Source organism: Sorex fumeus, unplaced genomic scaffold, assembly GCF_029834395.1.
Source record: "Sorex fumeus unplaced genomic scaffold, SorFum_2.1 ptg000007l, whole genome shotgun sequence".
NCBI classification, from domain to species: Eukaryota; Metazoa; Chordata; class Mammalia; order Eulipotyphla; family Soricidae; genus Sorex; species Sorex fumeus.
The window spans coordinates 21899321-21970552 of record NW_026606064.1 but is presented as its reverse complement, the minus strand read 5'-3'; the positions used below and the strand labels follow the sequence as shown (position 1 = coordinate 21970552).

Below are 71232 nucleotides of genomic sequence, written 5' to 3'. Positions count from 1 at the left end.
GACCAAGATAAGCCCTAGTTTTTTGTCATCAGGTTAGTAAACCTTCAGTTACCAAGACCCCCCAATACCCTCTCCTTTTTTATTTTCAACCAGATAAGAACTTCTTTCTGGAATATTCTATTTCCTACACACTAGGATATGACATTATCTATAGCTGCCTGAAGACTCAGGTGGGCATTTGTTCTTCCTGGAGCAATATTCCCGGGGCAGCTCAGTAAGGTTGAAGGAATACCTTGCTCTAGAACCCAGCTTGGTCAACAGGAATGGAAAACTTGCTACATCCACTCTGACTTAGAACTGACTTATCTGTCCCAGGACAAGGGTCCACAGTTATGGCTGGATTGTTAAGGTATGTCAGTGTTTCTTCTCCAGCCAAATGCCAGATCCCCTGATTGATCTTCTATCCTAAACCCCTTTGACCTGACACCATCATAAGGGCCCCTCAATCTTGACCAGTTTTCTCCTTCTTGCTGGATACGTATATGCAGCGAAGGAGCAGCACACAGTGGGTCTCACTGGGATGGCTGGACAGGATGACCTTGACCTAACCTCCACTCCCTCCCCCCCTCCCCCCCCATCCCGTACACACATCCCAATGCATGGACACTGGTCCTGGGACTTTGAATAGACTGTGTATTCTTCATCCCTTCAACTTTACAACTCACCATCTGAGCCTAAAATTCCAGTCCAGTAACATCTAGACTCCTGCCTCCTCTGAGACCGGGAATCTATTTACAAAGACTGCCTTTAGTTTGGAGTCTGTTCTTCCAGTGAGAAGGCAGGGATGCTAAAAGGTGGTGTCCTTCTTGGGAACTTAGGCAAGAGTTTTAGCCAGTGGCTTCCCATGGGATCCTGATACAAAGCAGCCAGCAAGGAGCCAACTTCCAGAGATGCAAGAAAAGGAGAATGTGAAGGCTGAACAACCTTGGGGAGCCTGCCAGGGAGAAGCAGGAAGTCACAGTTCAGGGCCGTTGCTTCAGCCCTCCAGCACAGCACACAGGCTGCTTTTGCTTTTCATATACCCCTGTGGTACCTACATGCCCCAAGAATACAGACTAAAGGGGCCTGTTGGATCCCTAAGGCAGGCTTCCTTACCCAGAAAAACCTTCCAAAGAAGGGAATTCCCTTGGTACTTGTCAAAAGCTCAGAACTTTTAATCAATTATTTTTTGTGAGCTGCTCAGGACAGACACCAGTATAAAAAGCTTTTTCTTGGCTGGCAACATGTATTGACTACAGAATAAGTCTTCCAAGAACCAGGGGTAAAAATAGGTTGTCTGTCTCCTTTAGTGACTATCGTAAGATGCCAGAAGAGCAAAGAGGGGCTGCGAAGGTATATTTTTTTTTTCTATTTTGGGAAAGGTATATCCTTTCTTGGTGGTCTATAGATAATAAAAGAACTCAAAGCCAAAAGGACATCCCAGACAATGCCTTCTCAAACTCTCCCAAAGGGCACAGTGTTTGGGGATGTCCCTGAGGTGTCTTTATGCAGCTAAGCAAAGGCCAAATTCACCAGGTCACTCCCACAGTTTCAACCAGGAAAGCTCTGTTTTAATCTGGTTCTGTATTTGAGCTGTGTTACCATGGTTTCGTGATAAAGATATATTTGTTTCGAAGCTCATGAGCTGCTCCAATGCTTTATTTCAGAAGGGGGAAAAAATGAGAGAGATGATGAGTGAGGGATGTAGCCCCGAGCTCTCCTCACTCAAGTTTGACTCTCTTCTGTTGTTTGATTCCCCCACTTTGACTGTTTTATTTCAGTGAGGACATCTCACATCTAGAAGTTCTGTTCTTATCCACATCTGCCCAATCACCCCTCATTCCTCATAGTATCTCTGTCTGGTTTTTGTTGTTGTGCTGTGGAGCCATACCTGATGGTGCTCCAAAGAGCGAGGGCCACTCCTAGGGGTACTTGGGGGAAGGGGCTCAAATGCATACATGAAGATATGTGCTCTACTACTTGAGGCACACCCTCAACTCCTCTGTTCAAGTCACGGTCACGGTCATGGTCCTCCCGTTGTTCATCGATTTGCTCGAGCGGGCCCAGTAACATCTCCTTCGTGAGACTTGTTGTTACTGTGTTTGGCATATCAAATACGTCACGTGTAGCTTGCCAGGCTCTGCCGTGCTGGTGAGATACTCTCGGTAGCTTGCCGGGCTCTCAGAGAGGGGCGGAGGAATCGAACTCGGGTCAGCCATGTTGGCTGCGTGCAAGGCAAATGCCCTACCGCTGTGCTATCGCTCCAGCCCTCTGTTCAAGTATTTCTTGTAAAATAATTTCTTATCTTTTGATTTTCTTGTGAATACCTGGGGATTTCAGACTCTAAAATCCCTTCAGCTCTAAAGCTACCATATTTTTTCTCTGTAGTGACCACCTTTGTTTTTTGGTTGTTGTTATGATTTGTTCTCTTCATTTAATCTCAGCTAATCCTGAGAGCCTAATTTAGGAATATGTCTTCAGAGAGGATTGATGATTGCTTCTGCTCAAGTGTGGGGACACTTCTAGCATTTTTCCCTCACAGGGATCAATGCTAACCCCTTCCAAGTTGGTTGTGAATGTCTCAGGTTTTCCATTTCACTGTCCCCTATCCAGAAACTGGAGCGATAGTACAGTGGGTAGAGCATTTGCCTTGCACACGGTCAACCCGGGTTTGATCCCCAGCATCCCATATGGTCCCATGAGCACCACCAGGAGTAATTTCTGTGTAGAGTCAGGATTAACCCATATGCATCGCTGGGTTTTGGGTGTGACCCAAAAAGCAAAAAAAATTAAAATAAAATAAAATATAATAAAGGTAGCCCCGCCTTTAATATTTGCTTACCATAAATTCACTATTTCCACTGCTGGTTTCAGTTCATGGTTCTTTGGTTTGCTGAGTGTGTGTGTGTGTGTGTGTGTGTGTCTGTCTGTCTGTCTGTCTGTATTTCTGTCTGTGTGTGTGTATGTATGTAGCAGGGAATGAGTGGTGGGTGGAGTCCTTACATTTTCCAGTTTCCACAATGCACTAAAAGGTATGTTTTTTCCCAGATCTAGTTGTTGTTTAGTGGGTCGGTGCTTATGAACATATATTCTGTCATAAGGCTGGAGAGAGAAGACCTCATTTAGTTTAAAGAATCCTGTTTATAGATCCCTTGTGCTCCTTCTTTTCATCGGGATATCTTCACGTTTAAAGACCTGTCATCTTGCTCCTCTAGAGACCCACAGGCCATGATTCCTAAAGAAAAAGAGAAATGAGAAGCACAAGCTAAGCTTTGTCTTCCCAGAGAGCATTTCTAGATTTTTCTCCTGCAAAAGAAGGCTGGGTTCTGGCTCTCTGATCCTCTCTGGGCATTTTTCTTTTATCCCTTTCACGTGTAGATTAAAGCCCATTTTTGTGGCCGTTTTAAAACTTTATCTTTGAACAGTGCTTTCTAGATTGTGAAATACTTATATTTCCTTTGACTTTCTTGACCCTTTCAGCACCTCTCTGAGCTGGCAGCCCTCGCCCCATTTCAGAAGAAGACACTGAAGGTTCAGAGTCCAGCTGGTTTGTTTCAGGACACAGGGTCTATTCATCAGTAAACCAGGACCCACACACAGACGTCCCGACTCCAAAACCATTGCTTTCTCCCACTCGACCTGCTTTTCATGGGCGAGAAAGTAAACCGCAATCAGTCACCCATTCATCCGTTCATTGAATTATTGCTCATCTTTCATAGCCAGGCCCTGTTCCAGGCATGAGGGGATCATTGACAACCAAGTACAGTGTCGATGGTGGCAGATAGTAAATAAACATGCAACAGTATAATGCCAGAGAGTGACAACTGCTGTGACCAAAAATAAATCAGCATGTGGGATAGATACAGAGGAGCTGGAGGTGGGCGGGGTGGGGCTGGGGATGAACTGCAGGAGGAAGCGGAGGAAAGAACTGGGAAGAGATTGCCCACAGGAGATGGGGAAGCAGGTTTAAGGCGGGGGGGGGGGGGGGGGGGGTGGAGGGGAGGGAGGGAGCGGTGTGGAGGGGGACAGAACACTTGGACTCTGTGAGCACTGTCCCAAAGGCAGAGTGGTGGTAGCTGATAGGAAAGAGTGGGCTGGGTAGCAGGAAAGAGTGGGCTGGGTAGCATGTTAGGGAAGGTTGAAGCAAAAGTTTAAGGCAGGAGGGAGAGTCTGATCCTTGCACAAACCTTTGCTTCCCTTTTGAACAAGAACCCTCGCACGCATGACTCTGGCTTTTAACAATTCTCCCGTGTTTGCTCTTGTCTCCCACAGGCCTACCGGTTTTCCCAGCTTCCTGAAATGGTCATGGGTTCTCCGCCTCCACCGGTACCTCCTCGGACTGGCCCTGTGGCTGTCACGTCTCTTAGGCGGTAACGCATTCCTTTCTTGGCCAGGCTTCAAATGTTCAGATTTGGTCCCAGAGCCTGACAGTCTCCATGCATTCCACAACCCCCGCCACTCCCCTTCTTCTAGGTGTCTTTCTTGTATAGACAACCTGAGCATCTGAGAACCATGAAAAAAGTGGGACCACAGAGAGTTGGCCACTGTCCATGCCATTTAATGAGAAAAATGACAGACTCAAAGAAACTAGACTCAAAGAAACCCAAGATTAACTGCCCCAAACTCTGAAAACTCTGCACCCAGATCCTGAACAGCTCGAAATGATTCCCAGAGCTGGAGATTGTAGCTTAGTGGTAGAGCACTTGGTTTGCAAGTGTGAGGTCCCAGGTTTAATCCCTGGTACCCATCCCTCTGACTCCTCCTTCCCCTCCCCAATACACACAAAATAAAAATGACTTCAGCTTGAGCCACTATACCAGCTACCTCTGGCCACTTTAACATACCCCACAGTTACTTTGTGTTTTAGAAGGGGTTCTGAGAGGCCATGGAGCAGTTAGGGCACCCACCCTATCTCATAACTTCCAGGATGGGGAGGTTGAAGGAGCAGGAACCCAGCTGTGTCAGCCCCGAAGCTTTTGGTCTGGGAGCTCTTTGCTCTGTGGTGATATAAAAAGCACGTGTTTGAAGTAAAGACAGTCAGAAGAACAAAAGCCAGGGACCCTGGGACAGAGAGGAATCAAATCACAGAACCAGTTGCACCCTGGCCCTCCTGCCCTCGCCTTCACTGCATACACCCTGAACCCCCTGTACCACAGGCTTGAGCCTGTGGAAAGTGGTGAAGGGACATGCCCTTGTTTGCAGCAGTAGAATGCAGAGCTCTGTGTACACCTCACTGCTTCACCTCAGGATCCTCAGGGGTGTGTGGGAGCAGTTTCTGAGGATCCAGTTCTGCCTGTGTCTGCCGTAGCACCCAGGCACGAGGCCGCAGCTTCTGGCCTGCTTCCTGATGCCCAAGGGACTAGGATTCCTCCACAGGAGCCTTGTGTGTGGACCAGTGGTCAGGAAGGGTTTTCTGAAGGAGCATCTGCCTGGGACAGTGTGAAACTCTATGTTCAGGGAGTGAGCTGGTGGGAGAGTGGAGGGATGGAGAGAGGGGGAGAAGCCACAGAGCGTTCAGCATGGCCTGTCCGGGTAGTCAGATCATCCCAGCTTCGTCCGGAACCACAGGACAGCGGGCTTGGGGCTTACCGTGCAACAGCAGACCTGGGTTGGACACTGGTCCCCAGAACCCTGGCAGGAGTGATCCCTGAGCTCAGAGGCAGTAGCAAGCCTTAAGCACTGCAAGGTGTGCTCCGCCTAATTCCCCGCCCCCCAAAAGAAAACCCCAAATCATCCCAGCTCTAGGCCATGCTATGAGGAACTATGCAGAGATGCTCAGTTACTCCAGGGGTCTGTGGATGGGAGGAGCTTCGCCTCTGTCCTTAGTGGTAGGGTTGCTAAAAAGCAACGTTTAGCGTTTATTTATTCTCTGACACCAGCCTCCTCCCCCACAAGTCCCTCTCTGCTAACCGTTCTAGACAATTATCAGGAGGTCACTGTGTGCCATCTAAGCCCGGGTAACCCAGTGGAGAGGTAGCTGGACCCCAGACCTCTGCCTTCCCCCTTGCCTGCGAGAGCCAGCCGCCCCTCTGATCTAGGGGCGCACAGGGTAGAGGTAGGAGCTGAGCTGAGCTGGCAGCCTGCCACCCGCAGTGGCTGCCTTGGCTTCCCTCCCGTTTTCGTTTTCGTGTCGGGGACAGCCTGGAGCCCGTCCGTAGCGGCGAGGACAAAGCCCGTGCACGGCTCGGGACCCTTCCTACCGGGCGGGGAGGGGCTGGAGCTGAGAGCTCCAACTGCGCCAGGGTCTTCCTCGGCTTTCAGAGCGCTAAGTGGGACTGTGTGTGTTAAATGGGTCGGATTTGTGGCTTGTCTGTGGGTCGCCCTTTCCCCCCCATTCCCACCCCACCCACTTGAAAAAAGTTCTTTTGTTCACAGTGCGCAAGAAGCGCCCGCTTTCCCGGCTCTCGCCCCGGCCCCAGGCGTGGGGGGCGCGGTGCTCGTAGCCCGGGCGGGTCCTGCAGGTCCTGGCGTGGGGCGGGGGTGGGGGGGGGTGAGGGGGGGGGGGGAGGAGAGGCAGCCGCGCGGGGCCTTCTCATTGGCTGCCGATGGCGTCATCCTCCCTAGGGCCACCCGCCGCAGCCAATCCCCCCGCGCTAATTGCTGGGCTTATTTTTATATGGAAATTAAGTGTCCTACTCCCGGGAGAAGCTTGCCACCCTCGCGGGGGCTGGAATGGCCTTGAGTATCTAAAAATAGCTCCAGCGCAGGTTGGCAGCCGGGAGCCCGGTGCGTCGTGCCCCTTTGTTATCAGGGCAGGGCGGGAGTGGGTGGTCTCCGCCGGCCCGAGGACCCCACCTCTGCTGCTCCTGGGGCGGCCCCTTAGGGGGATGCTCCAACCTCTCCCCCGGGTGGAGGTCGGGGTGCGGGGGAAGCGGCTAATGCAACCCCTCTCCATGCTGCAGGTCCACCTCGGACGTGGGCAGCAAAACCAGGATGACCGATTCGACGGGGCCTGAGGCAGCCCCCCTGCACGACAGTGGCTCCTTCGCCCAGGTGTCCCGAGGCCAAGTGTCCGTGGCACAGTTGGATCAGTCGGCCTTAAATTACTCAGGTGGGCAAGAGGAGCAGCGCCTGGGAAGGGAGTCAGCTGCCCTCGACCCCACTGGGCCCTGTTCTCTTTGCTTCCACCCCCACCTCCAAATGGGCACCCTCCTCTCCCAGGCCACTCCCGACCATCAAGGCAAACTCTGTAGTCTTCTCATCTAGTGCTGTTCTTCCAGAAAACGGAGCTGAACTGTGACAAACATTAAGATATGTTATGGTATATATATTTACACATCTAAGGCTATATATGTATGTATATGTGTGTGCACATACACACACATACAGACGCGCACGCGTGCGCGCACACACACACACACACACACATACACATACCATACCAGACTTCAGAGTTTTTGTTTTTTGATCATCTAGTTGCAATATTAAAGCTTAAACTAACCCTTTCTCTCATCTTCTCCCTAGATGTATTCCCAGCTCTCAGCCTGCGGGTTTTAATATTTTGCTACACGTGCATGCGAATATTTGATGTTCTTTCAACTTAGCTAAGTGACATCAAGCCAAACATGTCCTTTTGTGTATTTTCTTGATTCATGTTGTTCTGGAGAATTGTGTTGTTCTCGCAGTTTCTCCAGGTGGCTTCTGACTTACAACTCCAGTTTCTTCATTGAAACTGCCTTCAGTATTTAGTTATAGACTCGGCTACTTTGGCCTATTGGTGACATACTGGTTGTCTCCAGATTGGTATTTTTTTTTCTGTTACAAACAATGCTAAAACAAAGGTGGAGGTTTGCCCATGCTCTAATTGCTTCTTCAGTTTTTTGAAACCGTACCTTTTCATTGAAAGCTGCAAAGGTCCATTTGTCAACTCTTGTAACAGTCTTTTTGGTATATATAGAGATTCCACCAGTGGAATCCATCCCTTCATGTTCTTATCTTGACCCTAAAAAGTACTGTCCTTGAAAAACAAAAATACTGTCCTTGGACCAGAGAAATGCCTCACAAGGTTGGGTGCTCACTTTGCATGTGGGTCCCTGGCACGACTGCTAGCAGCGACCCCTGACAGAGCCAGGAGTTGCCCCTGAGCTCCTTCTGGTAGGGTCCACAAGCCAAAAACATGAAAATGAAAGTAGCCTCCTGGGAGTGTCACCACTGGGAGAAGCTGGGGCTCTGGGAAGGGAGGGGGCCTCTCTTGCTGGAATCCCAGCAGATGCCGCCTCCTATCCTGACAGAGGGGCAGCCTGGGGCTGCAGGTTGAGGTCTGTGCCCCCTCTCCCCAACCGCCAGAGTTCACCCGCCCACCTCACCCCCATTTCCCAGCATCTCCCACCTTGCACAGACATCAGCTCCTCAGCTCAGTGGGCAGGGGGCTGGCCTAACCTCCCTGTCCTTCTCTTCCCTGTCAGGTAATACAGTGCCGGCTGTGTTTGCCATCCCAGCTGCCAACCGCCCCGGCTTTACTGGCTACTTCATTCCGACGCCTCCCTCCTCCTACAGGAACCAGGCCTGGATGTCCTATGCAGGGGAGAATGAGCTCCCGAGCCAGTGGGCCGATTCGGTGAGGTGCCCTTCTTCACAGCACGTTCTGCCCCCCCTTCAGGGAGAAAATGGAGAAGAGGTTGACAAAGGGTGTGGGTGTTTGGGGTTCTCTGTCACCTCCCACCAACCAACTGGCTAAAACCAGTGTGCTACAGGGCGGGGGGGAGGGGGGGGAGAGTCCTCTGACAGAGGAGCTGGACGTCTGCCTTCTAGACCATGTTCCACTTCTTTCTAAGCCAGGCGACCTCAGTCAAGTACATTTTTTGGTAACAACCACCATATTTTGAGTAGTTTCTACGTGCCAGACTCCAAGTTAGATTTTGGTTTACTATGTTGAAGTCTTTGAGTTCATTGCTTTATGATTGATGCCATCATAATCCTTACAGCAGTTCTATCAGCTGGGTTTTATTACTCCCAAGATGTATCCCACGTTACAGATGTAGAAACCAAGGCCCTCTCAAGTGCCCCAGAGGGTTACATATCCCATTCTACACAGCTAGTAAGATCCAAGGCCAAAATTTCAAACTTGTACCCTCCAACTCCAAAACCTTTAGTAGATTTGTGCCTTTTGTTTTCAAAATTCTGTAAAATATTTCTATAGATGAAAGACTATGAGGGAAAGTACTTGAAACACAAGACTGAGTTTCCTAGCACATAGATACTAAGTTTCTCTGCCTGTGTTGCAGCCAAGGACTGTCTTATTATGGTGCCCTGGGATCTTCCTTTGTAACAAGTAGGAGAATATGACACAGTGGACCTGGTCTAGCCTGGATCAAAGAAACCAGAGCAGGTGAACCTGAGTGTCCACACCTAATTCTGCCTCTGAGTCGCCTCTTAGGAGCTGCAAAAGATAAATAAATAAATAAACCTGGAAAACAAAGCAAAAAAATAAATCAGTGATTACCTGTAGAGTCACATCCCAGTGTGAGAGTCTCCATCATGGATAAGAAAGGATGAACCTGAGGGACCCTAATCCTCTGTGTCATTTTAGGGTTCAGTCTTAGCATTTGAAATATGACTTACATTTAAGAAACATGTGATACTCTTCTTTTCTGTCCACCCCTGGTTGGCCATACACTCTGCCTCTAAACATTCAGTGCAGTGTCAGCATGGGTGCCTGTTCTGATTTGTACATTTAAGTGACTTTATCAGGAGTGAGGCTTTATGACGTTATGTTAACTTTCGGGACAACCAAAGCTTACCCCATTAATTTCCAAACATATTTTAGCATGTGTCACCATATGTTTAAAAAAAATACTGAAAAAATTTTCTTTCTCCTTCATCAGAAGGGGAATGAAACTTAATTTGTCTCTAACAGATGATTCATTATCATTCTGTCTCATTATACTAAGATGATATTTGTAGGATGGACTCTAGTGTTCTGTAGGAGTATTATCCCTATGGCAAATATCTTCAAACCACTATAATTTTGGAATTATAACAATGCTGCCATATGCTTTTTTTTTTATTTCTCTGACTTTCCTCCCAGCTGGTCCTTTATATCAATGTAAATGTCCCCATTTGAAGAGATATGTTCACCCTGAAATATGTATTTGCTTATTAGAATTGTGTGTCAAGTTGGAGTAAATAAGCTCTAAGAGGAAATAGGGGGATTTTCTACTGCTAAGTCGGCAAATCTTGGTGTGACAACTGCCATCAGGGCATCTATTTTGTTTGTTTGAAGGTCTCTTTGGCTTCTGTGGTCAGTGCCAGCCCTTTTAAGCAGCCCACTCACTTCAAATCACTGGAGAAGAGTTGACACTTCAGAGTTACTTTGACTCTTGATGTCTGAATATAAGGGGAACTTCCCAGAAAGCAAGTAGACTTGGGCTAAGCAGGTGACTGCTGCTCACCTCTGCAGAGGATGACACTGGCTCCTCGGCAGGAGTGGCAGAAGGATTTTTGGGAACCTTGGCCTTTGCCCTCCCCCAAGACACTTAGAGAAGAAAACTCAGTCAAGCTTATGGCAATATCCAGATGCAAATGTCTTCATATTAAAATGAACCTCCCAAGATGAAAATGAAATAAAAAATTTAGGAAAGGGAATCCAGAAAATCAACCCTTAACCTTCCTGCCACAAGGCCTACATCTTTCTGAGTTCATCCCCCCTTGGTGTTAGTGAGAGCTGGTCTCCTATTGGTGATATGTATTTAAGAGGAGGACGATTGTTGCTGCCCAAATGGACCCTCTCTGGAGCTCATCACCACCTGCAGTGAAGCCAGATCATATCTCAGATGCAAAACATCACAGACTGGAACTAACTTCAGCCCTTAGAGCCTTGTCACCTTAGACTCTTGGCTTCTGTTTCCTCTTCTGTAAAATCAGAATAGCAATTCCGACATACTAAGTTGTTGCTTTTTTTTTTTTTTGCTTTTTTTTTGAGGCGGGGTTGCACCCAGCAATACTCAGGGGTTACTCCTGGCTTTGCACTCAGGAATTACTCCTGGCAGTGCTCGGGGGAACATATCAGATGCTGGGGATCAAAGCCCGGTCAGCTATGTGCAAGGCAAATGTCCTCCAAGCTGTACTATAGCTCCAACCCCAAGTTGTTGCTTTCAAGATGAAATGAGATTCAGTATGAAAGGCCATCAGGACAGTCTGTGTTGCCTTGGCTCTTATCATGAATAATATGTCTTTGAGTTCCTTGAGGTTACCAAAGAATTCACAATATCTCTTACCCAACTGCTCGTCAGAGTCACCAATGTCATTGGCAGATTGCACAGCAAAGAAAAGAAACAGACAGGGTGCACACTGAGTTGTGTTAAGGCCATAGAATTCATATTCCCTTGCCCCCACCAAAGGAAGGAAGGAAGGAAGGAAGGAAGGAAGGAAGGAAGGAAGGAAGGAGAGAGAGAAAGAGAGAGAGAGAGAAAGGAAGGAAGGAAGGAAGGAAGGAAGGAAGGAAGGAAGGAAGAAAGAAAGAAAGAAAGAAAGAAAGAAAGAAAGAAAGAAAGAGAAAGAGAGAGGGAGGGAGGGAGGGAGGGAGAAAGGAAGGAGGAAGGAGAGAAAGAAAGAAAGAAAGAAAGAAAGAGGAAGGAAGGAAGGAAGGAAGGAAGGAAGGAAGGAAGGAAGGAAGGAAGGAAGGGCGAGCAATTCAGTAACCCTTGAATGATGTGGATTTGAATTTCTCCACTAATAGGATATTTCTGCTTTCATGAATTCAACCGACCATGAATCACAGATGTTGAGGATTGACCATAGGGTCTTGAGCATCTGTAGGTTTGGGAATTCTACATCTAAAATCAACTTTCCTCATCAGATACCAAGGGACAGTTGTAGTTAATTTTGGAGGAAGTTAAAAGTTACATGCGGGTTTTCAATTAAGGGGAGTGTTTGTACTCCTCACTTCTGTATTATTCAAGGACCAACTGTACTTTTGTTTTATGCAGATTATGTTCATATTTAAAAGTAGCCCCATAGTTTAGATGCAGACTCGGGTATGTTCTGACTCTGCAGTAGCAAGGTATAAAGCATCATGTCATTGCTCCAGTCAACACAACCAGGGGCTCCCATGTAATCTCAGTTCTAAATAAATGGATCCCAGGTTGTGTGTTCATCCAATGACATGAGGCTGACATTTTCTTCTAAATCTTTGTTGTCCTCCGCCCCCTCCTGCATCCAGCCTGTCCTAGAACTTGAGCATCTTCTTTTTTTTTTTTCCCTTTATTTTATTTTATTTTATTTAAAGTTGTAGATTTACAATTTTTTGTGCTTTGGTTTCAATCATACAATGATCAGATACCCATCCCTCCACCAGTGCCCATTTTCCACCACCATGGATAATATCCCTCCCACCCCCATCCCCCCATCCCCCCTGTCTCTGTGGCAGGGCAATCCCTTGTGTTCTCTCTCTCCGTTTGGGTGTTGTGGTCTGCAAAAGAGGCATTGAGTGGCAAACATGTTCAGTCCATAGTCTACTTTCGACATGCATCTCCCCTCCTGGGAGGATCCTCCAAACACCTTTCATTTGGTGTTCCCTTCTCTATCTGAGCTGCCCTTTCCGCTAGAATGCCCGACTGGCCACTAAGCTATGGAGTAATCCTCCTGGTGCTGATCTCAGCTATTGTTGGGTATTAATCTCATATTTTGTTACTTTATATCCCCCAGATGAATGCAATCTTTCTATGTCTATCCCTCTCTTTCTGACTCACTTCGCTTAGCATGATACTTTCCATGTTGTACCACTTGTATGTAAATTTCATGACTTCATCTTTTCTAAGAGCTACATAGTACTCCATTGTGTAGATGTACCAAAGTTTCTTTAACCAGTCATCTGTTCTTGGGCATTCAGGTTTCTTCCAGTTTCTGGCTATTGTAAAGAGTGCTGCAATGAACAAACAAGTGCAGATGTCACTTCGACTATACATATTTGCCTCTCTGGGATATATTCCCAGGAGTGGTATTGCTGGGTCAAATGGGAGCTCAATTTCTAATTTTTTGAGAATCGTCCATACTGTTTTCCAGAAGGGCTGAACCAGTGGACATTCCCACCAACAGTGAAGGAGTGTCCCTTTCTCGCCACATCCATGCCAGCATCGGTTGCTTTTGTTCTTTTGAATGTGGGCCAGTCTCTGAGGTGTGAGATGGTATCTCATTGTGGTTTTGATCTGCATCTCCCTGATGATTAATGATGTAGAGCATTTTCTCATGTGCTTTTTTGCCATGCGGATTTCTTCTTTGAGAAAGTTTCTGTTCATTTCATTGCCCCATTTTTGGATGGGGTTGGATGTTTTCTTCTTGTGGAGTTTAACCAGTATTTTGTATATCCTGGATATCAACCCCTTGTCAGATGTGTATTCGGTGAATATCCTTTCCCATTCTGTAGACTGTCTTTGTATTTTGGTCTCTGTTTCTTTGGAGGTGCAGAAGCTTCTTAGTTTAAGATAGTCCCATTTATCTATCTCTGTTTTCACTTGCTCGGCCAGTGGCGTGGCATCTTTGAAGATACCATTAGCTTCAATGTCATGGAGGGTTTTGCCAACTTTATCTTCAATGTACCTTATGGTTTCTGGTCTGATGTTGAGGTCTTTAATCCATTTTGATCTTACTTTTGTACATGGTGTTAGGCAGAGTTCTGAGCCTATTTTTTTGCATGTAGCCATCCAGTGATGCCAACACAATTTATTAAAGAGGCTTTCCTTACTCCACTTCACATTACTTGCACCTTTATCAAAGATTAGATGAGCATATGATTGAGGAGAGATGTCAGTGTATTCAACCCTGTTCCATTGGTCTGCAGTTCTGCCTTTGTTCCAGTACCATGCTGTTTTAATTATAACTGCTTTGTAGTACAGTTTGAAGTTCGGGAGGTTGATTCCTCCCATTTTCTTTTTCCCAAGAATTGCTTTAGCTATTCGTGGGGGCTTATTGTTCCATATAAATTTCAAGAGTGTTTGCTCCATTTCTTTGAAGAATGTCATGGGTATCCTTATAGGGATTGCATTGAATTTATACAAGAGCATCTTCTTAATACCAGGCCCTGGCCTTCTCTCTTCACCCACTGCAGGTCCCTCTGCCCGGGTACATCGAGGCTTACCCACGCTCACGTTATCAGCAGAGCTCACCCTCCAGGCTCCATCGTCAGTACAGCCAGCCGAGCAGCATGCACCCCAGCTTGGAGCAGGGCCCAGTGCCCTCCACGGCAGCGTCCCAACAGAGCCTGACAGAGAATGACCCACCCGATACCCCCCTGACCAACATCTCCACGGCAGCCCTCGTCAAGGCCATCCGGGAAGAGGTGGCCAAGCTGGCCAAGAAACAGACAGACATGTTTGAGTTCCAGGTCTAAGGCCATAGGCCTGTATGGACTTAACATGGCAGGCTTTGAACAAGAGCCTATGGCTTTCTCCAACTGGACTTGTCGGGACTTGAGACAGAGACTTTGTGTGAGTCCCTCTCATCCCTAGTTTCTGAAAAAGGTGAACATTGAGGCTTCAGGGAAACAGAGGACTCTCTCAGATGCCTGGATTCTTGGTTTATTCAACTGATCGTGCTTCAAGAATTCCCTGCGTGGAACCATATGTCTGATATTCGCTTGTGTTAAATGTTGGAACTGTGGGTGTATTTCCCTAGGGGGCCTTAGTCACAAGAGACCTAAATTATCTGCAGATTCCTGTGTGATGCCACTTTTGAACAAATCACCAGAAGGCGGGAGAACTAGCTCTATCTTCGGTGACCTCTGCATGTTAACTGTTTCTGTTTAAAGGCAATACAGGTGTGTAATTAAGCACCAGACTCTACTCGCTCTCACTCAGCCGTGACTGTCATCCTTCAAATCACCTCGGGTCTATAAGGGAGGCACACACGCCAGCCAAGAAACTTGAGCCCTTTGCTTTGAAAGGTTCATATTCAAAGTCAAATGAATTGGATGAAAATCAGTTTGCTCCATGACTGCCCCTATAAATAGTGCTGACTCTTTAAATCCCCCAGTTACTAAACGAAGGCCAAGAAAGGAGAGAAGCTGAGAGAGAAGCTTGGCTTTGTGTTGACAACTTTCCGAAAGAGTGTTGTCATTTTGGAAATAGAGCACCCTGCAAGCTGGGATCTAACCGAAAGAGCATCAATGCTGAGAGCTTTTAGGATCCTATGAAAGAACAGTTGCTGGTGAGGATTCTTCTTTGCCCTGCAGAGAAGATATCCCGAGAATGAAGCTTTTCTCTTCAGAGGGGTGGGGTGGGTGTGGGTTAATAGATACATGAGCGTTGACAAGGGAAGCACTATCTTTTCCACAATGACATCCAGCATGCTGCTACAAAAGAAAAATGGTCACAGAGGCCTGTTCTGAATAGGAACGGTGGATCCAGTCTCCCCGGGCTGCAGCCTCTGTTTATAGGAGCTTCTGAATATAGAAAATCTGTTGGCTTACATTTCAGTGTAAATATCATTTTAAGAAGTGTACGGAGTTAGCTCGTCCCCTCTCTGCCCTGTAGTTAGGGGCACAGGAGGACTCCCACTGAAATGGCAGGGCTGCTGACCCTGTGACCAAAATGTGGCAAGCCTCCTCCTTGTTGCAGCTGCTCAGCCTCCAGAGCTTTGGTGCACACGGCCTCACTACCAGCCCTTGACGGGGGGAGCAGAGGGAGGAAAAGCTCTGGTTTCCTCACTGATATGCGCAGCGTTGGGGGCTTCCTTGGTGTCTGTTGGAGAACGAGGTTCTGTTCTGGCTTTACCCATGATCCATCTAGCTTCAGCTGTATCCATTCCCTTCTGAGTCCATCCTTCCATTCTCCTCATGAGTTTCTTTGGTCTTTACTGAGAGAAGAAGGTAGAAAGTTGAGAGAAGAGTAGGAATGGAACTTAGTAGAATGGGAGATTCAAACTGTCAAAGCACAGACTTTTCCAAGAAGCTGTTTTTATTTCCCAGTGACAAATTGCCCTTTCTGGAATGTTCCGGAGATGATGTGTCATGGAATTCCCATACAAGTCTCTTGTTCAGATGATACTAGGTAGTGTCCTTTTGGTATGCTAGTTGATCTTTCATAGTGTTAGTTTTTTGTTACTTAAAAAAAATCAGCTATAAATAAAATGTATTTTTGTAATTTCCATGTGTATATATGGTATATTTCTACCAATGGCCAGTTGTTGTAGTCCAAAATCTAAATCAGCTTGCAAAACACTGTGGACAGTGCAAGATTTTATTGACAGATTAACACAATACCTAAGTCTATCCAAATAGGTATTCAATGCACTTGAATGAACAAAGAGCCAAAGAAACTCAGCCTTTTCATGCAAATGGTATGAGTCTGATAAAGTCAGCTACATTGTCCCGCCTTATCAATAATATTAATATTTCATCAGTGCAACAATATCAACCCAGTACTTTGTCTACTTGGTAAATGCCTGGAAATGCTGTATCTAAAAAACAAAGTTTCAAGACCTTAGTGTAATTAAGATGTATGCACATGCTTCAAACACAGTGTCTGAGCTTTTGGATGGTTCAATGATTTACAGAGAATGAGCCTGTAGTTTGCTCCAGCTTAAAAAGAGTGTGGAGAAACAAATCATTGTGGTCTTTACAGGGGTTCAAGAAATACTGAGTTAGACAACTGAGATGACTAAAACTTGGTTTGTTAAATCACTTTCTTAAACTAGACACCACAGGTTTAAGAAAAAAGTATCTAAGAGGGGAAAAAAAGTAATTGATTTTCCTACCAATGAGAGAGCTGCCAGTGTTTGATTTTCTGTAACCAAAATGTGGTCAGTTCTCTGAAGAGTCTCCTGACCTCATGAAGGTGGCAGATACCTAGAGAACTGACTCTGAGAAAGGGCGGATGGTCAGAGTGCCTCGTGGAAGTGCCAGTCAATTTCCATGAGAGCCCACATGCTCTGTGTTCCTCAGGATGTGGCAGACAGTTGAAGAAGCTACAAAGGACTTTGGTGACATTGGAAAAGAAAGTGCAAGTCCAGAGAAGGAGAGTCACCTGACTGAGGGTTCCAGCCCCAGCCTGCTGATTCATGATCCAACTTGCTTTCCATTTCACCATGCTGCCTGCACGCTTGTCTATGACACATTTCCTGAACCATGCTAAGAAGTTTATAAAAGTAAACAAGGGCCATATGAGGGGACTCCTATGTGCTTGCGAAGAAACATGACTATTGAATAGGGGAAGAACTTCAGTTTAAAATGTATAGAGGACAATGCCTTTGTAGCATAATAAAAACATTTTTTTCTGAACTAATTTTGATGTGTTTTCTGCATTCATGAAAAGAAATGCATTTTGGCTTTTTTCCAGAAAGTGCCATTAAGGAAACAATGTTTTTAACTTAGGTCACCAAAAACCCTAAACAAGACTCTAGGGTTTTATTCCATCTCAGTGCCATGGTTCCAAATAGGCAAGCAAGGAGGTCATGGCAGCTGGTCACTACAAGGCAGATTCCATGCTCTGTCCTGGGCAAGATGACCCAGTGATACAGAAACATAATTATCTAGCACTGGCCCCAGAGTGATAGTATAGCAGATAGTATAGCAGGCTGTCTTGTGTACAGCCAACCTGGGTTCAATCCTCAGCACACCATATAATCCCCCAAGCCCTGCCAGGAATGATCCCCTGAGAAAAGAGGCAGGAGTAAATATAGAGAACGGCTGGGATGTGCTCCCCAAATGCACCCCCCCTCAAAAAAATATCTGGCATATGCCTTGGTACCTGTGAATCAAGATGCGAATAGTTACTTAGAGCAGAAAGTTGCCTCTTTCGAAGTGTGTTATGAACTGAATCTTCATATGTTAAATGAGTTAAACATAACACCAGCATGAAGAGATAGGACCTTGGGACATAATTAATGTGGGTGGGGCTCTCATGAATGGAGCTAGTGTTTTTATAAAGGACCTCAGGGAATTCTTTTGACTTATTGTTTACCATAAGAGGATAAAGTAAATCAATAGTGAACAATGTGCACCCCAGAATAGACCTCCCGCCAGAACCCAACCCTGCTGACATTCTGGTCTTGGTTCTTCTCCAGAGCTGTGAGGAAAATGTTTTTGAAATAAGCAACAGCAAACTGTTGTTTATATGTGACCCCATCTATGGTATTTTGATCTGGCGATTTGAATTGACTAAAGCAAGATTATATAAGAATCAGTTCTGTAGTCCTGGGGGTAGGAGGGGAAGAAACAGCTCTCTAGACCCAGGAACGGTTATTATGGGTATTTACTAATTGAATAATTTAGCATAAGGACACCTAATTTATGAGCACTCTTGATTGAAGAATAGGTAGGAAGTCATTACTTCTGTGACTTAAAAATCTTCCGAGAGTATAGATGGAGGGGGAGAGGAATTCAAATACTTAACAAAAAGTAATACTATTAGAGAAAAAGGAGAGAAAAATATATCAAAAGATTTAAATATCAATTCTAGATAATAAGGCCTTTAAAAAAACAAAGCAAGATAGTTTTTATAGAATAAAACTTGTTTAGAAAGATGTGAGATGGAGAGTATCATGCTAAGTGATATGAGTCAGAAAGAGAGGGACACAGCAATATCACTCCTGGGAATATATCCCAGAGAGGCAAAAAAGCATAGTCGAAGTGACATCTGCACTTAAGTTTGTTCATTGCAGCACTGTTTACAATAGCCAGAATCTAGAAAAAACCTGAGTGCCCAAGAACAGATGACTGGTTAAAGAAACTTTGGTAGATCTACACAATGGAATACTATTTAGCTGTTAGAAAAGATGAAGTCATGAAATTTACATACATGGAAAGTATCATGCTAAGCGAAATGAGTCAGAAAGAGAGGGACAGACATAGAAAGACTGCATTCATCTGGGAAATATAAAGTAACAAAATAGGAAACTAACGCAAGAATAGCCGAGATAAGTACCAGGAGGTTCACTCCATGGCTTGGAGGCCAGCCACACATGCTAGGGGGAAAGGCAGCTCAGACAGAGAAGGGAGCACCAAATAAAGGGTGTTGGGAGGATCCTCCCAGAATGGAAGAAGCATGCTGAAAGACTATAGACCAAACGTGATTGCCACTCAATGCCTCTTTTAAAAACCACAGCACCCAAAAGGAGAGAGAGAACAAAAGGAAATGCCCTGCCACAGAGGCAGGATGGGACGGGGGGGGGGGGGGGGGTGGAAGGGATACTGGCATCCGTGGTGATGGAAAATGGGCACTGGTGGAGGGATGGGTACTTGATCATTGTATAATTGAAACCCAAGCACAAAAATTTGTAAGTCTACAACTGTACCTCATGGTGTTTCACTAATAAAAAATTAAAAAAATAAGAGAGGGACAGACATAGAAAGATTGCACTCATTTGTGGAATATAAAGTTACAGAATAGAAGACTAACACCTAAGGATAGTAGAGATAAGTACCAGGAGGATTGCTCCATGGCTTGGAAGCCGACCTCACATGCTGGGGGAAAAGGCAGCTCAGATAGAGAAGGGACCACCCACTAAGTAAAGGGTGTTTAGAAGGCCCACTCCGGATAGGAGAAGCGTGCCAAAAGTAGACTATAGACTGAACATGATGAGCATTAAATAATTGCATTGAGACCACAACACCCTAAAGGAGAAAGAGAGAGAGAGAGAGAGAGAGAGAGAGAGAGAGAGAGAGAGAGAGAGTAGAAAGTAATGCACCTGCCACAGAGGCGGTGGGAGAGGGGGGAAACGGGGGTGGTGGTGGAAGCGACACTGGGAACATTGGTGGTAGAGAATGGGCACTGGTGGAAGGATGGGTACTCGATCATTGTATGACTGAAACGTAAGCTCCAAAGTTTTTAAGTCTGTAACTGTACCTCACAGTGATTCATTAAAAAATTAAAAAAAAAAAAAAGAAAGAAAGATGTGATTGAAAGGGCCAGAGCATAGCACATGGGGTGTTTGCCTTGCACATGAGTGACCCTGGTTGGATTCCCAGCACTGCATATGGTTCCCCCCAGCAAGGAGTGATTCCTGAGCACAGAGTCAGGAGTAAGCCCTTAGCACCATTTGTGTGGCTCCCCTCCCCATCCCAAAATAAGATGTGGGAAGAGAGAAAGAGGGAAAATAGAGACAAGCACGCTAGATTCAGGTCAAGGGAGAAGGTGAACTTGAAAAACTAGCCCAATGCAGCCTTTTCTATACAACACAGAGGCACCCAATATTTAATGAGAAAAAAATCAGATATTATTTCATATGTGTGAAAAAGAATTTAAACTTTCTTGGGGAGGGGGGCTCACACCCGGCAATGCTGAGGAGTTACTCCTGGCTCTGCACTCAGGAATTACTCCTGGCGGTGCTTGGGGAACCATATGGGATGCCGGGGATCAAACCCAGATTGGCTGTGTGCAAGGCAAACACCTTACTCACCGTACTATCCTCTGGCCCCAGAATTTCAAGTTAATCCACACATACTACCACATGCCAGCATGAGTTTGGAATTCTCCTATTTCTAAATTATCTTTCTCTATCTTAGAGAAGATAATAGTTACATGTGGCACAGTGATGGACTCGTTTCAAAGTTTTGGAAATTAAATTTTGACCATTTTATTCAACCACAAAGGTGTTCTAGTGGAGGAATTTTGCAAGGACTAGAAACACATTCACTTGTTCTTAAGAGTTGACTAGAAACACTAAAAACAATGAGACTGCTTTATATAAATGAAATAGCTTCTTTTTTAAAAATTTTTTCTTTTATTGAATCACCGTGAACAACACTTACAAAGCTTTCATGTTTGAGTTTCAGTCATACAATGATCAAACACCTATCCCTCCACCAGTGCACATTTTCCACCACCAATGTCCCCAGTATCCCTCCCCCATCCTACCCCTCCCCCTTCCTCCATGGCAGACAATTTTCCCCCATACTCTCTACTTTTGGGCACTATGGTAAATGAAACAGCTTCTGTTCGGGGAAAGCATGAAGACAGTCATCCTCGCTCTTGTTCCCTCTCACATTTGATCTCCATATAGGCTTGTGCCTCTGTTTTGGCATTTGTGCTAAATATTTGGCATTTATACTAAATCTGGTGTAGATAACCAAAGAATTCATCCCAGAATTTGTTCTGCAGCACTTTTCCTTTCCAGTGACTACTCCTCTCTGACCACCCTGTCCCTGTCTCCTAGGGCAGAGACAGACACTCAGTGGCCCAGTTATGGAACAACTATCTTGGAGTCAGGGACCTGATCAGTTGTAACCAAGGATGCAGCATCACGAATCACGAATCACGACCATCCTGTTATTCGTCGATTGCCTCGAGCAGGCCCCAGTAACGTCTCCTTCATCCTAGCCCTGAGATTTTTAAGAAAGTGCTATATTCAAGGCTCTTTAGGAGAATGAGACCCATCATTGTTACTGGTATTTGGCATATTGGGTACGCCACGGGGAGTTTGCCAGACTCTGCCGTGTGGGCAGGTTACATTCGGTAGGAATGAGATAATAAGATGTCATAATAAGATGTTGTTATTATAATAAATAGTTGTTGCCCCACACATAATCTTTTCACCTAGTTTTGATACTGCCATACTTTTCTTTCTTCTTAAAAAATGATCATGGGGCTGGAGCGATAGCATAACAGGTAGGGCATTTACAGTCCCTCACCCTGATGCAGCATCATGTCATAGAAATATAACCCCACAAACTGACTCTTGACTTTTGTCATGGACTAGTACCTAGGAGGGGAAAGGCATTAATGGGCAGGATTTCAGTCAAGATTGTCAAAGGAGCCTACTCTGGATTGGAGTGGACCAGTACTTCCAGGATGCTAACACTCCATGTAGACTTGATATTGTCCCAGAGAGGAGGAGCATCTTGAATTTTGCATCAGGTAAAAAAACGTAAACTTAAAATCTTGGCAGACACACCAGATTTATCCCAACTACTTTTCACCCCACACCAGTGCTACTGACCTAGCCTCCAATTAGCACAATATGCAGCTGAACAGATAATAGAAAGTTGTGCATGGAAATGAGCAGTCTTGGTTCATCTTTGCGACTCCTGGGCCAACACTTGTATAGATGAAAGGACTGATGAATCTGCCAGTAGTCTCTTGTCATAAGATTGGTTCCAACTGAAATTAATCTTACTGTAGCTCTGCCCTTCCAAATGCAGTAAGTTCCAGTTCTGAGAATCAAAAGGTTTCTGGCTTTCTTAAGGTCAACTGATACAGAATCCTAGCCTGTGGGAAGAACTAAAATGTAGGGTATTTCTGGAAAGGAATAGTTAGGAAATGATTAGTAGTGCCGGAATGAATTCTTTCGGAGAACATTATGTTGCTTTGGTTGTGTAGATTGCAAATGTAGGGAGATTTATGAAACACAGAATTCATCTCCGTAGGTCAGACCCACACTTCGTGGAAGCCATTATGTAATGAAATCTAGAAATTGATTATTTTCATTCTCTGACCTTGGCCAGATGTTTATAAATCACGAAGGGATGCTGTCGACACAGTTCTCATTAATGAACTATGGCATCATTGCATTTCCCCCCATCTCCTATCGATAAACTTACCACCCCCAAGTCCCTATAAATTCGGTAAAGAAGGTTTTACCAGACAGTACTAAAGGAGCATTGTTGGCCTAGAAATTTTTTTAGAGACATAAATATTAACAGCTTTAGACAACTCGCTTTAAGTGGCTTCTGCCTCTTTATCATGAAATACTCCTACCTCCCATGGCTGCGGAGCAGGTGACAGAATGTTCTGGTAATGCTTTGAAAAGTACACTCGAAGTTAATTTTGTGAGTGTGTTGGCTTCATAATTTGGCCTTATCCAGCAAAAAAAATTGACTTCCATCCACTGAACTAATTTGTCACATGTTCTATAAAATAAATATATCCTAGAAAATGAAAAAACAAAAATGTTCCTAAGTTTGGAACTATCCAGAAAATCCAGCATCAACAGGAGCTGTATTTTGCTGCTATGATCTGGAGGACATGGAAGTACTTAAACATGTGCTTCCACTCTGGGTGGAAAACCTAGACCAGCAATTGCCACCAACCACATTAAAGACAATGAGTAAAGACAAGGACCGAACAGAAGCTTTCTCTGTAGCTGGTGTCATTTAATGCTTTGCTTTTTAATTAACTTTGGATGTCTGTGGCCTCTGCCAGGAACAGAGTGTTCCTATGCTGTTAGAATTTTATATTGTAAAATAAAATGGCCCAGACTCTCATATCCCCCATCCTGCTTGCTTCTCCTTCTGCCTCCTCCAGATGGTGGGATGGAAGTCCCAGGGTGCAGCAGTGCCTCCTGGGGTTGTCAGAGAATATTGCAGGCCAGGCAATCCCTGTGTCCTTATCAGAAATGGGAGGCATGAGCTCATCAGCCAAAAAGACACTCACCCCTGCCCATCCTCAGGTCCCAGACAAGCTTGCCAGTCTAATCGTGACAAGTCTTGGGGCATGTTAGATCGGCAGAGACCAACTGGTATGTGCAAGGCTTATGAGAGTAAGGAGAAGGGTAAGCAATCTTCAAGACACTGGGCAACAGGCTACAAGTCAGGCACCATCCTCACAGATGGCAGTGAGAACCTTCCCAGGATCATGCTCTGCCAGGTTACTCTTGCTACAACCAGGTGAAGCAAACATAGGTCAGTTTTAGATTATCTCTGAGCAAACTCTCGACCCTTATAAGATCACTAGGACACTTTATAACATATCAAAGTTATGCTCATGACAGTTTCCAGTTACCGTGAGAACTTGTGAAAGTAACCAGGTATGGTCAGGACCTCAGACACTGGGTGCCCCCATCCACTTGGGGAGGAAAGTGGGAGGAAATAGGGAAGGCAGTAAAGACTGAAACCATAAAATGAGGCAAAATATTGGATCTCCGCTCCTTGAGCATACAGGAGTGTATATTCTCTGCTCTCTTTTCCTTCAATAAACACTTTAACACCAACAGGGCCTTACCTCCTTTTCCTTTTTAAATAGATGCTTGCTTTAAGTATTTTGTGCTCTCCATTTTCTTAGGGAGCTACTAGAATCAGGAACTGGAAGGTCAGGCATTCTCTTAGTTTTAACACTAGAGCTCTCTGTGTGTGTATGTGTGTATGTGTGTACGTGTGTGTATGAATGTGCACACATGTGTGCACGTGATCATGCATGCCACAGGCTGAAGCATAACAGGACAGATGACGTCTCAGGGTAGAATAAATCACTTGTTCACATTCTTCTGAGAATATTCATATTCACATTTATATTCTTCTGAGAATATGGGGATGTCTTATCTGAATTAGTAGTTCCTAAGGAGTGTAGGGATGACCTTGGTCTGGAACGTAAGATCTCAGAATCACATGCTTCTTGATTCCCCACACTACTCAGTTATGATGCCTTCCCAGTGGGCAAGCCTACCCACAGATTACATGGTCTGCTCCAGATACCCAGAGACCACATGGTCTGCTCCATATTCTGCCCATTGGTCTAAGCTGACTGGACAGAAGAGATATCAGACACTAGAGTTACAAATCCAGAGGCCCATCAGATTAAAAAAAAATAAATGAAAACTCTGGCTTGGCACATAGGCTAAGTCATTCAGATTTCCTGTCTCAAAAATACCAAAAATCAGTGCTATTGGCAGCAGTAGTTGAAATAGAATGGTCAAGACACAAACAAACCATTGCAGACTGCATCCAAAGCAAAGACCTAGGGAAGCAGAATTTTGAATACATCTTGGGATTTGTATTATATGTAAGAAAATTTCTTTTATGGGGCTGGTGCGATAGCACAGTGGGTAGGGTGTTTGCCTTGCACACGGCCAACCCGGGTTCGATTCCCAGCATCCCATATGGTCCCCTGAGCACTGCCGGGAGTAATTCCTGAGTGAAGAGCCAGGAGTAATCCCTGTGCATCACCAGGTGTGACCCAAAAAGAAAAAAAATAAATTAAATTTTTAAAAAATAATAAAAAAATAAAGCTTTTTCTCTAAGCCTTGTAGGTGCCAAACAAGGTTTTTGTGATTCTATGGCCTGAGGACCAAATCATTATAGAACATATTCTGGTAAAGGAGGACCAAAGCTGGAATCAGAAACCACTTAAGCATCACAAAGTTTGGCAGCTTGGAGAAACCTACAAGCTGCCTTTCTGCCACCTGTCTTTCTGCAGGTGGCTGAGTGCTACAAACATCAGTCTTTTGTTGGACACAAACTACAGGAAATGCTCATTGACCTTTCCACACAGCATCCTCTGAGCAATTGTTTCCTGAGCACCTACTATGCACAGGCCTGAACTTGGTGCTGGAGCATCAGTGGTGAGCAGGATACAGTCCCTGTCCTTCCAGTGCTCGCAGGCAAGGAATATTGATCCTTGAGATACGAAGTTCAGCTTATGAAATTCCTTTGGTGCTTTTTCTACCTCATAAAGCCAACCACATGAAAATTAAAGTTGCCCCTTTTCTGAAAACATAGATATTTCTAAAAAGACAGAATACAGAGCATCCTGATTGTGCTCCACAGTTTTCCTTTCCAGTGACCTCTAATCTAATGCAGTGCCAATTAGAAAGGCATCTGCAATATCCCTGTGCAAAGATCTAGAGCATTTTGCCAATTGCTAAGAATCAATGAGCATTACAAACCCAAATTTCACAACTGTTACCACCAACTGAAATCTAGAGCCTAAATAATGAAAGGAATAACTAATTTGGGGGCTCCGTTATACAATGCAGATGAAAATTTCAGGAACCATGTCCTTTAAGAATAAAACCACAGTGAACACTGAACGTGTTTTAATGTTGTTCTGTCAATAGAATGCTATTCACAATGAACTGGGTTTTTTGTTTTGTTTTGTTTTTTGTTTTTGGGCTTCTCCTAGTCAGTGTTCAGGAGGCCCAGGAGCTACCAGTGACTCTTGGACAACCTAGCCTGTGGTTTCAATGTGAGGGGCAGGGATGTGGTGCTGCTTGGGCTCTGTGGAGCTCGGACCAGGCACTAAGCCAGGAAGAGTCTCAGTGTGTTCCCAAAACAAAACAAACAATGGAACGAGATGCAATTTGTAGAATGTGGGGCATGAAGTCTGGCAAGGAAATTCCCCAATATCTGGTGGTTGATGTGGGCGCTAGGGAGATATTTCAAGAATATCTCAGCTCACTGGCTCCTCTCATGGGTTTTTAGGGGCTGCCCCCAGCGGGAGTGATAGCACAGCAGGTAGGGCGTTCGCCTTACAAGCGGCCAACATGGCTGACCCGAGTTTGATTCCTCTGCCCCTCTCGGAGAGCCCGGCAAGCTACCGAGAGTATTCGATATGCCAGACACAGTAACAACAAAGTCTCCAATGGAGACGTTACTGGGCCCGCTCGAGCAAATCAACGATCAACGGGAGGGCCCCCAGCGGGAACCCAGGGACACTCCCTGCAATGATCTGCCCTGTCTTTTGAGGCTGTTAATGCTCAGGCCTTGGATGTGGAACTCAGGACCATCCGGGCGGCATCTGAGGGTGCTCGGGTCCCTTGCAGTGCCAGGAATTGAACTCAGAGCCTCTGATGTTCTCAGCATGTATGCACACTATCCCTTGAGCTACCTCTGCAGCCCTTCCATGACCTCTCATGTTCCCAGACTCTAGGACCCCTTTTCCAGAACTAGACCTGGTCAGGGCATCTTTGTTCTGTCCCTGAGGAACAGTAAGTGGCATCCATGCCCTGATGCACCTAAAGGGAACTGTTCCATAGAGGAGCGAGGTGTGTATGAGCATCTCAGAGGTTCTTTCTTTTTTTTTTCTTTTTGGGTCACACCCGGTGATGCACAGGTGTTACTCCTGGCTCTGCACTCAGGAAATACTCCTGGCAGTGCTCGGGGGACCATATGGGATGCTGGGAATTGAACCCGGGACGGCCACGTGCAAGGCAAATGCCCTATCCGCTGTGCTATTGCTCCAGTCCCTCAGAGGTTGTTTTCCATCCTTCCTCTGCACCAGACCCCCATCCTGCACTCGGGCATCTGGTGCGTGTGCTCATCCTTAGAGGAAAGTGTGTGAAGATTGTTGTATTTCATCCTGGAGTCATTAAGCACTTGTATAAGAGATTACTAACATGTTTGTAACTCCCATCAAATGTTGTGTGTTACTCTTGGTACATCTGTGGTGTAGAGTACAAGAGGTTGCTCCAGGAATTCTAAAATTTAGAACACAATAATGCAGCAGATTCACTCATGGGTGAGGCCTATGCTGCTCTCTTCTGGGAGCTTTATTTCAGAGTCTTTGGATCTTGGCCATTGATGAAATTATATGGCACCAGGGGCAGTTTATGGTGTGACTGCCAAGCTACTGCTAAACTTGGGAGCTGGGGGGAAAAGGCCCAGCCCTGCTCTGAACAGGCTTGGAGATTCCAGTCATGGGTCCTGCATACCTGGGATTTTCTGCAGATTCACTCGTGGATCAGGCTTGCTGGAGCCTGTGGAAAGTGGCTGTGAGCATGGTGGCGGTTGGATTCTGGAGGGTTTTGGCTGCCAGGGCTCTGTTGGGGTGGGGAGGGAAACTCAACCTGCTCCATCAAGGTTGCCCTGTTGAAGACAGCCTGGCATGGGGTCTGGACATTAATTTTTTTGTTTTGACTTCAGAGGCAAGTCCCTTATACATAGCTTCTCAGCCACGTCAGGGTATCTGGCAGAGAAACTGAAACCCAGCCTGACCCCTCTATGACAAAAGTACTTGGTGCAAATGGGTTTCCTGGTATTATGTCTAGACTATTCTTCCTGTGCCTCTGCCCTGTGACTAGCCCTTAATTTGGAAGGGCAAGGAGGGAAGTCAGGTTCCCGGAAGCTTACACCAAGGCAGAAATTGCCTTCCAGAGGATGTAGGCCAGCTTGGCTGCTGAGGGGCTGGCCCACTTTAGGTGTAACCCCAAAACCAAAAATGTTGGTCACCTCTAGGCGATAGCGTCTTCATTCATAGAGATCCCATTTTCACCTGTCCCTCATCCTTAACTTGGAAACCAAGCTGACATTAGTTCCCCACTCCCCTCTTTCTAAATTCAGCACAATCTGTTATTTGACCAGCACAAGGCTGGGGCAATAGCACAGTGGGTAGGGTGCGTTTGGCTTGCACGCAACCAACCGGGCTGATGCGGGTTCGATTCCTCTGCCCCTCTCGGAGGGCCCGACAAGCTTCCGAGAGTATCTTGCCTGCATGGCAAAGCCTGGCAAGCTACCCGTGTTGTATTCAATATGCCAAACATGGTAACAACAAGTCTTACAATGGAGACGTCTCATGTTACTGGGCCCACTTGAGCAAATCGATGAACAATGGGAGGACAGTGACAGTGACAAGCTGAGCGAATAACACACACACACACACACACACACACACACACACACACACACACCACTAGACGAGATCTAATGCAATAGCCACTATGCGACTATTTAAATAATTAAAATGATTTTTGATTTTGGGATCACACCAAGCAGTGCACAGGGCTTTCTCTTTGTTATTTCTATTGTTTGTTTTGGTGCCACACCAGCAGTGCTCAAGTGTTACTCCTGCCTCTGTTCTCAGGGATCACTCCTAGTAGTCTTGGGAGAAACCATATTGGATGCTAGGGATCAAACCTGGGTTGGCCCTGTGCAAGGTAAGCTCCCTGCCCACTTTACTATTGCTCTGGTCCAGGCCTTACTCCTGGCTCGGCACTCAGGGATCACTCCTGGAGGTACTTAGCGTATCATATGGGTGCTGAAGATTTAATCCAGTTTGCCACATGCAAGGTAAGTGCCCTAACCACTGTACTATCTCTTCAAACCTTGAAAATAAAAAATTTTGGGTTGATGTTTTGTGCCACACTCAGCAGTCTCAGGTTTGAATTCCTGGCTGCAGTCAGGGATCACTCCTAGCAGTGTTTGGTGGACCGTATGCAGTGTTGGGGATGAAATACGCAAGGGCAAGTGCCTTACCTGCTGTACCTTTTTGGTTCCTGAAATGAAACTTATATTTGATTTCTTCCATCACACTGGCTCCAATTCAAATCTCAATAGCTTCAGGAGGCTAACTATTTCCATATGTGAAAGCACAGATTTAAAGCATTTCTGTCACTGAAGAAAACTGTATTAGATGACATAGGTCTAGATTATGCAACAGCTAATGGCCAATAATGCTAACCAATAATAAATGGGCAGATATCCATAAAGTAGATAAATATATAATTATGAACTACAGTTTATTTGTACATTTATTATGCTATTAGCATTTTATAAGCACTTTATGTATATAGCATATATAGAAATATACATATATAAATTATATATGCACCTGAACAATAGGAATTGAGATATATGGGAGTATATGGGAGTAGACTATTAGAAATACCTATAGACAAATACTATAAACTGAACTGGATCCCCTACCATAAATCTCTGTGTTAAAAAATCTCAATCCTTAATGTGATCATTGGGGCTGGTAGGGCATTTGCCTTACACACAACCTACCTGGATTCAATCCCCAGCACCCACTATGGTGCTCTGAGCCCCAGCAGGAGTGATCACTGAGCTCAGAACTAGGAATAAGCCCTGAGCACGGCCCGGTGTGGCCCCGAAACAGAACAAGGAAGTGATCCTTGTTTTGGCTTTGTTTGCTTGGAGTGAGGAGTATGCCTGGTGGTGCTCGGGGCTTACTCCTGGTTCTGTACTCAGTGATCACTCCTCATGGTGCTCAGGGAAACATATGCAGTGCTGGGCATCAGACCCAGATCAGCTGCATGCAAGGCCAGAGCCATATTCTCTGTCCCAGCTCTTCAGTTCCAGGGATGCGATGACAGTTGAAGGCAGAGGACCTCTGGGCAGTAATTAGGTTTAGGTGAGGTCATAGGGTGGGCACTCAGGACGTGCTCGGTGCTTTTATAACTACGTAGCAGGGGCCCTCTCTGACCCCTTCTACTCATTCCCTCTTCCACCCCATACTCCTCCTTACCTTCCCACCTCTCTGTGCCACTCAGGTCATAGTAAGAACAAAGCTGTCTAAGCCAGCAAGTGGGCTCCTGCCAGGAAAGGAATGAACCCATGCCTTTTTCTTGACTGCTCAGCCTTCAGCAATGTGAGAAATGAGGTCTCTTGTCAAATCACCCAATCGAAGTCTTACAGCAGCTGGAGCAGATCAATACAGCTCCCAGGTATTGATGAGTTCAGTCTAGTTTCCTTGATTCATGGAAACTGGAGCTTTCATCTTGAAACTGGTCTGGAAGCTGTGTTAGCCTGACTCTTGCAGCCTCTGCCTGCTTGCACCATCCCCTCCTCCCTAAACGTTTCCAAATGAGATTTTTCTCCTAGGAAGTAGTGAAGGGGGGATGAAGGGATAAGAGTCTGCCCATGTGAGGCCTGGAAAGGAACTGGAGGCGCCTCCATCCCACTTCTAAGCCCACACTGCCCCCTAGTGTATCTCAGGAGAAACAGGAAGATTTTCTAGGATCAGAGACTAGGAGGCAGAGATCACAAGAACATTTGTGTGAGGGAGAGCTGAGTAGGTCACACGCGAAATCACAGGTGATTTGCAACAGCCTAGGGCCCGGGTGAGGGCAGATTAACCTTCATTTTGCAGATGAGATAAAGGGCTCAGAAAAGTTCATCTGAGGTTGGAGCAATAGCACAGCGGGTAGGGCATTTGCCTTGCACGCAGCTGACTGGGGTTCTATCCTCGGCATCTCATATGGTCCCCCAAGCACCACCAGGAGTAATTCCTGAGTGCATGAGCCAGGAGTAATCCCTGAGCATCGCTGGGGTTACTCCTGGCAAAAATAAATAAATAAATAAGGAAAAAGAAAAGTTCATCTGGTGATTGAAATACTTTCAGATGATAGACAAAATGAGCCATTGAGTTAAATAAACACACACATAATGTATGGACATTGCTTCTAGGTTACAAAATGCACTGGATTCAGATGAACTCTGGACTGAGGCTACCAATCCTGTGTGTCTGTAAATGCACAGGTGGGGCAGCTCTTTGGTCTGTCTCTTCTGAGCATTCCACATATAGTGCTTCGTGAACTTACAGAAACATTCAACTTACTAACAGCCTATGGAGTAAGAGTACTATTAATTTTCTTGTTCTTTTTTTAATTTAATTTTTATAAAGTTGTTCACAATAATTCATTACATTTAATATTCAAACACCAATCCCACCACCATTGCACCTTCCCACATTTGCACCATATTTCTTTCTTTTTTTAATTTTTATTAGTGAAACACCATGAGGTACAGTTGTCACTGTCACTGTCACTGTCCTCCTGTTGTTCCTCGATTTGCTCGAGCGAGCCCAGCAACATTGTGGGACTTGTTACTGTGTTTGGCATATCAAATACATCACGGGGAGCTTGCCAGGTTTTGCAGTGCAGGCGAGATACTCTCAGTAGTTTGCCAGGCTCTCCTAGAGGGGTGGAGGAATCGTACTCGGGTTGGCCATGTTGGTTGCGTGCAAGGCAAATGCCCTACCCGCTATGCTATAGACTTACAAATTTTGTGCTTGGGTTTGAGTTATACAATGATTGAGTACCCATCCCTCCACCAGTGCCCATTCTACACCACCACTAATCCCAGTATCCCTCTCCACCCCGCCCACCCCCCCCCCGGTCCCTGTCCTCCCCATCCCACCCTGCCTCTGTGGCAGGGCATTCCCTTTTGTTCCCTCTCTCCTTTTGGGTGCTGTGGTTTGCAAAAGAGGCACTGAGTGGCAATCATGTTCCGTCTAGAGTCTACTTTCAGCATGCTTCTCCCATCCTGGGAGGATCCTCCCAACACCCTTTATTTGGTTGCACCATATTTCTAATGTTTCCATCCCAAATCCCTAACCATGCCCCCAAAGCAGAAACGAAACAAAACAATTTTGTATTGCCTGTTATGAATAATCTGCTAAAAATGGTTCAATAAAGTTTCTTTGGGGGAAAGTGTGTAAAGATTGTTGTAATTCATCCTGGAGTCATTAAGCCCTTGTATAAGAGACTACTAACATGTTTGTTAAACCCCATCAAATGTTGTGTATTACTCTTGGTACCTCAGTGGTATGGAGTATGAGAGGTCGCTCCAGAAATTCTGAAATTTAGAATACGATTATACAGCAGATTCACTCATGGGTGAGGCCCATGCTGCTCTCTTCTGGGAGCTTTATTTCAGAGTCTCTGGATCTTGGCCATTGATGAGATTATATGGCACCAGGGGCAATTTGTGGTATGACTGCCAAGCTACTGGTAAACTTGGGAGCTGGGGGGAGGAGGACCAGTCCTGCTCTGAACAGGCTTGGAGATCTCAGTTATGGGTCCCACATACCTGGGATTTTTCTAGAGGTTCACTCATCGGTCAGGCTTGTCGGAGCCTGCAGAAAGTGGTCGTAAGCATGGTGGTGGTTGGATTCTGGAGGTTTTTGGCTGCCGGGGCTCTGTTGGGGCTGGGAGGGAAACTCAACCCGCCCCCGCCCCCAAGTTGCCCTGTTGAAGACAGCCTAGAGCGGGGTCTGGATGTTAATTTTCTTGTTTTGACTTCAGAGCTGGCTCCTTTATACATATAGCTTCTCAGTCTTATCAGGGTATCTGGTAGAGATACTGAAACTCGCCTGAGCCCTCTATGACAAAAGTACTTGGTCCAGATGGGTTTTCTGGTATTATTTCTAGACTATTCTTCCTCATGATCTCATGCAAAATCATCTAATGGTTTTCAGAGGGTTGAACATGAAGTCAAATCAAGAGTTTGGGGACTATATTTCCCTCTCCAGCTACTGTGTTTGTTCATGAGCACATGAAGAACATTTATGAGCTGTGGCTCCCTGCTTCAGAGGCTGCTGAGAAAAAAAGCCCTGACTTCAAGGAGATCACTGCTGAGCTGGGAACAGAGGCAGACAGACAGTCATCATCTAGGAGGCACGTGTAAGGAGACAGATGTGCCAGAGTCCCAAGGAAATCCTAAAGGGGTCAGGGAACATAGCAGGGAAGGAAGGGGCAATCGGGGAGGTTTTCCCAGAGCTGGTGTCATCAGGCTGAGAGAACAGAGGCACTTTTATCTTCTGCTGCCATTTAAGGCTTGTGAGCCTGAGGACAGTGCTCAGGATTTATTCTTTGCTCAAGGATAGTGCTCAAGGTTTGTTATTGGCTCTGTGCTCAGGGATAACTCCTGGGAGTACATAAAAGATCATTTACAATGCCAAGATCAAACTGAGATCAGCTGTGTGTAAGGTAAGTTCTGTAAGCTCTTTACTATCTTTCCAGCCTCCAAACTTGCTTTTTTCATGCTGAATAAGAATATTCATGATGGCACCGGCTAGCTCACATTGGCACTAACTGGAACAGAGTTGACAAAGAGGTTTTGGAGTTGAGTGATATGGATTGGCATAGACTGGCATACATTTGCACTGACTGGCATGGGTTAGCAGACCTTGACATCGACCAGCACAACTTGGCATAAAGTGTAGCACAGGCTGACACACCATGGCCCTGACTGGCATGGGGACACAACTTGACACTGATTTTCACAGGATGGTGCCGACAGGTTATGTCAACTCCCCTCTTGGAGTCGGTATTAGGAGCAGATTCACTTTGCTGATGAAACGAAGCTCAGGGGAGTAATCAGCCAGCCCCATCCATCCACACAGCACACAAGGCCAAGTCAGGGGGCTGTCAGGTCTAAGCTCACACAGACTCACTCTGACACAGGCCTAACCACCCTCCACCCTCTCCCGCCACTACTGAGTGCCCCAATCTGGACAGCTTCTGCCACTTCTTACTATCTTCTCATATGAATGGGTTTTTCGTTCAGAAATACTTCAGATTTGTAGAAGAGTAGTCAACTGGGGATAGAGGAAGTTCCCAGAAACTCTTCCCCAATTTCCCCTCATGCTACCCTCTCCTAAGACCCGTGGGACGTGGGTCCAGACGCAGAAATTCTTGTTGGCTCTGGCAACTGGGTTGTGAGAGTCCCCGTGGGTCTCCCTCATTCTCCATGTGGGCTGCCACCTTGCATTGGACAGCGGACTCCCCAGAGGACAACAGATGGGAGGACAACCTGGGTAGAGGCCTGTGGACACTTTTGTCGAGTCTGCCAGGAGACACTTCACTCAACCACTCAACCACCAGACAGGAACAGGCCTTCAGAATATGCCCTGGGAAAACTACTCAGCGCCCGGCCTCCGACCAGGCTGTCTTCCCCTCTGTGTCCTGCAGAGTCTGTCCTGTGAGTGTCAACAGGCAGATAATGCAATGGGAGGGGGACGTGGATGCAGGCCCCTGCCCCCCATCCTTATTTCTCTGATCTCTCAGGCAGGGATTCTAATGGCTGTTACTGTTTCTGTTGCTCAGCTTCAGTGGATTGGAGAGGGTCAGTGATGGATTGGACAGGTAACTGTGAATACCTGTGGGAGTTAAGGCCACAGCCTCCCGAGCAGGAAACACTACTGTTTCCCACTCTTGGCTGCCTGGACACTGACTAATCTGATTGTATACTGAATGCCAGAACATTGCCCAGCACGGAAAGCTGTTAGAGACAGACTCTGCCTGCTGGGCCCCTTCACCTCTTTGGAACTGTTTGTCCAGATGAGCTCGTTAGACTCAATGGCATCGATTTCTGCTATTGAACTCTTGGAGGGATTCAGAGGAATATGGAAGCAAGAGGCCTGGCTCTAGCTACTACCCCAATAAACAGTACTGGATGCATGAGGGGGAGAGGGCCCTGGAGAAGCACCCCAATACCCTGAGCCGAGGAGAGACGTCAGGTCAAGGCTGTTACATGCATGGAGGTGTGAGGGTATTTCCCACTGGATCAGATCACAGGAAATTGCCACTTTGGACAGTCACATCCTGCTAACATGGCAGTTTTTTATGGAAGATTTCTGGGAAATGGTGGTGGGATGAATGAGGGTATGTTTGGGAATAACAGGCAGAATAGCTGGTGCATGGGAAATGCCCAACAGCTGTTTGCATTATTCAGAGGAAGGAGTGGCTAGCTGGAGGTGAGTACATGAGCACGTGGAAGGCCAGTGCAGGCCTGGGGAGTTTGGGGGATGGAGGGAAGTCTCAGTGTGAGGAATATCTCAGATCACTGGGTCCTGGGTTCATGGAGAACCAGCCCCGGGGATTCATGACCAACCCAGTCCCTGTGGATCCTTTATTTTATTTATTTAGGTTTGTTTGGGATTGGGGGCCACCCCCAGCAATGCCCAGGTCTTACTACTGGCTCTACTCTCAGGGGTCGCTCCTGGTAGGGCTTGGGGATCACAGGGTGCCTAGGATGGAATCTGGGTTGGCCTTGTGCAAGTGTCCTACCCACTGTATTATCCCTTCAGCCCCGCTGGCTCCTAAGGGCCATTCTCCACCCCCAGTGACTCCTCCTGCAGTCCTAAAAGGACTGACTGAGACATCAAAGATGGTTAAGATGTTACAGTGGGCCCCCAGGGTGGGGTCAATCAATCAGGGGACAGTCATAGACCATTCCTAGGTTGAACAAGATCTCTCACTCTACAATTCTGCAGGTTTGATCATTCCAGAAGAGCTCATCATGGGGTCAGGTGGAGGGGGGGCAATGGGAAAATTAGAGGGAGGAAGGGAGAGACAGAGAGAGAGAGAAAGGTGAGAGGGAGGGAGGGAAGAAGGGAGGGAAGGAGAGCGAAAGGGAGTAGGAGAGGGAGGGATGGAGAAGAAGAGGAGAGGGAGTGGGGAAAAGAGAAAGAGACTTTTCTTCCTGGGCTAGATAATGTGACCAAGATCTGCTAGGTTCAGAAATATTTAGAACATGTTAACATATTAGCATACTCTATTAGCATCTATATTGGAGCATATTAGCATATATATGTTAATATATTTATTAACACCCAGAAGAGCAAACACCCAGCATGTCTCCTACAGCTCCATGATTTACCTGTGCATATTCCTGTCTTCACAAACCTAGAGCAAAGCTACCATCAGGAGGATTCCTGATTGCATATCAAGAAACAGGCAGAGGAAGTTGAGTAACTTCCCAAGTTAGGTGATGCCAACGGATGAAGAAACGACTTACGTCAGGAGGTTAACCTCTCTTTCACTTCTCAGTCCCTCTGCACCCCTGATCCCACCAGATAGAAGCGGTTGCCTTGGAGGTGGTAGGAGAGGCAGAGATGCAAGGAGAAACTCCTAGGGGTAATTGAGTACAGGTCCCATTTGCCAGGTGGTGCAAATCACTGCCATTATGTGCCAGCCTGTGCCAGTCTGTGTCTGGTGGTGCCGACCACTTTGCCAGTCTATGCTTCTAGGTCTGGACTTAGAGAATAGGTGTGTGTTGTTGAAGTTCGTCAGACTGATGCTGACTTGCTCCAGCTGCAAGGGAGACTCCTAGAAGTGACTGAGAATGGGTCCTGTTTGTCAGGTGGCACCAGTCAATACCAACCTGTTCCATGAGGTACCAGTCAGTGCCACCATGTGCCATACAGCACCATCTTGTGCCAGTTGGTGTCATTCAGTGCCACCCTATGCCAGGTTGTTTCAGTGTCTACCTGTGCCAGTTCGTCTCAGGTGGTGCCAACCTATGTCAGGTGGTGCCAGTCAAACCCAGTGTGTGCCAGGCCAATAACAGCCTCTGAAATCTGTGTTTCTAGTCCCAGTTAGAATGCAGGTGTGTGCAATGGAAGTTCATCAGCTTGATGGTGATTTGTCCCAGCTGCAAGGGAATCTCCTAAGATTGATTCAGGATGGGTCCTATTTGCCAGTCAGTGCTAGACAGGGGACAGACCAAATAAATCTGGGTAAAATTTAGGACTGACTTTCTTTCCTGCAAAGAGCAAACCCTTGCTCCAACCTGAATTCATGGCTCCCTGAGAAATCAGGTGACAGGGACCATCTCCCATGATAGTGCAGCTTCACAGCTGCCTTGGGGAGCTAGTGAGATGTGAGGTTCCATACAGGTGCTCATCACAGGCTTTTATTAGTCTTTGATTTCCCCAGGGAATAGAGGTGGGTAGAGCGAGAAGTAGATCAACTCCCTTCTGAGGCTGTCATCTCTCCCTTCTCCCCACTCCCCACTTCACCTGTCACCTACAACAGGACCTTGCTCAGGGTGACTGGTAAGCCCCTCACACTCTCAGAAACTGAAAGAAAGATTTTTCTGGGCTTTTGCGTGAACTTCAAACTTCATGTGACTGCTGGGGGTTGGGGGTCACCAAGGAGCTGATTTCTGAGAAAGCTCACTGGGGAAAACTGGAAGACGCAGCTCAGTGAGAAACAGGACGGGACAAATGCCACCAGGGCTCCAGAGCTCTGGTGACAATCCACAGATGACCCATGAAAGGGGTATGCCCTTAGTGACCACCACCTCCCTGGCTCTAATGTGTCTGGTGGGGCTGTGAGCACATGGCCTGGACACCTCTTCCCACCATGAGCAGAGATGGGGAAGGTAGCTGGGCAGGACACAGCATCTACTTAGCAGTGGTGCCCAGAGCTTAGGAGGGGATGCTCCTTCGTCCTCCCCCTCCAGGCTTCTTTCCTTTGATTTTCACTTGCATTTGCTGCTCTTGCCTGTAGCCACAGGACTGACCCCACGTACTGTTTTGCTTCCCTCCAACCTAAAGAATCTCCCATGCCTGGGAGATGGTACAGTGGGTAAGGCACTGGCCTTGCATCAGGCTGACCCGTCCTTCAATTCCCAGCATGGCTTATGGTCTTCCCTATGTCCTATCACTCCCAGTAGTTTGAGCACAGAGCCCCGAGGGATTCCTGAACACTACCGAGTGTGCTTCAAACCATCTCTCCTCCACAAAAGGGAGTCCCTTCCTCCAGGAAGTGATTTCCTGGGGGGGTTCTCCCTAGTCACAATGCTTCCCTAGTCACATCACCTTCTGGGACGTGAGGACAGCCTGGTGTGGATGGGATGAGAGGGCTTGGGGGTAAGGAAAGTCCTTCCTTTGGGGCATCTCATACCAACAGGACTTGTCCTTGGGCTGGTCTCCTTGATTTGGTCTCTCTGCTTCAGGCAAAAGGTGGTTGGCCTTCTCATTCCCAAATTGCCCCCCAGCCATGCTCACCCCTTTTTCACCTTTTGTGCTACGAATGCATTAGTTTTCCTTAGGGCCTCCCCACCCCCTACCCCAACAACACAGCCCTGAGGACTGTGTACCCAGTGGAATGGGAAATAAGGTCTACCCCACCCCCAATCCCAGCCCCCCACCCCCAAAAGGGAGCAGCTTCACAGCTGCCACTGCTTGCCCCCAGCCTCCCAGTCAGACTAAAAGTGGGGCTTCCCAGGACACATCCCTGGTTGATGATGAGTCAAATAGTATGGAGAACAAGAGACCAGTGTACCCGAAGGTCATGGCACAGTGTCCTGCCCTTGGAGTCCGGATGCTTTGAGTGGATCCCTAATTGACCCTTTGTCCTTGATTCTTCTAGAAGTCGGGCCAGTTACTCACGGGACCCTGTCCCACTCCCTTTTGCTCTCGAGTGGGCACCAGTTATTTGGAAAAGTAATGGGACATTTTCCCTATCACCCCTGAAAGTCCCATTTCTCTCAGGAGCCACTAGTAGACCTCAGGTGCGCTTATCACTTAATCACTTAATTCCCGTTATTCATCGATTTATTCGAGCGGGTGCCAGTAACGTCTCCATTCATCCCGGTTGCGTGCTAGCGTAGCCCAATGGTATCTGTTCGTTTTAGGAACATGTAGAGCCTCAAACCGATCATTTAGGGTCTTGACGAAGAAGTCTGACCATCTTATAGGTGGGCGTCCACGTGATCTTTTGATGTCTCAGGTGCAGGGACCAGAAAATCAACAGCTACTCCTGGTCTTTCAGGGTTTATGTTCCAGTTTACTCAAAACTTAACCCGGCAAAGAGGGACTTTAGGCTTCCACCTGTTGGCTGTCCCCTCTGCCCAATTCCCTAGAGCAAACATTGCTAATCTGATTGGGCAAGGGCCGAGAACATTTTTTGGATGCCAGTGAGTAGATTGACATCCTGGTTTTTGTTTTTTTTGTGTGTGTGTGTGTTTTTTTTTTTTTTTTGCTGTTGTTCCATTTCCCCTCAGGACAGGTTCCTTCCAAGGGCCGTGAGGGGGGAGCCGTGGTACAGATCTCTCCTCTGCTGGTGCCTGTGTCGATTCCCTTTGCTTGGTTCTGATTCTTTCTCCCTTTCCTTTGGCTGTAGCTGCTGTTGCTCTGTCCTGCAGTTGCAGAGTTGGTTGCCCACTCAACTGCCCCCCTTCCCCATCTTCTGATAACCTGCTTTGTTTTCATTGTCCTGGTTTATTTTTACCGTGTTTTGATCCTCCATCTGCTGTTTCACACCTAAGTGAAATAATTCAATGTTTGTCTTTCCCCCTTGTTATACTTCAATAAATACCCTTGATTTCCTTATTTTTGCTGTAAATGGCAAGATTTTTTAAATCTTTTTTTGCCAACTCTTTATCTAATCATCCATCAATTGCACCTTGATTGCTTTCATATCTTACTATTGTAATTAAATGCTGAAATTGACATTGAGGTGCACGTAACTTTGAATTAATTTTACATTCTTTGACTAGATATCATGAATAAAATTACTAGATCATATTGTAGCTCTGTTTTTAACGTGCTGAAGAAGCTCCATAGTGCTTTCCAAAGTGATTGCACCACTCTGATCCTGAGGTTTACAACATGCCAAAAGTCAGTACATATGTAGGCTCTGAGAATTGGCTGATTTTGAGATAAAGTCTCCTTTGCTCCATCTCCAGAATTTCTACCTCTTCCATATAGGGACAAACCAAGCCAGAGCAAACGAGAAGCTTTATTTATACCTTCAGCCCAACTCTGAATGCTCCAAAGCAGTTTTTTCTTGACCTCAGTTGTAAATGAAAAAGATACTTCTGGTGGGGCCAGAGCAATAGTACACTGGGTAGGGCATTTGCCTTGTACATGGCTGACCCAGGTTTGATCCCTGGCATTCCATATGGTCTCCCTCCCGCCCCCGCCCCCCCCCCCCCACAATGCCAGGAGTAACCCCTGAGCATTGCTGGGTGTACCCCAAGAAGCAAAAGCAAAAAGATACTTCTGGGATCGGAGTGATAAGACAGTGGGTCGGGCGTTTGCTTTGCACATGGCCAACCTAGGTTCAATTCTCCACATCCCATATGGTCTCTGAGCACTGCCAGGTGTAATTCTTGGGTGCAGAGCCAGGAGTAACCCCTGAGCATCACTGGGTGTGACCCAAAAAGCAAAAAAAGTATCCTTTTTTTTTTAAAACAGTGGTGTGCTAATAAATGATTAGCCACCAACATTTTATGAACAGAATTCAAACAGCCTAGATTCATACATTTTCCAACTGCCTTGGTGTAAATACTATCATCGTGGTCGATTTCAAGATACTAACATGGCATAATCAGGAAGTATTGTACAATGCCATGCAATATAACATTTCTACCACACAGATATAATAGATAACCTTAAGAACATAAGTGATAGCTGTTGAGTACTATTGCCTTCATTTTTAAAATACAATTTCTTTGTATGTTGGCAGTTTAGTTTTTTCATTACTCTATTTTAAGGACCATTCCCTGTGATATTTGACCTAGTGGTGCTGCTTCTGTGTTTGTACTTAGAGCTACAGTACTTGGGGTCTAGCAGCTCTTGGAGACTGAAGGATGCTTCTCTAGTAATGGCTCAGAGCAACAGAAACACAGATTCTTCCTGGGACAGGAGTTAGCTCTGCTCAGGGTGGGAAGACTCGTATGGGTACTATGTCACTGTCACTGTCCTCCCATTGTTCATCGATTTGCTCGAGCGACCCAGTAACGTCTCCATTGGAGACTTTTGTTGTTACTGTGTTTGGCCTATTGAATACATCATGGGTAGCTTGCCAGGCTCTGCCATGCAGGCAAGATACTCTCGGTACCTTGACGGGCTCTCCGAGAAGGGCGGAGGAATCGAACTCGGGTCGGCCATGTTGGCTGCGTGCAAGGCAAACGCCCTACCGCTGTGCTAGACGTTACAAACTCTGTGGAACTTTATTTGATTTGCATAGTAATTTGGAAATATTAGAAGCGTTTGTTAAGATTTAGAAACCTGGAGTTTTCAGCTGACACCACACCAACTCTTCTGCCTGGGAAACAGTTGGGACCATGTGTCAGCTGTTCCCATGGTCAGGCACAGGCTCTGCAGCTTTCCAAATCCCCTTGTGGTTCTCTGCACACCCTTCCAGGGTGTTCCTTATAGGCATGTGCATGTGTAGCCTCAAATCCACAAACTTAGTGCATATGCATAGTTTCCAGGCTCCTGCCACCCTATTTACACACCTACCAGTATTTATACCCTCAAAAATGACCTCCTATGACTCAAGATGTGCCATTTCTTGCTCCCTTCTAAGCTCAATCTTTCTAGAGACTAAACAGCAGGCAGGCCATTTATCTTGCATGTGGCCAACCTGCATTCGATTCCCGGCACTCCATATGGTCAGTGCAAGAATCCACCAGGTGTGATCTCTGCGTGCAGAGGCAGGAGTGAGTCCTGAGCACTGTCAGGAGTGAACCCCCAGCTCCTGATCAAACAAAGTCAATGTTTCTACAAAAATGTATATTGTGGCCATCCCATCTACTCAAGTATACCATAAGCAATTCATCTTTCCACCATCTTTTCTTCTCCCCTTTTCCAGGTCATTCCCCATCAGACCACAAATATGTAGTCACTTTTCCCATCTTCTTTACCCTCTTAGCTACTGCTTTAATTTTCAGTTCTCCTTAATGCTTAAATGTAAAGAGTCCTCTAAATCCACGATCTCCCATTCACTTTCTTTCCACTTGTATACGACCCAAGTCAGGGGTTATACTCAAATATGCAAACAGAGCCACTGTGTGACAAGATAACCAACTGAGACTAAATCTATTCTGCTAGATCTAAGACTGAATTCTCAGGCTTATCTTAACTCAGCCTATCAGCTGACCACTTGCCCTTCCTAAACACATACTTGGTTTCTTTAAAAGCTTAATCAAGATTAGCCTCCAAAGTTCATATTTTGATTCTCTTTTTTCCTATAATCACTTCTTTTTGGGGGGGGGGGGGGTTTCTCACCTGGCGATGCACAGGAGTTAACTCCTGGCTCTGCACTCAGGAATCACTTCTGGCGGTACTCAGGGGACCATGTGGGATGCTGGGAATTGAACCTGGGCTGGCCACATGCAAGGCAAATGCCCTACCCACTGTGCTATTGCTCCAGCCTCTCTACTTCTTCAGGATCCCACCTGGTCCTGAGCTTTAGTTGCAACTGTTTGTCAGTAGCTCCCCACTCCTGCCCAACTTATATGTGGACTCCAGGTCTACTTCTGTCCCATGTATCCCTCCAGCTACAGAGCATCTCCTCAGTCAACATGTTTAACAGATATGTTCAAAGTTTTTGCCTGGATTACACTGCTATCTTCTCCCATTAGTCCCGCCTTTCCCCCATCTCAGTCAGAACTCAGTACTTCAGTTACCCAGGCCAAAGTCTGGGAATACCTAGGGATTCCCTTTCCGTCAAACCCCAGCATCCAAATCCTACAGAAATCCCCAATAGTTCTATTTCAACATACTCAACGCCTGACTGTACTTTCACCACACCTACTACTACCAGCACGGCTTTTGTAGCTGGATTCTTCACCCACGACAGAGAAAAAAAAAATCATTCATATCTTCATATGTATCTCATTTTGAATATGCCTGTTCCTGTGAAGAAAATAAATAAATCGTGCCCCATGTGGTCCTGTCCGTTCCAGCTGTAACTTTCCAGGAACTTCCAGCAAACCACTGGAGATGCTTGCAGATCTTCAAGAGGTACTTCATGTCATAAATGACAGGAAGAAACAATGGAAGGTGCTCAAAGAATTCTTCAAACAAGTTATAGTTGGTCAGGATTTTGATCAAGTGACCATAGTCATAACCACTATGAAAGGATCATTAACTGACGTCTTCACGAGACCACTTCCAATGTCATCAAAAGTTCTGTCAAGTTTTGAGACTCAATTCCTTTCCTCCTGTTTTCTAAACCAAGACCAGGTGTTATTAGCTCTAATAATTCCTGGAGTGGCAAAGTTAATCCTAGCTTTAATAAGTCTATGCGAAGACCAAAGAACTGGTACTGATAAGCACTGCTTCAGAATTCCCTTCTGGGTCTTGCCACCACAGCTGGAAAGTCAGTGTACATAACAAGGTAGTTTTGTTGTTTTCTTGTCCTCATCCTGTTGCAAGTCCTAGCTTTACAAGGTCTGGCTCTAATGCTACAGTTGCTGCTAACAGTGAGGACATAAGGAAGCCTAGCTACCAAGAATCCAAAGATTTGTTAAAGATTTGTTCCACAAAATGTCCTCATAAAATACACCTGTCCTTTTTGTGCTTGCTCTTCCTCCACCACGATCTCGATCATCCTGTTGTTAGTCGATTGCCTCGAGCAGGCACCAGTAACGTCTCCTTCGTCCTAGCCCTGAGATTTTAGAAAGTGCCATTCTCAAGGCTTTTTCAGGGTTAGGAGGATGAGACCCATCAATTGTTACTGGTATTTGGCATATTGGGTACGCCACGGTGAGTTTGCCAGACTCTGCCGTGTGGGCAGGTTACATTAGGTAGCCTGCCAGGTTGTCCAAAGTAAGAATGAGATAAGATGTCCTGCGGAGGACATCTCATAGATAACACCTCCATCTCATAGATAACACCTGGCAGTAGTGTTGTACCCCAGGAAGTCCTCTTGCCTAGCAAAGGAGAAAAGGCAGATGGGGCTGCACCCCACCGGTTTGCACCATTGTTTCTTGATTAGCTACATTATGCATTACAACAGCCTCCTAATTGCTTTCTCTGCTTCCTTCCTTAATCTTTTCTCAGCATGACAGTGCAAGTCCAATCCTGTCACTTGTTGGCTGACAACCTAATTTGCTCCATCTTTCTCACAGTAAAAAGTGAGAGTCCTAGCCAGAGTGCTAGCCCTGGTTCAAGGTACCACACAGATCAATCCTCTCAAGTGCACCCCTCTTCGGTAAATTATTTCTTGCTCCCTTCACCCCAACCATTCTTATTCTCTGCTCTACATGTTATTGTCCATAATACTCTATTTTGATCTGCTTGGAATAATTACTGTCTGTGTCTCCCTTGTCCCAGTCCCAAGAGACAGGTGCCTGTCTTCATATTAAGCCCTCAGTAATTTTTCTTATATATTCTAAAAAAGGGTGTTGGCTTTGATCATATTATCAAAGGGTTTTATGATTCAAAAACCATTCTATGCCAAAGCAAGCAAAAACGACTTCCAAGAATGAAAGTTGCTGGAATTAAAACCAACACATTGTTCCAGTCTTCAAAGAGACTTTGTGTTTGTTGTTTTGGGGCCACACCCAGTGGTGCTCAGGGCTTACTCCTCTTGGCTTTGCACTCAGGGATCACTCCTGGTCTTGGGAGGGGGGGGGGTGCAGGGGCACTAGTGGACGGATCATATGTGGTGATAAGGATCACACCTGGGTCACACCTGGTAACAAAGGCAAGAACCCTACTCACTGTGCTATCCTTCTGGCCCCTAAAGAAACTTTCTGAGCAACAATGTAGTAGAACCTATTGCCCTTAGTTTTTCTTAATTCCCTCCTGACTTGGCAGTATTGAGGGTCACTTCCTCTGGTCCTGGGCACCCCTGAATACTAAGCAGAACCCCACCCAGGGCTCTCCCAGCAGCGGCACTGAGCAGAGACAGACCATGAGATTTACCATTCTAGTGGGCACTGTATGTAGAGGACATGCTGGGAGCAACAATAACAGCAGTAAATACAGAACAGAAAATAACGATCTTTGAAATGACAACGAAAGGGACACATTATCTAAGCACTAACACCTAAGGAGGTGGCTGCCTAGGCCCTGGTGGGCAGCTCCTCAGGAGAGAGAGGCGGACTTCTTTCCAGGCTGCCTAGTCTTCAGTCCTTGTAACTTCTCATCCTTGAGCGCCTTCAAGAATTTATCTGCAGGAGAGCAAAACACACTTAGCTGGAGTGGCTGGGGCTTTTCCTGACGCTTCCAAAGCATCTGGGAAGCAATTGTGAAGATTCCTACAGGAAGCTCCCAAAACCATTTATACCCAAAGGGGCGGGGGGGGGGGGGGGGGAGTCCAAGTTTCTAAGTTTAAGGGAAGAACATGTGGTTGAGAAAGTCAGGACTTAAGACATCCAAGTTTTCTAGGGTTCTTTTTATGTCCCATGACTGTGGGGAAAGGGATAGTAAATTGGGGACAATCTTTCTGGCCCCATGATCCTAAACATTTAGGTTATTTCATATTTCCTTTTCCTTGAGGTGGGAGGGGGCGGTGGGGGCAATGTAACCTGCTTTAAAGTATAATGGGGATGATCTTTCTAGAACCATCTGCTCTGCAGGGGTCACAAGCGGGCTTTAGCCTGAGCAAGTGGTGGGAAAGTTGAGTCTGCAAGGCAGCTGGTACATTATGTCCTCCTGGGATAGGATCCCTTTGGGATCAACTACCCGGCGACAGGACAGTCTACTTGAAAGCTAGAGAGGATATCCTGCCCCAGATGCCAAAGACTTCAGACTTTGAGGATCAGATGGTGGGGGGGGGGGTCTTCTCAGGGTTACAGGGGTATTCCCTCTCAGTATGGAGACTCCATGGGTCCCAAAGCCTCTCTAGCTTTCACTTCTCACCTCCTACAAGCTCTTCAACTACCTCTCTCTCCTCACCCCTCCACCCACAGAGGGGTACGGTCTGCATTAGGGTGCTGTTTATGGTGCTATTAGGTTTACGGTCAGCATTAGAGTGCTATTCTGTGAAGATTAGGGGCTGTCACTGATGGATGGAGCTCCAGTTGGAGTGGGATACAGGGACAGGTGGGGTGTTCGCAGATTCAAGGAGACGTAAAGTCTAGGACGTCTCCATCCCAGTGGACCGAGTTCCAGGTTCGGAGGCCCCAATGTCCAGGTTACGCCGAGGGCGCAGGGTGGACGGAGGATGGGAGTTTGGGAAATTGGGAGATTGGGGTGGAGGAGTGGGTTGAACTCTAAGATCTGGGAGTCTGAGCGGGAAGTTTGGGATCTGGGATTCCTGGAGGAGGTTGGAATCGGAGGCTGAAGTCACAAAGCCGCGGCAGCCGCAGCAGCAGCAGTAGTAGCAGTAGCAGCGGCGGCGGCGGGGGGCTTTGGGGGAGAACCGGGGCGGGCTAAGGGTGGTCGGTCGCCCCGGGAAAGGTCACGCACAGCGCTGGGAGTCGAAGCCGTCCCCAGTGATGGTGAGCAGCTCCAGCTCCTTAATCCGGATCTCCAGCTCGCACAGCTCCTCGGGTTGGGAGGCAGAAGCGAGCCTGGGGGCCACGGGGCCGGGGGCCAGAGGCGAAGCTGCCACCTCGGAGCCCGGCGGCGGCGAGTAGAAGAAGCGCAGAGGCTCATAGGGGATGGGGGCCAAGCCGGAGGGCCAGGGCGGGGGGCCCGGGCGCTCGCTGGGAGGGCCCAGGCCAGGGGGCGGCGGCGGGGGCGCCGGTGCCGGAGGCGCCTGGGCTACAGCTCGGCCCCCCGCCGGCCCGCCCGCCGTCGCCGCCCCCGCCTTCAGCGGCACGAAGAGCTTCTTCCAGATGTTGAAGTCGCTGAGCGGCGACGAGGAGATGCCCCGGTCGTAGAGAGACGGGAAGTAGAGAGGCGGGGCCGGCCGCTGGCTCATGGTGGGGCTCAGGCTGCCGCGCCGCCCCTTCGGCATCGTTTGAATGAGAGGCTGCGTGGGAGGAACCCCGCGCCGGGAGACGCGCGCCCTGGCCCCGAGTCGCCGGGATTCGCAGGTTCCACAGGCCCCGCCCCGAGGAGCGCGGCCCCGCCCTGTCGCCTCGGCCCCGCCCCCAAAGGCGGGGTTCCAGGGCCCGGGCCACGCCCCTCGTGAGCGCCCCGCCCAACCGGCCACGCCCCTCTCGGAGAGGGATCGGCCCGCAGTGGGGGGAGGGGCGGGGGTCCCGCCGGTTGCGCACCCTTTATAAAGCGTGGCTCAGGCTCTTGGGTTCGGCACATGGTGCGGGAGCGCCTAGCATCCTCCCTTCTACTTCATCCGCCTCCCCCGCCACCCAGGACCTCGACCGCCCTGAAACCCACAGGCCTCCCTCCAGGGTATCCCGAAGGGGGACGCTGGGAACGGACCAGAACTGCAAAACAAGAAAATGTCCTCACTCTTCTTCTTCTGTTCCTCGGATGGAAACGTTAAAGAATTCTCGGAAACCCATTCCCTGCTCAAGCCCATTTCCTGACCCCGCACTTGCTGTTCCTGCCTGGGAAAATGGGTGTGTGATTAAACGCTCCTGGAGAAGAGAGTTGGCTGGGGAAGGCTGTTCGAGGCAACAACATTCAGAGTGCGGCAAAATTCAGAGTTGCCGAAGGTTCTGAGGGGGAAGAAAATAAAAGGGCCCTGGTATGAATTTGTAATTGATCTGATGTAGATCATCACTTTAGATATGTTCCAAATGCGGGCCTATGAGGGACTCTCAGGAAATCACCAAAGGCAATATTGCAGAGGCCACTTCCGATAATTCATTCTTGCGTGGAGGGTTTTTGTTTTGTTGGGTGTCTTCCGATCAGCGATTAAAGGATAGGTGGGGCATTTTATTCTGTGGAACTGCCTTGCTGTGAGACAGTTAGACTCCCTGAGAGTCTGTCAGGCAGTGCTGGGGCAAGGGAGGGAGACACATTTAGGGATCCAGCTCATCCATTTTGTTTTGTTTTGTTTTTAGTTCACATTTTGCAGTGCTTAGGCCTTGTTCCTAGCTCAGTGTTCAGGGACCACTCCTGAAGTGGCTTGCAGGACTACATGTGGTACCTAGGATTGAACCCTGGTCTGCCAAGTGCAAGGTAAGTACTTAAATCACTGTACTATTTTTCCAACCTTTTCCCATCTATTATTTTGTGTGTGTGGGGGGGCCACCTGGCGATGCTCAGGGTTTGCTTGTGGCTCTGCAACTCAGAAATTACTCCCGGTGATGCTGAGGGAACGGTAGGAGGTGCCCTATTGAATCCTGGTTGGCCATGTGCAAAGCAAGAGCCTTACCTGCTATACGATCTCTCTGGTCCATGCCCACCCATTCCTTTTGGGTGACTGGACCTATGCTGCAAGGGGCATGCCCAGTTCATTTACATAATGAACATGTGGCAGTTAGAGACTGAAAATTTGTCTTAACCTCGCTTTAGCAAAAGTATAAAGGCCAGGATAAGCTGTTGACCAGACATGATACATATGAACATGCATACACAAATATTTTACATGTACAGGATACATACTAAATAAAGGGGTCCATGTGCATATGTGTGCTGTGTATGCACATATTTGTGGAGAGAGTTAGATTTCCAAACTGGGTAGGTTTGGGAGAGCTGCTTGGCTTCTGAATCAGTTTTCTGTAAGACAAAGAGATCCAGACCGCCATACAGTTGTTCTGATGACAGACAACAGAATAATGCTTGTGAAGCACTTGGATTCTGTCCCCCTGTGAGGGGTAGCTGTGCCCACTAAGGGGCTTGTCTGAAGCTTCTTCTTTCCAAACATCTTGAGGGCAAGGATACAACCCAAGGACCCTAAAAGGCTGAGCATATGGTAGGATTCGGTAAATATAGGAAACCTTTAGAAGTGTTTATGACATGGGAATTGAAGAGGATCAGAACATATCACCCCCAATCAACTGCTTTGGCCCAGTGGTTGTTTTCAGTAGGAAGGAACGAGGAATCATCAGACACAGGAGGGCTTGGTCCTCCCACTATCAGGACCAAGATCAGGGCCTACATTTCACTTTGGAAAGATGATTTTTCATTGGAGAACATGTTGACCTCCCCTCTCCTTACCAGGAAGGGACATAATCTCAGCCCTGGAGATGGTACCAAGTTTTTCATGGCGCAGCTTATTACACGGCGCCCACCTTCCCACAGTGCCTCCCTATATTTGCTCCCTACATGGACAATGCCAAGCAGCCCAAACCTCTTTTCCTTTGTCTTGTTTCTCAGAATTTACCGCCCTTTATTGAAATGGCTTAGATGCTCAAGTCTAACCTCTTCATTTTTTAAAAAAAAATAAGAATAGGTTATTTTATTCTAAAAGGATGGGGCTGGAGTGATAGCACAGCGGGTAGGGTGTTTGCCTTGCACGCGGCCGACCCAGGCTTGATTCCCAGCATCCCATATGGTCCCCTGAGCACTGCTAGGGATAATTCCTGAGTGCAGAGCCAGGAGTGCATCACCTGTGCATCACTGGGTGTGACCCAAAAAGCAATAAATAAATAAAGGAAAAGAGGCAACAGTAGATATGGGGAGATTGGTGTCGAATTTTTTTTTAATCTTCTAGGCATTGGGTTGTATATTTATTTATTAAAAATTTTTTATTTCATAAGGTAGTTCACAATATTTGATCACATCCAATATTCAAACACCAATCCCACCAACTTAGCCTCTTCTTAATTTCATTTCTTATCTGTGAAGTCCCTATGTTTATGCCTTATTAATATGTTCTATTAATCTGCCTGTTCCCACTTTATTTATAATACCCAAGTACTGAACCTATTAGGAAAGCTGTCCCACTTTTCAGAAGCATAGCTGTTAAGAGCTGAAGTTTTAGACCGGGACCTGGATTTACCCTCTGGATCTGCTATACACTTTCAGTCACTGTCTGTCACTGTCCTCCTGTTGTTCATCGATTTGCTCGAGCAGGCCCAGTAACATCTCCACTGTGACAATTGTTACTGTGTTTGGCATATCGAATACCTCACGGGTAGCTTGCCAGGCTCTGCCGTGCAGGCAAGATACTCTCGGTAGCTTGCTGGGCTCTCTGAGAGGGGCGGAGGAATCGAACTCGGGTCAGCCATGTTGGCTGCGTGCAAGGCAAACGCCCTACCCGCTGTGCTAACATTTTTTTTTCCAGTGAATTGTAACAGTAATGGTACTTACTCATTATGGGGGGACAATCTAACTTCTTTTGGAGGGGTGTTGTTTTGTTTTGTGGGGGAACTGTACCCCTCAATGCTCAGGGCTTACTCCTGACTCTGAGCTCAGGGATCACTCCTGGCAGGCTCTGGGAACCGTAAGTGAATTGCTAGGGATGGAATCCAGGTTAGCTGCATGTAAGACAAGTGACCTACCCACTGTACTATCACTTCGGCCCCCAATCTAAGTTCTTACCCATGCATAGTACATGATCTGCAAATGTTAGCTTTTATTATTAAAGAGCCTGAGTTAGGGAAAGAAATTTTCCATTATGTTTATATTTTTATTTTATAGAAAACATTTCGTGGGTTTTTTTTGGGGGGGGTACATATCTGACAGTTCTGAGGGCTATTCCCAACTCAATGCTCAGGAACATCTCCTGGTCCTGCTTAGGAAATCATGCCATATGAGAAACTGAATTTGGACTTCCTGCATGCAAAGCTCATGCTTATGCCTCCCAAGGCTCCAGCTCTCTATTTCTATATGTCCAAAGAAGAAGAATTTATAGGTTTCCCCTTTAAGATAATTAGATTATATCCCGGGTAGCCTAATTTTAACACAATTGTATAGTTAAGAGCAATAGTTACCATAACGAAGAGAACCTAAGACAAATCTGAAGATAAACCCCTCCACTTGTAGATGACTGCACATGAGATACTAACAATCATGGTGGGTGGGAGTAGTGACTGGGTTATTTCTGCAAATAAATAGGTCTATAGATAAGGGAAATAATATCTTGCAGAGGAGCTAGAGCTAACTTGCATCTTAAACTCCTTCTCTGGGTTCAAGGTCCTGTGCCATCCCACTGGGGCTTGAGGAGTTAACTGCTAATGCCCTCGCTCCCTATTTGCATTTGCAACCCAGCGAGAGAGACACATATGAGCCCTGCTTAGCTCATAAAGATTAGGTGAGGAACCTGGTTTCGCGTTTAATAGCCAGAGGTTTCTTTACTCAGCACGGACATGCTATTTCTCTTCCAATCCCAGGGTTTGATCAACTTCTTCCTGCAGTCTGGGGAGGAGTGGGGTGTAATTAGCAATGGTCAGTTATGCCTTCTTACCACAGTTGTCTCAGGGATGTTTGGTTGCAAAAAATATATGAACAAGATTACGGTCTTGATGTACAGTTTTTTATGCCACATCAGAGGTACTCAGGGATCACCCCTTGAGGGTGCTCAGGGCACGATCTGGGATGTCAGGGGTCAAATCTGGGTCAGCTGCATACATGACAAGCACCCAACTTGATGTAATATCTCCCTAGTCCCTGTCATATAGTTATTGCACCTCACCACCACCAAAGTGCTCCCAGACCTTCCGCCACTGTCCTTAAGTTACTTCTCATCTGCCAGCCTCCATTTGTCTCAGGAAAGAAAATTGCCCCAATCTCTTGTGCATTAAGCAGGGTGCAGATTTTGATGTTCTGTGGGTCAATAACCATACTCATCTATTTGATTAGATTTTATTTTCAGAAAAGGATCATTCGTTCCCATTTGTCTAATAGAGTACATAATCAAGTATTTTTCAAAACATTAATCAAGAAATTCCACCATCTGCAAAGATCAGTCTACGATGTTAAATACAACTTAGATGATAAGAACAGAAACGTCATTAACTCTACCAGATCTTGAGAATTAATCACCAGCACCCACAAGAAAAAGGAGAAATTCTTCTTGAAAAGGTGTCTCACTTTATAAAACACTGATAGGGTTTCCAAAATCTCAGGCATATGTGATTATGCAGTGATTATGCAATGAACTTTGCAGGTTTTTTTTTTTTTAATATAATCTGTACCAAGTCAACTAGAAATCACCACGCTGAATGTCAGCTTGTCAAACACATCCCTGTTGATGCTCATAATCCATTGGGAAGTCCAGATTCAGCCCCAAAGACTCTTCTCATTGCACTAATACAGAAGACACACATGTGGGTAAGAGTCTTCATACCCACATTAAAACCAAAAACTTTAAAATAAGCACACTCTCAATACTGTGAGTCACATGTAACATAGAATGTTGAAATGCTCAGTCTTGAACCACATGTGACAAAGTCAAGATTTCCCAGCATTCCGACACAAAAAAGATTTTTCCTTTTAGCCTTTTTCTTTCTTTTTTTTTTTTTTTTTTTAGCTAAAGACAGCCAAGACCATAGAATATTGAGAAATCTAGGAAAGCTTAGGTTTTAATCACTGCTACCTCTCTGAAGCAGACCTTATATTTCCATGTCCTGTCATCTGTAAGCTTATTTCCTTCCTCACAGGGCACCCTTTGAAAAATATTCATTCCAATAACTCTGCAGTATGAATTTACTTTTAACAATAAACATTTATTTTCGGTTTTGGGGTCACATCCAGCAGTGCTCAGGGCTTACTTATGGCTCTGCGCTCAAGAAATCACTCCTGGTGGTTCTCAGGGGACCATATGCAGTGCCAGGGATCAAAGTAGAGTCAGTAACATGCAAGGCCAAGTGCCTTAAACCCCTGTTCTTAGCAACCACCCCCGCCCCCCAGCACCAATTTCATAGCTTCTGACTGACAGCCACATCTGTAATATTTGCCATGCCTATACACTAATATACATACATAGTGTATTATGTATGTATAATACAGGGACCTAAAGGGACCTAAAGGGAAGTAACTGAGAAATGCAGAGAATCTGCTCTGCAAGGGGTCAGTGCAAGGCAGACCCTACAAAGTACATGGAAGAAGCATACAACCTCGTTTAAATCACATATGCCTCCCCCGAAATTCTTCCTTCAAATGGGGCTTCTCTACCAAAAAGGACTGGTCATCTGAATCTCTTGTCCAATTCCTTCTACGTGCTTTACTCTTTTTTTTTTTCCTACAGGACTGAACTGGAAAAACAGGAAGCTTCAGGAAGGCAGCAGCAAAGGATATAAGGCATATACAGAAATGGGAGTTTCTGAGCAGCCCTCTTGGAGTTGATTCAGAAACACACGTTCCAGGCTGCAGCCAGAAGTGGGACCACCAGCAGAGCCGTCTTTCCCGACATGATGGGCGCGTCATCTCTGTTACACAAGTCTTCCTCGCAGCAGCGGTACTTCAGCTGACTTTCCCCCAGGAGTCTTGAAATATCTGCATAGTTGCATTCCCTTCTTTTCCAACACTGAAAATATCTGTTCTGCCCCGCCGCTGAAACACACGTGCGAGGGTAGGTAAGCCAGTGGTTAGTGTTCCTGACCCAAGTTTGAGCCAGTGGTTAATGTTCTGATCCAACTCTGAACCCTCAATTATGCTTCGTAGGGCCTCATTTGTGAAAGTAGAGACTTTGGGGCAAGAATGTCACCCTGATTGCATTTGTAAAGAGGGGGCGAGGATAATTAAGTAAAAGATGATACAGTTTGACTGGAATTTTCCATAAGATTTAAAATTTTACCCGAGCCGAGCCTGAATAGTGTAAGTATGTGGGCGAAAATGGGCAGTTGTACTGCTTTTAGGAATTTGCCAAGATTTGAAAACACGTGCTCCTTTTTGTTCAGCAAGCCCACTCCTAGAAATTATTCATAAAAAAGGTTAAAGGTCACTGGGACGAAACAACAGAGTCTGTTAAAAATATCGCTTCAATAAAATTTTAGTAGGAAGAAAAGACACCATGAAATTCCATGGAAATAAAAAAAAATGGAAAGGGACAAGCATATATGTGTTTATGTGGAAAGAGCTTAGTTCTTTGTTTTTTGTTTTTTTTTTGGGGGGGGGGAGGGCAGTTGCTGGCAATTGAACTGAGACTCTCACACATGTGAAGTCTGTACTCTAGGGCTGAGCCTCATCTCTGGCTCAACTGCTTTTTAAAATTCAGTAAAATAGTTTTTAATTAAAATTCAAAATTGTTTTGGTTCAAAGAATATAAAAAATATGAAGTTGGTGCCATAAATGTTGAGCTATTACTTGTCGATTACAAGGTAAATTGGAGTGGTGCAAGTACTCCCCCAGGCTCTCATAATCCCATCATATTTGGGAGGGAAGGGATAGACACTTACCAGCCTCCACAGACAAACACGCATCAAAATTACCGCTACAGTTCTCGACATTAAAACAGCGTTGAACATTTTTATTGCATTGGTAGCACCTCAGGCTGTGACCTAGAATCAGGAAGAAAACCCGACAGTAAGTGCTAGACCAGCCTGGACCTGCCCTCCTGGAAAATGAGGAAAGACTCCCTGCCCCTCGCTATGGGACAGAGGTCAGCAACTCACAGCCAATTTCCCTTCCCACACCAATCTGCACTTTCCAGCCAAACTAAAGCCATAGTCAATATTTTGGACTTGATGCAAAAATAACAAGAGAATAAATGAACAGGATTCTATAAAAATCTCCCAAGTGATGAATATACTCTAATTTTATTCACAAGGACTGGTAATTATTGCATGGCCCTACCTATATGAAAAGACATTTCTCCAAATATGAAATACATAACATTTCATTGTGATTCCCATTAAGAGATGAATACTTGCAACCAATCAGAAGATTGGGAAGATTAACTTTTGAAGCCCAATTAAGTAAAATTCTTGGGGAGATAATTCCATTCTTCTCCTTAGTACCTATGTCTTATAAATCATTGTACTCAGTAATACATTTTATTTTTATTTTTTTGGTTTGGTGCCACACCCATCAATGCTTGGGGCTTACTTCTTGCTTTACACTCAGAGATCAGTCCTGCCAGGTATATGGGGTGTTGGATATCGAACTGGGGGTGGCTACATGCAAGGCAAGCACCCTACACTCTCAACTTTGGCCTCCAATACATTTTAAACTTTGAAAATTCTGAAAATTCTCAAAAGTGTATTTTCTTGTTACTTATACTGAAGTCTACGTAACAGCCTCAATTTGGTCTCTTGGTTTGCAAAGTGAAAAATATCAACTCTCTGACCTTTAGCAGACAATTGGAGGAACGTTGGAATAGGAATTCTCTTTGAAGCTGTTCTCTACTAAGGAAGTTACCCTTTGGCAGAAGCATTTCCAGCCAAAGGATGGCTAGCAACTACACACCCTTACCCCATGCTCTGGCAATAACATTGAATACTAGACTCAACTTCTATTAGAAGCAAATGGCCTCCAGTTTCCTAACATTAAAAAACATCACTGCTCTCGTTTAAGTGTGTAGGATTCCATATTGAAGTCATCAATGGATGACTACATGTAACAGCTATGCTCTATATACTACGGAGTACTACCTTACCATTAAAAATGGTGACATTGTTCCCTTTGGGACAAAATGGATGGGACTTAAGGTAAAAAAGTAAAAAATAAACATTGTTATATACGTTTTAAAAAGATAAGGATTGGAACAATAACAGAGTTAGTTGGCAGGGTGCTTACTTTGCATGAGGCTGACCCTGGATCAATACCTGGCACCACATATGATATAGTTCCCTGAGAATGCCAGGAGTGATTCCGGAGTGAGGAATAAGCCCTGAGCACTGCTTGGTGTGGCCCAAAAACCAAACACAGAGAGAGAGAGACAGAGAGACAGAGAGAGACAGAGACAGAGACAGAGAGACAGAGACAGAGAGACAGAGAGAATGAATCATTGTATGATTACAATCATGTGAAATTTAAATTCTTTTTTTTTCCCCTTTATTTTATTTTATTTTTTTTAAAGTTGTAGATTTACAATTTTTTTTTCTTTGGTTTCAATCATACAATGATCAGATACCCATCCCTCCACCAGTGCCCATCTTCCACCACCATGGATAATATCCCTCCCACCCCCATCCCCCCATCCCCCCTGTCTCTGTGGCAGGGCAATCCCCTGTGTTCTCTCTCTCCTTTTGGGTGTTGTGGTCTGCAAAAGAGGCATTGAGTGGCAAACATGTTCAGTCCATAGTCTACTTTCAACATGCATCTCCCCTCCTGGGAGGGGAGTGCTTCTTGGGTCACACCCGGCGATGCCCAGGGGTTACTCCTGGCTCATGCACTCAGGAATTGCTCCTGGCGGTGCTCAGGGGACCATATGGGGTGCTGGGAATCGAACCTGTGTCGGCCATGTTGGCTGCATGCAAGGCAAACGCCCTACCCACTGTGCTATCGCTCCAGCCCCGAAATTTGAATTCTTAAGACAAAAAACAACAAAGCTAAACCCTAGACTCCCTGAAAAGTACAGTGGATATTGGAGGAAAGGGAAGTGGATTGAGGGGAATGAGGAGAGGCTCCTTTTTGGGACAGGAATGTGGCAACTATATATCCACTGAAATTCTAAAATTTCTATAAACCAGTGACATGCAACAAAAAAAAAAAAACAATGATAAGTAAATTAAAGGTAAAAGTTTTTAAGATTCATCATTTCCAGCTATATTTTAGGTTTGGCAGGATCATTTTCCTTTCATCATTTTTGTAGCAATGGTAACAACAAGATTAGTCATATTTTACATTTCCCATGGGCAGAGGCGGAAAACTAAGATTGGGGAGAAAACATTGCTCAGCCCATTCTTTTTCATAATCAGAAATTACTTTTTTCCTGACACCCAGCATCAGCCATGGAATCATTATTTGGCAATATTTACTGTTATGAAAAGATGTTTTCAAAGGTGAAATATGTAAAATCTCATAGCAAATATCATGGCTACACTAAGACCACGTTTTGATCTTAGGACTCAAATCGGACTTCTAGTTCTCAGCCTAAATTTGGGATGTGTGACTAGGGAGAGGGGATTTTCCAGGAGGCCAGAAAGAAAGTGGCTCCTTATTTTATGAGCAGCGATTAATGTCACACTTTTGCTATAGATGACCACAGCTGTCATCATAGGTATGTGTAGGATAACACTCTTTTGTCCTTCCTTAGGTAGCTTAGGTTTGTCAGGTCACACCCATCTAAGGACACTGAACTTGTATTGTAAGCAATGTCCTTTCTGTGTGGACACAGGAAGACAGTTAATATTATGCTTTGTAACTTGGGAGTTGATTGACTCCGAATAATATTTACTCCTGGGCACCTGATTTCTTGACTCAGTTGCCCTTAGTTCCTACCACCCCAAAAGCAGGATCGTGACGAGGGACTGAATGGACCCAGGGCAAGCGGTGAGCTACCCTGGCATCGAAATGGGCCAGGCCAAAGAGCCACGATACTCAACTATAAGCTGAGGGCATGATCATGGACAAATGCTGTCATGATCCAAAAGTAAGTAACGACGAGACTAGGACCCTGCTGGAGCTAGGAAGATTAACTTGGCCTGAGGACTGCGGAATGTATAATGAGATGTTCTCAGGAAGAACCAAACTAAATTTATATCTCTTACTGTGCTCATACAGAATGACATTGCTAGAAATACTAGAAGTAGATTTATTACAACTATTTAAGTAGATTACTAACTGAGGGAAGAACACACCCTTGTTGGGATCTCACCCTTGAGCGGATCTCCTAGTAATCTGAAGTAATCTCTGTAGATGAGATTTTATCCTTGAGTTAATCTCCTGGAGGAGTGGTCTTACCTCTCTTTGTTGATTCGTCAGTATTCAACCCACCTTTATGTCACCGCCTCATGTGACTGCTATATAAACTAAGACGTAAGCTCGGAGAGGGGAGTCAGAAGCGAGAGAGCTTGGGCTTCAGAGATCCAGAGTCAGAGCCAGAAGGAGAGAGGTTCCAAGATTGGGGCCCAGGAGAGAAGGAGGCAGAGAAAGACAGGAGTGAAAAGGATTGGAATAAACTACTATTGATATAGACTGGCCTGGCCCTCGTTTCTTCTTCTGTCTGCCCTTGGCCAACAGCCATTCCAACCCAGGCCACACACAGCGGCTCAAGAGCACCGAACGCAGGCTGTGAGACAGTGCCATCCAGTGAGCCCGTGAACACACAACCTTCGGCGTAATAAGATTTTACAGGTGTGTAATCACAGCCTAACAATACCCTATGATTTGGGAGGACCCTAGATTAATTCCTTGACACGTCCAAATAGTCCTCCTTCACCATTCTGTCTGCTGATGACAAGATAGATGCTCAAGAGGTGGAGTGACCACAGAGGACATCCAAACTACAAAGAGCTGGAGTCAGTCTTGGGGCTGGGGCAGCACCCTGGTCACCCATGCGACCTCTTCCCTCCCAGTGTCGCTGTGTGCGAGGGGGTCCACAGTGAGGAAGGAACAAGATGCCATATTTCTCCCCTGCTCCTGATGTCTGCACTTATGTATGAGAGAGAGGATGCAGATCTCGTCTGGACGTCTGTGAGGTTATTTGAGAAGGATGCACAGGAGAAAGGGTTTTCTTCTGGAAAGGCCAGAGTTCATCTAACTCCTTTGGCAAACGTTTTAATAGCGGAATCAAAGTTCATTTTGGGAACATCTGAGCAGATGGCTAACAGGCTCATTCAGTGTTCAGACATCTGTGCACCTTGCAGCCTATCCCCAGTCCTCACAAAACCCTTTTAAGAGACAGACTCAATAATGTACCCATTTTATGTTCCAACAATTAAGCCAGGGAAGAAGTGATTACATTTTATGTAAAATAGGGGGAGTCAAGAGGAAAATTCCCCTACAGTAGGTTCCTCAGAGTCTGGGCAATAGTAAAAAAAAAGGCTGTGTGTGTGTGTGTGTGTGTGTGTGTGTGTGTGTGCATGCACACACACGCATGCACATGCTTGCATGCACACATTTTTCACATCCTGATTATCTGAGGAAGGATAACCCAGACCCCCTTACCTACCAAAACCAAAGGTTGCTCAATTATCAAAGGCAGAAGCCAGGAATCTGGGCATGGCCAGACTGTTCCTGTCACAGAACATAACTAGGGCAGGAGCACTGAGACAACAATGTGACTTCCTAAGCGAAGCTCCAACCTCAGAGCAGAGGAAGTGGTGTCCCAGCCTCATTCTCAACAGAAAGAACATAGTCAAACTTGTCCTTGGGTTCATTGTATTTCCTTTCTTTTCCTTTTTTTTTTCTTTTTTGCTTTTTGGGTTACACCTGGTGAGGTACAGGGGTTACTCCTGGCTCTGCACTCAGGAATTACTCCTGGAAGTGCACAGGGGACCATATGGGATGCTGGTAACTGAACCCGGGTCGGCTGCTTGCAAGGAAAACGCCCTACTTGCTGTGCTATTGCTCCAGCCCCTGTATTTCCTTTCTAACATTTCTCACCATTACACACACACACACACACACACACACACACACACACACACACCCTGGTAGAAGCAACATGAAGACAAAAAAAAAACTAGATTCTTATGATAAAGAAAAGCACTGAAAACAGATGTCCCTACAGTTCCAGGAGAGAACGAAACCCAAGCCACGTGCAGGGGCTGGAGAGGGGACTGACAATAACACTCTACTGTCATGTTGTCTGGGTTTAAATTCCAGCTGGACATCCACTGGATGATCATTTACAGTGTATGTGATCTTTAGGGCCTCTGTCTTGTCATCTGCTAATACTGATAAAAATTACGTGTATTCCAGGGCTGGAGCAATAGCATAGTGGGTAGGGTGTTTGCCTTGCAGCTGACCCGGGTTCAATTTCCAGCATCCCATATGGTCCCCTGAGCACTGCCAGGAATGATTCCTGAGTGCAGAGCCAGGAGTGACCTGTAGGGTAACATTGCTTTGTCCTTCTTCCACAAGAAGCTTAGGTTTATCTGGTTACACCCATCAATCTGGTTACACCCATCACAGTGCTCCAAGGCACTTCCACTTCCATTGTGTTTATCTGTAAACAGTCTTCCCTATGCTCTCCTTCCCACCCAGTTAATCAGCTTTCCCCTTAATCAGACTGTTTATTTGTAAGCTCAGTTTCCCAGAAATCTATGCTTTTATATGTATAAGTGAAATACTGCCTTTCTCCTCTCCTTATGCCTTATGAACAGTTTACTTTAAAGTAATATCCTTTTTGTATAGATACAGGAAGACCGTTAACATTATGCTTTGTAACCTAGGATTTAATTGGCTTTGAATATTATTCACTCCCAGGCATCTGCTTTCTCGACTTAAGCCTCAGTTGCCCTTAGTTCCTAACACCCCAAAAGCAGGGTCCCGATGAGGGACTGAATGGACCCAGGGCAAGCGGTGAGCTACCCTGGCATCGAAATGGGCCAGGCCAAAGTGCCATGATTCTTAACTCTAAGTTAAGAGTTTGATCATAGACAAATGCTGTCATGATCCAAAGGTAACGACGAAACTAGGATCCTGCTAGGTGTGGGAAAGACTATCTGGCTTGAGCACTGTAGTCTGAGATCGAGATGGCCCTAGGAGAGCAATTCTATAAGTTTAAGATATTTCTTACTGTATCCATACAAAATTATTTATATTATATATGCTTATATGCTTGTCCGACAAGGAAAGGAGAGGCACACCCATGGGATTCTGCTCTAGGGTGGGTCCTCCTGCTGAGAAAGGATCTGTCCTAGGAGCGGCCTTCCCTGAGACTAAGATTTCTACCCCTATTGATTGTGACCGCACCTATGTGTAATTGTTCCCCCAATTCCTCATGGAGAGGGGATTTAACTGTACTGTAGGAGAAGGGGCAGGAGGGATCAGAAGGAAGAAGCAGAGGATCAGAAGGAACAGAAGGAGGATGAAGGGGGATGGAGAAGGAGAATGAAGTAGCATGGGGGAGGAAGAAGAGGGGAGCAGAGACAGAAGCAGAGACAGACAAGAGAGACTGGTGTAGATGGAGAGAGGAATGAAATAAACTGCTACTAATACCAACCAGCCTGGCCCTCGTTTCCTTCCTCCGCCTGACCATCACCATCGACCTCCCCAGGTGGGAGAAGGGTGAGACTACCGAACGCGGGCGGCGGGAGAGATAGAGCCACCGCCACTGTGTGCCGTGCCCCCCTCTTGTGAGTTTACACAGTGACCCCTGAGCATCGCCAGGTGTGACCCAAAAGCAAAAAAAAAATTACACATACTCCATACATTTGCCATACGGATTATACAAGTACAGACACGTGGCATGACTTGTGCTTGTGGTGTCACAAACGTGCTACAGATGATAAAGAGGGCCACACAAGGAGAGGACTGAGCTCAGCAGCATAGAGATGCACACACTGGTGGCCCAAACAGGTCCTGGTGAGAGAGTTAACTTGATGATGATGATGATGATGATGATGATGATGATGATAATTTTGGTTTTTGAGCCTCACCAAATTCTGCTCAGGGCTTACTTCTGGCTCCATGCACAGAGGACCATAGGAGATGTTGGGGATTGAATTCAGGTCAGCTGTGTGCAAGGCACATGCCCTACCCACTGTACTATCTCTCCTGCCTTAAGAGAGGGGTTAACTTTAAACAGCTGGTTGCACTCATACCATAACCTGTCCTCACGCTCATAGAAAGCATTTGCAATAGAATGGGCTGTAACTAAGAACACTGCTCCACTGAGCCGAGACTGTAACTCAGGAAGCTGGCACTCAACTGCAGACCTGTAATACCAGAAGGGAAAGAACCAAATTCAGCCTCAGGTCACAGATGTCAATCTTCTGAGTCTTCTGTTTGTTTTGGGGCCACACTGGGCAGTGCTCAGGGCTCAAGGATTATTCCTGGGGTGCCAGAGATCAAACTTAGGTCATCTGTGTGCAAGGCAAGCACCCAGCTCACTGTACTACTGCTCCAACCCAATCTTCACAAGTCTTAAGAAAAAAGGGCTGTCGAGAACAGACAACTGGTTAAAGAAACTTTGGTACATCTACACAATGGAATATTATGAAGCTGTTAGGAAAGATGAAGTCATGAAATTTGCTTATAAGTGGATGGTCATGGAGAGTATCATGCTAAGTGAAATGAGTCAAAAAGAGAGGGACAGACATAGAATGACTGCACTCACTTGTAAAATATAAAATAACAAAATATGAGACTGACACCCAAGGACAGTAGACACAAGGACCAGGAATATTGCTCCATGGTTGGTATCCTGCCTTGTAAACTGGGGGAAGAAGACAGCTGGAATAGAGAAGGGATCACAAAGTTAGTGATAGTTGGAGGGATCATTCGGGATGGGAGACGTGTGCTGGAAGTAGATAAAGAACCAAACGTATCAGTATCCCAGTATGTGTATGGCAAACCATAATACCCAAAAGTAGAGAGAGAGTATGGGGGAAACTGAGGCAGAGGGCGAACTGGGGTATGGGGACCGATACTGGTGACATTGGTGGTGGAAAATGTGCACTGGTGGAGGGATGGGTGCTCGGTCATTGTATGACTGAAACTCAAACAATGAAAGCTTTGTAACTGTATCTCATGGTGATTCAATAAAAAAATTGTTTTAAATTTTTAAAAAGGGGGCTGGAGCAATAGTACAGTATGTAGGGTGTTTGCCTTGCATGAGGCTGACCCGGGTTCGATTCTTAGCATCCCATATGGTCCCCCGAGGACTGCCTGAGTGCAGAGGTAGGAGTAACCCCTGTGCATTGCTGGGTGGGACCCAAAAAGAAAAAATTTTAAAAAAAGGCTCAAGGCTGAGGGAACCCAGATGACCCAGAATTGAGTCCCTCCAGTCCACTCACCTGAACGGCAGAGTAGAGCCAGGATGAGCAGGAGTCCAAGAAGGGTAAATCCTCCTTTACTTCCCATGGCAGCTGTTTATAGGATCTGGAAGGAAGGGACACAGAGGTCATGAATCAACAAATGACAACCAGTGACTTGAAACCAGGAGCTGGAAGGTCTGGGGGCTTAGGACACATGAGGTGCTATAAACCCAGCGGTGCTCTCAGGTTGGGGCACCCTTTCCTTTGCTCAGTGTACTCAAAACGCTCCAGGTTCAGGTGGGAGAAGTAGCTGAGGGGAGCCAAAACCCTGTGCCCCCTCCCAAGAGACAAACTGCCACCGTCCATTATGCTGGCCCTTCTGGGTGTGTCACTGCCCACAGAATGCCTCCCTGGTGAGGACTGAGACAGTCGAGAGAAGAGGTTGGTAGTTCAGATCCTGGGGAGGCAAAGCCCAGAACATGAGATCTGGCTTGGCCAGGGTAACGGAGCTCTATTTCCCATCTTTCCTACAAGGTTTTAGGTGCCTACAGGGTTTTAGGTGCCACCCAACACTGGAGAGTCAGATGAGAGAACAGCTTGAGAGTAGCATGAGCCTTTAAGAATACAAGAGACTATTGCCTGCCATACAGGCAGGCTGGGGAAGGCTGGGGGATGGAGGGTGGGGGTGGTAGAGGTAGGAAAACTTGAGACACCGGTGGTGGGACCTGTACACTGGTGAAGGGATGGGTATTGGAGCATCCTATGACTGAAACCCAATCATGAACAACTTTGTAACTGTGTATCTCATGGTGATTCAATAATTTTTTTTCAAAAAATAAAGATTGTGACATTATAAGTTATACAAATACTCGATTAAAACTATTACCCACCCCTCACAAAAAAAAAAAAAAAGAATACGAGACCAGTCTCTCCAGCTTCTGAGTCTCCCTAAATATTGATCTATCTAGTCAAAGAAACTTGACGACACACACACAGATTTAGTGGCATAACATATCAACCTAAGCAATTTACAGGTGGATTCTTTACTGCCGTGAAGAAGAGTCAGCTGGTACCTACCCCGTGTGATCTTCGTTCCCATCACTGATGAGCCCACTGTGAGCTGGTGCCCCCAGGTGGAGGGACACACAGGGATAAGCTCCCCTACCCTTTGCAACCTGGAGAAGTCCCAGTCACTGCTGGAGGCTCAGCCTTACCCCAGCCCTGAGGATAAATCAGTCTATAGAATTCAGGGTTTTATGAAAACTACCTCGAGTCCCACTGGTTTAGAATTGACTGCACTTCTTTTTTATTTAATTTTTAAAATTTTTAAATTATTTTTTAAATTTTATTGAATCACCGTGAGATAGTTACAAGCTTTCATGTTTGAGTTACAATCACACAATGATCAAACACCCATCCCTCCACCAGTGCACATTCCCCATCACCAATATCCCCGATATACCCCACCTTGTTGTTACCGTGTCTGGCATATTGAATACGTCTCCGTAGCGTGCTGGGCTCTCCGAGAGGGGCGGAGGAATCGAACTCGGATCAGCCATATTGGCTGATTGCAAGGCAAATGCCTTACCCACTGTGCTATTGCTCCAGCCCAGCGATAGCACAGCAGTAGGGCGTTTGCTTTCCATGCAGCCAACTTGGCCGACCTGAGTTCAATTCCCCGCCCCCCCCACACACACACACCGTCTCCATGGCAGATAATTTACCCCATACTCTCTCTCTACTTTTGGGCATTGTTTTGCTATATAGCTACTGAGAGGCCATCATGTTTTGTCCTTTATCTACTTTCTGCACACATCTCCCATCTCGACCGATTCCTCCAACCATCATTTTCTCAGTGATCCCTTCTCTATTCCAGCTGCCTTCTCGCCTTTGCTCATGAGGCAGGCTTCCAGCTATGGAGCAATCTACCTATCCCGTGTATCTACTATCCTTAGGTGTCAGCCTCATGTTATGTTGTTTTATATTCCACAAATGAGTTGACTGCACTTCTTACACTAAACACTCATGAAATCACAAGAACCAATCGTGTCTTTCAGGGGAGAGGAGCACTTGAGGCAAAGTGAGATTGCTACAAAAGAGAAAAAGCAAACTGATTCCTTCTATCTTGAGGGAAAAAACGTGAAAATATAAGACAGTTGGATGTTAAAGTCACCATCTTGCCTGATGTGATGACAAAATAAGATAAAAAAAAAAAACACCTCAAAATCAGAAATGTCTATTTCCTTTCGGAGCACACACCTGGCAGTGATCAGGGATTATTCCTGGCAGTGCTCAGGGGACTGAACCCAGATCAGCTGCAGGGGTTTGGAAATACTCTAACATTAGAATTATTCAAATGCCCTTTAAGCTCATTCAAATTGTCAAACACATGTTGGGAGCATCTCTGCCCAAATGTTGCAGAAGAAGCTACAGTTGTGATGAAAGCAGAGGGCCTCTTCTCCTAAGGCCCCACGAGATCACTCTGGTTCAGTGTCACCAAATTCCAGCTCTCGGGCAAGTCTTTGTTTCTGTGTCACTTCCACTGAGCAAGCAAATTCTGAGTGCGTGTGGGAGGGGTGGTGTGTTACCATATTCACCCTCACACAATGCTGTGAGGTTAATGTAATGTCTGGCTCCATTGACGAGAAGAGGAGACTGAAGAGGGAGCTAATTTATATGCTCACAGTAGGAAGAAGTCCCCCCTCCTGCAAAGAGACCCCAATCTGGAGCCCGTGAATCTAGACAGTTTTGCTGTGAAGAGACTTTATAGGAGAGATGAAGGTTATAGAGATTATTCTGGATTATCAGGGGGAGGGAGGACAGTGTAAGTCCATCCTGAAGACGAGGTCAGGTGAGGTATATAAACAGCAGAGGAAAGAGCTTTGAGGAGAGAGCTGCTCTCGCCCACAGTGGCTGAAGATGGCACTATTTGAAGTCAGAGGAATGGGGTCACAGAGAAGTGTCCAGGTGACCATAGAAGCCAAGAAAGTCCTCACCGAACACAGCCCCAATCACAGAACAGAAATCTGCCAATGACCTGGATGGGGAGAGGCAGAGCCTTCCACAGAGCCTCTAGAAAGGACCCCAGCCTGCCAGTACCGTGATTTGAACCTGGACAGAACCATATCTAACTTCCGGCACACAACTAAAACATGAATAAATCTGTGTGATGCTCAGCTACTAAAGTTGGGTGATTTTTTTTCTCCTCCACAGCAAGAAAAACAAATATATCAGAACTGATAGACAGTAGAGGAACATTTAAACCTCACTCTGAGCTCTTAACACTAGCTGGACTCTGGTAGGAAGACTGCTTGTGAATTCAGCTTCTCAACAACTCATGCTGGGATCAGCCGGGAGGAGAGTGTTCACGGAGAACATTCCCCCCACATTGCCAAATGCGTATTGAGTACAGCTGGTTCGGAGAACCTGAGGACTTAAACGCTGATAAATTTGATGACTCAAAATAAAACTAAGGTCTCACTCTTAAAAATAAAAAAAAGAAAGCAGCAGCTTAGCAGTAGCAGAGCCACACTGGGTATTTCTTTTTCATTTTTTTGGTTTTTTGCTTCCACTCATAACAGTTTGTACCTACAAGTGTCCTGACATTACCCAGTCAGGGGCCCAGGGCCTGTGTCTTTGCAGCCTTATCTCTATGACACATGCAGTCTGTGTTTTAGCCAAGTAAGCTGAGATAGCTAGTTGCTCACGTTCAGTCTATAGTCTACTCTCAGCACTCATCTCCCATCCTGGGAGGATCCTCCCAGCACCCTTTATTTGGTCCTCCCTTCTCTATCTGAGCTGCCTTTTCCCCTAGCGTGAGTGGTTCGTCTCCAAGCCATGGAGTAAACCTCCTGATACTTATCTCTGCTATTCTTGGGTGTTAGTCTCCTATTTTGTTACTTTACATTCCCCAGGATGAATGCAATGTTTCTATGTCTGTCCCTCTCTTTCTGACTCTTTTAGCTTAGCATGATACTTTCCATGTAGTACCACTTATATATAAGGAGAGAGAAAACAAAGGGGAATGCCCTGCCACAGAGGCAGGGTGGGATGGGGGGATGGGGGGTGGGAGGGAAACTGGGATCAGTGGTGGTGGAAAATGGGCACTGGTGGAGGGATGGGTATTCGATCATTGTATAACTGAAACCCAAGCACAAAAATTTGTAGATCTACAACTGTACCTCATGGTGTTTCACTAATAAAAATTAAAAATAAAATTTAAAAAAATAGAGAAAGCATAGATAAATCCAAAACAAACAATCAAACAAAAAGAACAGTTGCTCACTTCTGAGAAGACTTACATCAACGTCCATTATAATCAAACAGCCTCTCCCACCTCCCCTCTGGTCTTGTTGCCAGCGACAATTCTTGCTGCCCAGAACTCTATAAACTGCCCCAACTGCCAGCCTCCTCATGAGGGCTTCTTTACAACCAGGGCCAGTGAACATTACTACTTAATTTTAATTAAACCATAGCCTTGCCCCTGGTGGTTACACATGTGGGGCCAACTATTTAGTGGAGACGCCTTAAAAGGGAAAGGCGCACAGGCAGAAGTACATCGTCCCCCCCAGGAAGTCTCAAGCATGTTCTGTTTGGGGTGGTTTCACATCCTGGCCCAGAAGTTTCATGCCCTCCCATTTTAGAGTTGCACTGTCAAACGTGAATTCTATCACACGGCCACTCTCCTTCACTAAGATGCATTTTACTTGGATGTTCTCTTCTAAGCCATTCAGCATAGCGAATGTTTTCTTTTCAGCAAGGATCAGCAAGCAGGGGCAAGATCTCACTCTGAGAACATGGACATCATTAGCATCATGCATATTAGGGGTTGCCGCCCTGCAGACCCTGTGGGTCACAAGCTTCCACTCATGTTCCTGGAAATGCCTGTCACCTCCTCCCACGAACATTTTCTTCTTTGCTCTTTCCTTTGTTGCTGTTGTGAGGACTGGACCACATTTTATGCTTGACTGTGGAGCTCTCACACTTGGTTTTGGATGCACCAGGAGGGGCACACTATTATCACTGTGCTCTCACACATCCTAGTTGTGGAGATCTCTCTTAATTGTGGGGCTCACATATGTTATTCTGATATCCTGCCCATAGTGTCTGCACTTCTTTTTTCTTTTTTATTCCTGGCTCTGTACTCAGGGGTCATTCCTGATGGTGCTCAGAGGAGAATATGTGGTGCCAGGGGATCAAACCCAGGTTGGTTGCATGCAAGCAAGCACCCTAGCCGCTATACTATCTCTCTCATCCCTTTCTGCACTTCTCTAATTACTATGCTGGCCAGGGGTCACACTGACGTGCAGGGCTAACCCATCTAGCAGCACGACACTGAAGACTGAACAATCAGTTGTGCTGAGGGGCATGAGGGGGCTCCCAAATAGTTGCATCGCTGGAACTGTGCTCAGAACATGTGGGAGAAACCAGAAAATCAGACTCCAGCCTCTCAGAAGCAAGGCAGGTCCTTTGACCACCAAGTCAGCCAAAACCCCTGAACTAAATTCATTCTGAACTCTATTCCTACCGAGGCAAACTGAGACTGAGTGGCTCCCTCCTGCACAGTGGGGTTCACAAACAAAGGCTAGAGGGACCACGAAATATTAGCACCACCACTACTTCTCTAGAGGTACCACATGACCAACAACCCATCCTTCCAATGACCTCATTTGCCAACACCTTGGGAAGTTGGCCTGTAGCTTGTTATTACTGTTGCTTTTTTCTCTTTTGCTTTTTTTTTGGGGGGGGGGGCCACACCCGGTGATGCTCAGGGCTTACTTCTGGCGGTGCTCGGGGACCGTATGGGATGCCTGGGATCGAACCTGGGAATTTAAAGCCCAGGACCCGAACAGGGGACAATAGTGTGGGACCCGCTGCCTAGCCCTTGGTGAGTTCCCTGGGGTGGGGAGGCAGTACGAGGTCCCGGCTTCCTTCAAGAAAGTTAGAGAGGAATTCAAGGGCGCGGAGACGCAAGCAGGTGGGCACAGCAATAAGGACTCCGGGAACCTCTGTCTCCAAACCGGCGTTTATTTCTAGGGCTGAAGCTCCAGACAAAGCCGCCGCCGCCGCCTTCTTAGGCTCTCAGCGCGATTCGCTCACCACCAAACCCTCGGGACCGACCAGACCACACCCTAAATTCCAGCTCCCCAGAAGCCGGAAGCCACCCGCGCCCCGTAGCTCACCTTCATAAGCCGTGATGTGACTAACCGGCCTGCTCCGCGGCCCCGCTCTGTCCGGGGTCAGGGCCGAGCTGCGCAAGTGACCTTTTATAGACCGAGCGCGGACGGCCCCGCCTCCTTTATGGCCCCGCCTCCTTTGTGGCCACGCCCCTGCTCTGGCCCCACCCTGCTGCTGCCCGTAGCGCTGGTACTAAACGCGCCTCCCCCGAGCGCCTTGCTCCGAAGCGCAGGCACAAGAGTGTCCCGTGCCCACAGCGTTTCCAAAGCGTCTAGCGAGAACCGAAGAGAATGAAAATCCATGGCTTCTGTTTTTTCTCTTTTTTCTAAAAATAAGGTAAAATAAAATAAACAACAATAACGTTTCATGTTAAGTGTTGGGTGTCCACGCCCAACCCTCACTTGCCTCTGCTGTGGGATTAGGCAGCCCCTAGGCTCCTTTGTCCTCTCCTGCTCTCCCAGCCCCTCCTGTTCTTCATTCACAGCCATATTCGTGCCTTGAGACTGCTTGGAACGCAAATACAATCTGTTACGAGTTTAAAACCTGCATAAGATGGGTCTGAATCAGAATGTTTTATATATATATATGTGTGTGTGTGTGTGTGTGTGTGTATATATATATATATATATATATATATATATAGAGAGAGAGAGAGAGAGAGAGAGAGGACGTCATTGGAAACTTCCTTTTCTCACCTGAACTGTGTTTCAGTCCCTGCAGAAAGGTCTTTGGGGAGTACCCTAGGAAGATGCTCAAAGAAAACTACTTTCTTGGCGATACTGTCCTCTGCTGGACACAGCGAGCTAGTCTTTGATTCTCGGGTACAGAAGGTTTTTCATCTCAGGACAGGTTATGGCTGGAATGGGAAGGAAGAAACACAGGAGATAAAGTTCTAGTCTGGGCTATGTGCAGGCTGAATTCATGTGATAACTGACCTTGCCATATGCCTTCCACCAATATCCCTTGATAGCTTTCGGGTGGCAGAGAATGGTTTACATTTGATGATGCCCAAATCTTCCTTCTCTTCCATTCAAATCCCATGAGTGTGTTAGATCAGGACTTGCTTTGATACAGAAAGTTTGTCTGTTTAAAACACTCAAAACATTTATTTTGATGCATGATCTTTACTTGCATTATAAATCTTTTTTCTTATTAATCTGGCTATGCCCGTTTAAATTGCAGAAGTACTAAACCTAAAAGAATAAAGCTTCTGCCAATCCCAGACACATTTCAGTAGAGTTGTGGTATAACTTGGGGTTTTAAACTCAGACCTGAGTCTACTATAAACTTACCAGAATTTTATCTGTGTGATGCAAAGAGTAATAGTTTCTGTTTACTTTGGAGAACAATCTACGCTCTTGTCCATGGGGCATGTCAGTAAATTTTTGCTCTTGTTATTACTTGTTGAGGAGTCTCAGAAGGGAAAGAGATTTTTCATTATTTTCTAAAATAATGCAAGTATGCATATATGTTTTTTCCATTTATGAATCAAAAATTTTAAAAAAATACAGCTATCCCCCTTAACTTCAAAATATATAAACAGATTTTATAAAGAACTACTTAATTATAATGCGACTGTGAAGTTAAAAAGAGTTTGTTTCTTCTAACATCTTTAACAAGAAATTTTAGGTGCCATTATAAATAAAACCTAGATAAACCCCTTCATTTGTAGCAGATGTCCAGATGGAGTAATAAAACCATAGTGGGTAGGGTAACAACTACTGGATTATTTCACATATGTACATACATGTTTATATACATAATATATATTGGAAAACTCAAGTTAACTATAAGACAGAACTCTCTTGCATCTCATTTATTTTATTTTTTCTTGCATCTCATTTAAACATAAATTGAGAGAAAACTTAAAAAAGAGGCAGGGGGAGGGCTGGGATAGGGGGATACTGGGGATATTGGTGGTGGAAAATGTGCACTGGTGGAGGGATGGGTGTCCGATCATTGTATGACTGAAACTCAAACATGAAAACTTTGTAACTGTATCTCATGGTGATTCAATAAAAAAAAAACTTTCTGGGCAAAAAAAAAAAAGAGTAAAATTCAGGTTAATGATGATATGGAGCACCCTTGTATCTCATTTGAGCAGAATCTTTCCGGGCAAGAGGTTCAACATATTAAATTCAGGTTCAATCCCAACAATCGAAAAATTTGGTCCTCAAACTCCTCCAGGAGTGACTACCCAGTACTGAGTCAGGATTAACCCCGAGAACCTCCATGTGTGTCCCCCAAACTGAAAACAAACCAGAAAATGCCAGATATGTTCTGTCCCTGAGTTCAAGGCCTTTTCCACTTTCTTTCAACCCATGTTCCCCATTAAGTGCCTTCTCATAGACGCTTAAAGAATCGTTTCTTTTATTTTTAATTTATTTGTTTTGGGGCCATACCCAGTAATGCTCAGGGTTTCTCCTGGCTCTACACTCAGGAACCACAGTGTTTGGGGGACCATATGGGATTCTGGGGATTGAATCCTGGTAGGACCCATGCAAGGCAGACTCCCTACCTGCTGTACTATCACTCTGGCCCCAAGGGATCAATTTTTAACACCACTGCTCCATCCATGTTTGTATTTGCAACCAAGGGTGTGGGGGGGAAAGGAGCAGGGGGAGAGAGAGCAGGGTAGGTAAGGTACTTGCCTTGTACATGCCTGACCTGAGTTCAACCCCCTTCATCCCATATAGTCCCCCAAGCACCTTCAGGATAATCCCTGAGTGCAGAGACAGAATTAGCCCCCTCTAAAAAAATGACGACAATCACGACCATCCTGTTATTTGTCGATTGCCTTGAGCAGGGCCCAGTAACATCTCCTTTGTCCTAGCCCTGAGATTTTTTTAAAAAGTGCCATATTCAAGGCTCTTTCAGAGTTAGGAGAATGA

General features: G+C 46.0%; 3 protein-coding genes and 1 pseudogene across 3 annotated transcripts in view; 1 reads left to right on the top strand and 3 right to left on the bottom strand.

Annotated features, from left to right (window-relative positions):
• The window catches only part of KIAA1549L (KIAA1549 like), a 310071-nt gene extending 294538 nt beyond the window's left edge, over positions 1-15533 (top strand). The window contains exons 18-21 of the mRNA XM_056135481.1: positions 4252-4349; positions 6882-7030; positions 8385-8536; positions 14024-15533. Coding sequence (XP_055991456.1) covers positions 4252-4349; positions 6882-7030; positions 8385-8536; positions 14024-14305 — 681 coding nt within the window. The 3' untranslated portion in view covers positions 14306-15533. The remainder of the gene's footprint in view (positions 1-4251; positions 4350-6881; positions 7031-8384; positions 8537-14023) is intronic.
• Positions 15534-42478: 26945 nt separating this feature from the next.
• Positions 42479-43029, bottom strand: LOC130043195 (CCR4-NOT transcription complex subunit 7-like; annotated as a pseudogene).
• A 1667-nt stretch (positions 43030-44696) lies between these two features.
• CUNH11orf91 (chromosome unknown C11orf91 homolog) lies at positions 44697-46515 on the bottom strand. The gene is made up of 2 exons (XM_056107309.1): positions 46023-46515; positions 44697-44782 (listed from the first exon to the last, which is right to left on the bottom strand). Exons 1-2 carry the CDS (start codon positions 46513-46515, stop codon positions 44697-44699), a joined length of 579 nt encoding a protein of 192 aa, XP_055963284.1.
• A 4689-nt stretch (positions 46516-51204) lies between these two features.
• CD59 (CD59 molecule (CD59 blood group)) lies at positions 51205-68402 on the bottom strand. Its single transcript, XM_056134924.1, has 4 exons — positions 68347-68402; positions 62204-62288; positions 53753-53854; positions 51205-52907 (listed from the first exon to the last, which is right to left on the bottom strand). Exons 2-4 carry the CDS (start codon positions 62268-62270, stop codon positions 52702-52704), a joined length of 375 nt encoding a protein of 124 aa, XP_055990899.1. The 5' UTR covers positions 62271-62288; positions 68347-68402; the 3' UTR covers positions 51205-52701.
• Positions 68403-71232: the final 2830 nt, after the last annotated feature.

Coding starts and splice junctions, on each gene's coding strand:
- CD59 (XM_056134924.1), bottom strand. CDS start 62,270: ATGGGAAGTAAAGGAGGATTTACCCTTCTTGGACTCCTGCTCATCCTG. Junction 53,855..62,203: donor GGCTCTACTCTGCCGTTCAG/GTGAGTGGACTG, acceptor TCCTGATTCTAG/GTCACAGCCTGAGGTGCTAC. Junction 52,908..53,752: donor GTGTTTGTCTGTGGAGGCTG/GTAAGTGTCTAT, acceptor CGTGTGTTTCAG/CGGCGGGGCAGAACAGATAT.
- CUNH11orf91 (XM_056107309.1), bottom strand. CDS start 46,515: ATGCCGAAGGGGCGGCGCGGCAGCCTGAGCCCCACCATGAGCCAGCGG. Junction 44,783..46,022: donor CGGCTTCGACTCCCAGCGCT/GTGCGTGACCTT, acceptor GCTCTCCTGCAG/ATAAATTCTTGAAGGCGCTC.